Raw genomic sequence first — 64,131 nt, 5'->3', positions numbered from 1 at the left:
CATAGTCGACCGATGTACGACCGATGTACGAACGATGTTCACCAATGTATGAGCGATGTAATATACATCGGCCGATTACCGCTCGAACATCGGTGCCACGCTGGTCAAAAAAAGTTTCCCCCTGGAGTCACTCGCCGAACGATCATCGGCGGCGGGGGTATGCCTGTTGCTGTGACAAATGTGTTAAGGATTACTTGACCGATGAGGACCGATGTTTGGGCATCGCTTACACCACCGATTAACACCGATTACCACCGGTCTACGGCCACCGGTCGGGAAATCTGACTGAGGCATATAAAGAAGAAAATTCTTGATAAATTTCATCGGCAGTACAACACCATCACCTTAGAGGCATTACAGAAAATGACGTCATTTTTACAAGGACTTTTCTGAGTCATCGTAAGCCCCGCCCCTTATAATGATTCATAGGTGTCAGTCACGGTGATCCATAATTTACGCTTACCGTTATTCGTTTTGACAAATCGTGAAACACTGACTTTATAACAGTATATAAATATCATATGGCAGCATGTGTGACATTAATATTGTCAACCCGAGAGCAGAATGACATCCGAGGCGTAAGCAAAATTCCACCGTTAATTATGCCAAAATTCCTTAAAAAAACTGACAGTTCCTGTCTTGTGATGTTTTTGTGTACACATTGAATAGTGACGTCACTACAGTATGTGGATGAGGGAGGCAATCACGTCAAGATTTAGCTAAAATATTGAAGCAGTTATTTGCCCTTATATGACATTCAAAATGTCCCGGCGGTCACATGACCCGACAGTGAATTTTCGCTTGGTCACGTGTCAAAATTGTTGCAAATGTTTCTGACAGTCAAAATATCTCTTTTTCGGGTAATGGGAATTTACCATTGTAGACAACAGTGAGGTATAATAATACCGAATATTAGATTCTGTATTAAACAAGTTGTAATCTAGTATCACATGCCTATTTATATAGAGATCCCTTTCTGATTTATTTGATTTGATAATATTTTATTGCATAAAGTTATATTAACAAGACATATGATACATCAAACAACATATTCAGTGCAATTTAACATCGTTTAAGTTCATACCAATAAGGGCATGCAAAGGAATTGGGCCAGGAACTTTTTCAACAGTAAAATAGTGAATATGATTTCGTATTTTAGCCAAAACACATTCAAGTTCGTTGTATTGTGTTTAATGTCACTTTGGTCTTGATCGTTGTGCCCTTTAACAGGATATTGGTCAAGTTAAAGGTTTCCGGCCATACGGGCTCGACCCTGTAGTTCCTTTTTGTGTTATTCTTATATTAAAAATAAATTCACAATTATTGTAATTTTGTTATAATTTTGTTGACGTGGTACTCAATCCGCTTGAAATTTACGGTGTCCTCTTTTAAAGACTGATTAAAGTGCTCACGTGTCGAACCATCAACTCAAAATTAACACCACAACAAATGCCATTTAAGTACAAAATGGCATAAACAACACGTAATAAATTTGTTAAATTGACTATTTTAAGAGGAGAAAACATCTGAAAATAACGTGGATTGAATTATATAAAAAAAAATATTGCGGGATTGATGTCATCATAAGTATCAGGGTAAGGACGCAGTTGGGCTGGTTAAAGTGTGTGCAGTCCGAAGGACTCGTTAAAAAGCAAAAATAAATAAAAGCATCAGAATGACTTAAATGCATAATTAATTCGTCAGCCTGGCACTATTTCGTATGACACTTTATATTATAACACACCGTACTCCGCTCGCTACACATCTAGAACCATTAAATGTCTTCGCCCCCATAGAGTCATGCCCCAACACTGTCGACACACAAGTTACCAAGTCGCAGAATGTAATCAAAGATCCGCCACTAGTCACGTCGATAACACATTTGATAAAATACTAATAATAGTCTAGCCCTTAGAAGAATGTAAGTGTTTTTTTAGTCCAGAGCGTTTCTACGAATATTTATTTAAGTGGTTACCTGATGTTCAATTTAGCGAGGGTGGACAGTTGGTTTATTAGAGATAATTTACTGATGTTTTACCACTTTTTTCACATTTCATCCTTGTAATAACCTTGACTATGACCTTTGGTGACCAATATGGGTCGTATGTGAGAAAGATAGAAATATTTTTAAACGTGCTACACACATTAAATTCAATACATATTTGAATTAAATAGTTATATACACATAGTAAGATTACGAGCTCAGAAAACTGCGGCTATTTTGGCTGTTGCCATGGTTACCATGTTAACCTTAAGGATTCCAACTGTACACCCACACTAAAAATGAATTTCTGACATCACCCAACACAAATATGCCAAGAAACGCTATGGACAAAGAATGCACACAAATACCTGTAGAGACTGTACTATAGTGTCTGAAAAGCTAAACATATTGAAATACATGTATGCCTTATCTCAGTTTGACTGGGTATATTTGAAGCACAAGTAAAACATATCAAACGTTTGAATAACGCGACCTTAATCGTATATGATTTTAGTTTGTCCAATTCTCATTGGCGAAGCTACATGCGAGCAAATATAATTTGGGGCATGTCAATCCGGGCCTACACAAGCTCGGAGAAACGACCAGGTTGAAATGAATACGAATGTAAAATAGAGTGTGTTTTATATTTGTTTTGAATATATGTGAAAAAGCTAAATTAGCGCACATTTAACCATATAAAATCAGGCAAGGGGAGCATGCCAGCCAGATTGATATGCTTATCTATTTTGGCAAAGTCTGGCTAAGTTAAAAATAGCATTAGTAAAAATATCCCAATACCTAAAACTGTAAGAAAACAAATCAATATTGGAAGATACTTTTCGATATTTTTACGAAATGGTTTTCCGGATTCCAGTCCAAGATTAAGAGGTATTCCGGATTCCACGGGGAAAGGAGTTGACACCACAAATCGATTTTTGTTCATGTCCGAAATGCCTTGTCCGGAGAAAATCGTGTTTTTCCGTTGTTTTTGTCTGCCTATTGTGTGTACGTACTCGTTTACAAACAGCAAAACATACTGGAAAGAGAAACGTGTTTTTCTTCATATCTTTATGCACTTCGAATTCATCTTTATGATAAATATATATACATGTTTAATTTCGCATCCACTGGAAGTTGCATGTGCAAAACACACGAACTGCATCTGGAAGCATAATATCACCAGCAACAAAACACACGAACCTACCTCTGGAAACATGATATCACAAGCAACAAAACACAAAAACCTACCTCTGGAAGCATGATATCACAAGCAACAAAACACACGAAACTACCTCTGGAAGCATGATATCACCAGCAACAAAACACACGAACCTACCTCTGGAAACATGATATCACCAGCAACAAAACACACGAACCTACCTCTGGAAACATGATATCACCAGCAACACAACACACGAACCTACCTCTGGAAACATGATATCACCAGCAACAAAACACACGAACCTACCTCTGGAAGCATGATATCACCAGCAACAAAACACACGAACCTACCTCTGGAAAAATGATATCACCAGCAACAAAACACACGAACCTACCTCTGGAAACATGATATCACCAGCAACAAAACACACGAACCTACCTCTGGAAACATAATATCAAGCATGATATCACCAGCAACAAAACCCACGAACCTACCTCGGAAATGATATCACCAGCAACAAAACACACGAACCTACCTCGGAAATGATGTCACCAGCAACAAAACCCACGAACCTACCTCTGGAAGCATGATATCAAGCATGATATCACCAGCAACAAAACCCACGAACCTACCTCGGAAATGATATCACCAGCAACAAAACACACGAAACTACCTCTGGAAGCATGATATCAAGCATGATATCACCAGCAACAAAACCCACGAACCTACCTCGGAAATGATATCACCAGCAACAAAACACACGAACCTACCTCTAGAAGCATGATATCACCAGCAACAAAACACACGAACCTACCTCTGGAAGCATGATATCACCAGCAACAAAACACACGAACCTACCTCTAGAAGCATGATATCAAGCATGATATCACCAGCAACAAAACACACGAACCTACCTCTGGAAGCATGATATCACCAGCAACAAAACACACGAACCTACCTCTAGAAGCATGATATCAAGCATGATATCACCAGCAACAAAACACACGAAACTACCTCTAGAAGCATGATATCACCAGCAACAAAACACACGAACCTACCTCTAGAAGCATGATACCAAGCATGATATCACCAGCAACAAAACACACGAACCTACCTCTGGAAGCATGATATCACCAGCAACAAAACACACGAAACTACCTCTGGAAGCATGATATCACCAGCAACAAAACACACGAACCTACCTCTGGAAGCATGATATCAAGCATGATATCACCAGCAACAAAACACACGAACCTACCTCTGGAAGCATGATATCAAGCATGATATCACCAGCAACAAAACACACGAACCTACCTCGGAAATGATATCACCAGCAACAAAACACACGAAACTACCTCTGGAAACATGATATCACCAGCAACAAAACACACGAACCTACCTCTGGAAGCATGATATCAAGCATGCTATCACCAGGAACAAGACACACGAACCTACCTCTGGAAGCATGATATCAAGCATGCTATCACCAGGAACAAAACACACGAACCTACCTCTAGAAGCATGATATCAAGCATGATATCACCAGCAACAAAACACACGAACCTACCTCTGGAAGCATGATATCAAACATGATATCACCAGCAACAAAACACACGAACCTACCTCGGAAATGATATCACCAGCAACAAAACACACGAAACTACCTCTGGAAACATGATATCACCAGCAACAAAACACACGAACCTACCTCTGGAAGCATGATATCAAGCATGCTATCACCAGGAACAAAACACACGAACCTACCTCTGGAAGCATGATATCAAGCATGATATCACCAGCAACAAAACACACGAACCTACCTCGGAAATGATGTCACCAGCAAAAAAACACACGAACCTACCTCTGGAAGCAAGATATCAAGCATGATATCACCAGCAACAAAACCCACGAACCTACCTCTGGAAGCATGATATCAAGCATGATATCACCAGCAACAAAACACACGAACCTACCTCTGAAAGCATGATATCAAGCATGATATCACCAGCAACAAAACACACGAACCTACCTCTGGAAGCATGATATCACCAGCAACAAAACACACGAACCTACCTCTGGAAGCATGATATCACCAGCAACAAAACACACGAACCTACCTCTGGAAGCATGATATCAAGCATGATATCACCAGCAACAAAACACACGAACCTACCTCTGGGAGCATGATATCACCAGCAACAAAACACACCAACCTACCTCTGGAAGCATGATATCACCAGCAACAAACCACACGAACCTACCTCTGGAAACATGATATCACCAGCAGCAAAACACACGAACCTACCTCTGAAAGCATGATATCAAGCATGATATCACCAGCAACAAAACCCACGAACCTACCTCGGAAATGACGTCACCAGCAACAAAACACACGAACCTACCTCTGGAAGCATGATATCACCAGCAACAAAACACACGAACCTACCTCTGGAAGCATGATATCACCAGCAACAAAACCCACGAACCTACCTCGGAAATGATGTCACCAGCGGCAGTTCACATGAACTGAACCATTAAAGCATGATGTCAAAATCATCAATAAACGCGAACTTATCTCTGCAATCATGATGTATCCAGCGCTATTACACGTGAATTTACCTCTGATATCATGATGCTACTAGCGGCAGTACACATGAACTTAACTATTGAGCATGATGCCACCAGCATCAATACACGCGAACTTATCTCTGCAATCATGATGTCACCAGCGACAGTACACCTGTACTTGCCTATTGAATCACTTACCTATTAAAGCATGGTGCAACCAGTCGCAGTACACATGAACTTACGTATTGAAGCATGGTGCAACCAGTGGCAGTACACATGAACTTACCTATTGAAGCATGGTGCAACCAGTGGCAGTACACATGAACTTTCCTAATGAAGCATGGTGCAACCAGTGGCAGTACACATGAACTTACCTATTGAAGCATGGTGCAACCAGTGGCAGTACACATGAACATACCTATTGAAGCATGGTGCAACCAATGGCAGTACACATGCACTTACCTATTGAAGCATGGTGCAACCAGTGGCAGTACACATGAACTTACCTATTGAAGCATGGTGCAACCAGTGGCAGTACACATGAACTTACCTATTGAAGCATGGTGCAACCAGTGACAGTACACATGAACTTACCTAATAAAGCATGGTGCAACCAGTGGCAGTACACATGAACTTACCTATTGAAGCATGGTGCAACCAGTCGCAGTACACATGAACTTACCTATTGAAGCATGGTGCAACCAGTGGCAGTACACATGAACTTACCTATTGAAGCATGGTGCAACCAGTGGCAGTACACATGAACTTACCAATTGAAGCATGGTGCAACCAGTGGCAGTACACATGAACTTACCTATTAAAGCATGGTGCAACCAGTGGCAGTACACATGAACTTACCTATTGAAGCATGGTGCAACCAGTGGCAGTACACATGAACATACCTATTGAAGCATGGTGCAACCAGTGGCAGTACACATGAACTTACCTATTGAAGCATGGTGCAACCAGTGGCAGTACACATGAACTTTCCTAATGAAGCATGGTGCAACCAGTGGCAGTACACATGAACTTACCTATTGAAGCATGGTGCAACCAGTGGCAGTACACATGAACATACCTATTGAAGCATGGTGCAACCAGTGGCAGTACACATGCACTTACCTATTGAAGCATGGTGCAACCAGTGGCAGTACACATGAACTTACCTATTGAAGCATGGTGCAACCAGTGGCAGTACACATGAACTTACCTATTGAAGCATGGTGCAACCAGTGGCAGTACACATGAACTTACCTATTGAAGCATGATGCAACTAGTGACAGTACACATAAACTTACCAATCGAAGCATGATGCCACCACCGGCAGTAAACATGCACTTACCTACGGTATTAAAGCATGATGCAACCAGGGGCAATACACATGATCTTACCTATTGAAGCATGGTGCAACCAGTGGCAGTACGCATTAACTTACCTATTGAAGCATGGTGCAACCAGTGGCATTTAACATGAACTTACATATTGAAACATGATGCAACCAGTGGCAGTACACATGAACTTACCTATTGAAGCATTATGCCACCGGCGACAGTATACATGCATTCGTCTATTGAAGCATGACGCCACCAGCAACAGTAAACATGCACTTAGGAGAAGAACTATATAAGCTATGCTATCGTTCCAATTCATTTCAATAATATAAACAACTTGTGTGTGTGCATATTCTGTGTAGTTTGTTTGTATATGTTGAATAAAATATGTTTAAATCAAACACGCACTTACCTATTGAATCATGATGCCACCGGTGACAGTACACATGCACTTGCCTATTGAATCATGATGCCACCGGCGACAGTACACATGTACTTGCCTATTGAATCATGATGCCACCGGCGACAATACCCATACACTTGCCTATTTGAACATAATGACACCAGCGACAATACGCGTATACTTGCATTTTGAAGCATAATGCCGTCAGAGTCCATACGCATATACAACTGGAAGCATGGTGACCATCATCCTCTTGTAAATGTCTAACATCTACATGTTAACGCGTAACTTACATTTTATTATAATGACTGTGAGCTTTGGACGACCGATGGTATACACGGGGATATAACTGGCGACATGTGACATGATGACACCTGCCACATCAGTCATGCCAGCACAGGCATTCCACCATTATAATAAGCGCATTAAAGGAACTCACACGTTTAACACCATTTTCGTCGTGAACACAAACATTGCTTGCCTTGAGTTAAGAGTTATTAAAGAACATACCGCTATGAGCATGATGCCGCTCGCGACGGTACACATGATGACGGAGTACCCGACCCAGCCAGGAAAACTGACCATTACATAGATGGACGCCCCCAACACCAGCATCGCTAAAGGTAACAAAAACAACCACATGGATATATATGTACAATGTTTATATTGTTCATCAAATGCTTAAAAACTAACTCATTGTAAAGTCTGATTTATATGAGAAAAAATGAAATATACTTGTTTGACATCTGGGGAAATAAAACCGACGCCATTCGTATGATTCAAGGGTTTAGAAGAGGCACATACATAAGGTAATTTAACATAAAACACTGTTGTTGGTTTTTAAATGAGAACTAGGTCCCTTAAATTGAAAAAGTTTATCGCTGAAATGTTCGAATTAGAAATGAAAATTCGCAAATTAACTTGTCAATACAGGGAATTTTGTATAATCTTCTAGATTTTTTAAAAGAAATTTGTGTTCAAGAATACCCAGGAATGTTTTGTAAAAGGCCTGTTTATCATACGAGTGAAAATCAATTGACTTACCAGCAGCCGGATATAGAATGCTAACGGTGATAGAGAGGAAGGACATGTAGACCTCGTTCATGTATAGCGGAACAAAGACGGCGACCAAAATGAAACCGGAAATGACGTAGAGTGTGACAATTCCGGAAGTTGTCAGAATAAAGGCAAGGTCAAGGACAGGACCTGCAATTCATGTAGATTACTAGAAGACCATGGAACAATATTGATATAATCGTACTGTAGCTCATTTTCATAGATTAATTATAAATCTGCTATAATGTGTTTGAAGTTTTTTATATATAGTGTATATTAGTACTCATTATATGTCCCCCCGAGATACGCCTCTATATTAAACTGCTACATGCCAAGTTTCATCAGTATATGTCACTCCAAACTCAAGTTATCGAGCAGAACAGGTTTTCTGTTTTAGTAACAGTGACCTTGACCCGACATAACCAAAATACAATCCAAAGCTACGTATTCATGTTAAGTTACTACAAACCAGTTTTATCACTATAGGTCACTCATAACTAACTTGGGTGGAAATCTTTTTTTCTATTGTATTTGCAGTGACTTTGACCTTGAATCCACATACCCGAAATGTTATCCGAAGGTACGTCTCAACGAACGCATGCTACATATAAAGTTGTATTACAATACAGTAGTCCTAACTAAGTTAGTGAGAGGAAACCGATTTTTTTTATTTTTAGTAACATTGACCTTGACTCTACAGGGTAAAACCTAACTCCAATTACAAGATAGGGCTATACCAAATTTCATCTTTAAATGTCATCCTAGTTAAAGTTTGACAGGAAATCACCAATTTGGCACCCTCAGGACGCCAGCCCGCTCAACAACGACATCCCCATTATATTAACCAGGTTGTCGGTGAAAACCTGGTGAAAATTTAATGAACGAAAGATTAACGCATGAAAAGTCATCGTTGAGTTCGAACTCACTAACTAGAAATACTAAAACATATCAACACCATTATTTTGATCAACTGATCTATTGAGTCAGCGGACAAAATCATCCCGTTCACAACTTCTATCATCGTAATTGCTGACTCGAATAGATCCGAAGACAAATTTAAAAAATACGCTATAGAAGACGGAAGGATCAGGTCAAATTTGATCGAGCAATACTACTTACCATAGTCGTTGACGTGGCCAAAATAATTCCAAACACCCCAATCGCAAATATGGGTTATTGGTCCCATACTGTAACATCTTCTTCCATACCAATAGAAACGGTTCAAATATGTATGGTCAATAATAATCCATACCGGGGTGAAGTAGCCAAAGGTCAGTAAAAATAGTCCAACTAGATGTAGGGTAAGCAATAGTCCGGCTCTTAGAGAAATAGTTCGGGAGTAAAGCATGTTTTTATTCCCCATTGTATCTTAAATGTTCTTTAATTTCACGAATTTTAGGTGTGTGTTTTTTCAAAAATAAAAATAGATTTCCATTTTAAAAGATAACATTCTGTATGGCACTGTGACTGTTATCTTGTCATTCTAATATCGAATACTCATTGATCATATCTTATCAGCAGCTTGTGTTCGGGTATTGTTAAAAATGAAGATTTTCTCTCTTATCTTTGCAGGTTTTAGTTTTGCAGCCATCACGGTCAATATGATATTTATATATTTAAATATTGATGGGACTGGTAGGGAATTTTCCAGAAACACGACAAACAAATTTTAATAATAGCTATTTCTTATTTGCTATGCAAAAACTATGAACTTTCACCCTTTCAATTTTCAGGAGATTTAAGACTCGAAAAAAGTGTCCGGGGTCTTCTCTGCGCGTCGTATATATAACTAAGTTCAATAAAACAGTTTTTCCCAATTACTCTTTTGTTTGTAGAAGGTAAAAATTCTGACTACTTTGCAGATCTACTGCTATTGAAATAAGTTCATTGAACTGAAAAATCTCCATAAATTCTCATTGTCCGACTTGACATTCTATATCCGAAATAACCTCCATCAAAGCAGTGAATGTTTTCATCGGTTTACAGGAAAATGAGACAAAGAATCTTTCTGACAGGAATTATGATATTCTCAACTCACAGTGTTTCATCATTTAACAATATATCAACATTTGCCAACAACAGTATTTCTGTATAATATAATGGATTTGTTCCCACAATTGAAGTAGAATGACGTTTTGCTGTCATTGGTCAATCGAAATCCGGCATTCGGAGCTCCTCGGCCATTTTTATCGAAAATAACGTTGTTTTCGAAAATTGGCCGAGCAGCTCCGAATGGAAATCCGGTTGCCTCAACCTGTATACATCAGATTTTGTGTACCGAACCAAACCGAATCAGATATTCTTACTATTTGAATAAATTTTCTTCTTTTAGTGGTTCTTTCTTCAGCTGGTATAATCATCAATGTGCATAGTTGTATGTTTACACGAACTTCGGTGTGATTATCTGTTCAACCATTACGGATTTCATTGCCATGTTTAAAGTTTACATACCATTTAAACGATAACAACCAGGCGCGTAGCTAATGCCAATTCTGAATTGACGGAAAGCATATTAACCCCTTCAACCCCTTCCACCCTCAGGTTATTATTTCAAATTCGGGGGATTTGGTATGACAAAAAATTCAACCGGTCATAATTTCATAACGCAACTGCGTATTGGCATAAAGTCAGCTACGCGCCTGACAGCTAAATGGTTTAACTGTTTTTTTAGGGAAATCACAATGTTACTGGATTTTTCGAACGCATGTCCCTATAGGCAGTTAAATACACTGTCTGTCGTGATGGGACACACGGCGGGGTCAAGCAGTGCAGCCAAAGGCAGATGACATACTTATATAAACAACCAACCATTAACATCAACAAAAATGACACAAAGTATAAAAGGGATAAAACTGACGCCACAACATCAATGTCAATCAAGAGCGAATCATAAGTCACCGGGCATTCGAATTGTTTTGCACTCATTTTTTCAACTTTTGGAATAAAATCATTGTTGACAGCTATTGGTCCTTCGTATTTGGTTTATTTACCAAGGTTTGGTATCCAAAGTCTTCTGTTGGCGTATGCTTGTCAGGTTCTCCCGTATAATGCCAGATGTGGTTGTTTCTATCAGGTAAATGATTTTTATTCATGTCCGAAATGACTTTTCCTGAGATAGTCTTGTATTTCAACTGTTGTTCCCTGTCAGTGGTGTATAAATACTCATTGACGAACAGCAAAACATACTGGAAAGAAAATTGCATAACATGCCTTATGTTATTTTGTATTGTTTTTATTCAAGATAATTACGAAAGTGGGCGGCTAAATAAGAACCAATTGTACATGCAAAAAATGCTTCATTAAACTGAAAAAAAACGGGAACGCATGATAGAACATGCGAACACTGGAAGCATGTTACATTTAGAGATAATACACTTTAACTAACTTCATATAAACTGACCTAACCATGACTACAAAATAAATAAATATGCTACTAAAAATCTGTGAGTATATCTACTTGCTCACGCATAATGTCTCGAACGATATATACCGTTAAATAACTTCTAGAAGTATATTGCAACCCAGCGAAAATACGCATAAACCCTCTACTAGAGCCATGATGCCACCAGAAACTGTAGACATAAACTTACTACTGGAGGCATGGCATCACCAGTTACAGTATAAATGCAATCACTACTAGTGGCATGGCATCACCAGTTACAGTATACAACTATACATGCAATTACTACAAGAGGCATGGTATCACCAGTTACAGTATACATGCTATCACTACTAGTGGCATGGTATCACCAGTTACAGTATACATGCTATCACTACTAGAGGCATGGCATCACCAGTTACAGTATACATGCTATCACTACTAGTGGCATGGTATCACCAGTTACAGTATACATGCTATCACTACTAGTGGCATGGTATCACCAGTTACAGTATACATGCTATCACTACTAGAGGCATGGTATCACCAGTTACAGTATACATGCTATCACTACAAGAGGCATGGCATCACCAGTTACAGTATAAATGCAATCACTACTAGTGGCATGGCATCACCAGGTACAGTATACATGCTATCACTACAAGAGGCATGGTATCACCAGTTACAGTATACATGCTATCACTACAAGAGGCATGGTATCACCAGTTACAGTATACATGCAATCACTACAAGAGGCATGGTATCACCAGTTACAGTATACATGCTATCACTACAAGAGGCATGGTATCACCAGTTACAGTATACATGCTATCACTACTAGTGGCATGGTATCACCAGTTACAGTATACATGCTATTACTACTAGTGGCATGGTATCACCAGTTACAGTATAAATGCAATCACTACTAGAGGCATGGCATCACCAGTTACAGTATACATGCTATCACTACTAGAGGCATGGCATCACCAGTTACAGTATACATGCTATCACTACTAGTGGCATGGCATCACCAGTTACAGTATAAATGCAATCACTACTAGTGGCATGGTATCACCAGTTACAGTATACATGCTATCACTACTAGAGGCATGGTATCACCAGTTACAGTATAAATGCAATCACTACTAGTGGCATGGCATCACCAGGTACAGTATACATGCTATCACTACTAGTGGCATGGCATCACCAGTTACAGTATACATGCTATCACTACTAGTGGCATGGTATCACCAGTTACAGTATACATGCTATCACTACAAGAGGCATGGCATCACCAGTTACAGTATACATGCAATCACTACTAGAGGCATGGCATCACCAGTTACAGTATAAATGCAATCACTACTAGTGGCATGGTATCACCAGTTACAGTATACATGCTATCACTACTAGTGGCATGGCATCACCAGTTACAGTATACATGCTATCACTACTAGTGGCATGGCATCACCAGTTACAGTATACATGCTATCACTACAAGAGGCATGGCATCACCAGTTACAGTATAAATGCAATCACTACTAGTGGCATGGTATCACCAGTTACAGTATACATGCTATCACTACTAGTGGCATGGCATCACCAGTTACAGTATACATGCTATCACTACTAGTGCCATGGTATCACCAGTTACAGTATACATGCTATCACTACAAGAGGCATGGCATCACCAGTTACAGTATACATGCTATCACTACTAGAGGCATGGTATCACCAGTTACAGTATAAATGCTATCACTACTAGTGGCATGGTATCACCAGTTACAGTATACATGCTATCACTACTAGTGGCATGGTATCACCAGTTACAGTATACATGCTATCACTACTAGTGGCATGTTATCACCAGTTACAGTATACATGCTATCACTACTAGTGGCATGGTATCACCAGTTACAGTATACATGCTATCACTACTAGTGGCATGGTATCACCAGTTACAGTATACATGCTATCACTACTAGAGGCATGGCATCACCAGTTACAGTATACATGCTATCACTACTAGAGGCATGGTATCACCAGTTACAGTATAAATGCAATCACTACTAGTGGCATGGTATCACCAGTTACAGTATACATGCTATCACTACTAGTGGCATGGTATCACCAGTTACAGTATACATGCTATCACTACTAGTGGCATGGTATCACCAGTTACAGTATACATGCTATCACTACTAGTGGCATGGTATCACCAGTTACAGTATAAATGCTATCACTACTAGTGGCATGGTATCACCAGTTACAGTATACATGCTATCACTACTAGTGGCATGGTATCACCAGTTATAGTATAAATGCAATCACTACTAGTGGCATGGTATCACCAGTTACAGTATACATGCTATCACTACTAGTGGCATGGTATCACCAGTTACAGTATACATGCTATCACTACTAGTGGCATGGTATCACCAGTTACAGTATACATGCTATCACTACTAGTGGCATGGTATCACCAGTTACAGTATACATGCTATCACTACTAGTGGCATGGCATCACCAGTTACAGTATACATGTTATCACTACAAGAGGCATGGCATCACCTGTTACAGTATACATGCTATCACTACTAGTGGCATGGCATCACCAGTTACAGTATACATGCTATCACTACTAGAGGCATGGCATCACCAGTTACAGTATACATGCTATCACTACTAGTGGCATGGTATCACCAGTTACAGTATACATGCTATCACTACTAGTGGCATGGTATCACCAGTTACAGTATACATGCTATCACTACTAGTGGCATGGCATCACCAGTTACAGTATAAATGCTATCACTACTAGTGGCATGGTATCACCAGTTACAGTATACATGCTATCACTACTAGTGGCATGGCATCACCAGTTACAGTATACATGCTATCACTACTAGTGGCATGGTATCACCAGTTACAGTATAAATGCAATCACTACAAGAGGCATGGCATCACCAGTTACAGTATAAATGCAATCACTACAAGAGGCATGGCATCACCAGTTACAGTATACATGCAATCACTACAAGAGGCATGGTATCACCAGTTACAGTATACATGCTATCACTACTAGTGGCATGGTATCACCAGTTACAGTATACATGCAATCACTACTAGTGGCATGGCATCACCAGTTACAGTATACATGCTATCACTACTAGTGGCATGGCATCACCAGTTACAGTATACATGCTATCACTACTAGTGGCATGGTATCACCAGTTACAGTATACATGCTATCACTACTAGTGGCATGGCATCACCAGTTACAGTATACATGCTATCACTACTAGTGGCATGGCATCACCAGGTACAGTATACATGCTATCACTACTAGTAGCATGGCATCACCAGTTACAGTATACATGCTATCACTACTAGTGGCATGGCATCACCAGGTACAGTATACATGCAATCACTACTAGTGGCATGGTATCACCAGTTACAGTATACATGCAATCACTACTAGTGGCCTGGTATCACCAGTTACAGTATACATGCAATCACTACTAGTGGCATGGCATCACCAGTTACAGTATACATGCTATCACTACAAGAGGCATGGCATCACCAGTTACAGTATACATGCTATCACTACAAGAGGCATGGCATCACCAGTTACAGTATACATGCTATCACTACTAGTGGCATGGTATCACCAGTTACAGTATACATGCTATCACTACTAGTGGCATGGCATCACCAGTTACAGTATACATGCTATCACTACAAGAGGCATGGCATCACCAGTTACAGTATACATGCTATCACTACTAGTGGCATGGCATCACCAGGTACAGTATACATGCAATCACTACTAGTGGCATGGTATCACCAGTTACAGTATACATGCAATCACTACTAGTGGCATGGTATCACCAGTTACAGTATACATGCAATCACTACTAGTGGCATGGCATCACCAGTTACAGTATACATGCTATCACTACAAGAGGCATGGCATCACCAGTTACAGTATACATGCTATCACTACAAGAGGCATGGCATCACCAGTTACAGTATACATGCTATCACTACTAGTGGCATGGTATCACCAGTTACAGTATACATGCTATCACTACTAGTGGCATGGTATCACCAGGTACAGTATACATGCTATCACTACAAGAGGCATGGCATCACCAGTTACAGTATACATGCTATCACTACTAGTGGCATGGCATCACCAGTTACAGTATACATGCTATCACTACTAGTGGCATGGTATCACCAGTTACAGTATACATGCTATCACTACTAGTGGCATGGTATCACCAGTTACAGTATACATGCTATCACTACAAGAGGCATGGTATCACCAGTTACAGTATAAATGCAATCACTACTAGTGGCATGGCATCACCAGGTACAGTATACATGCTATCACTACTAGTGGCATGGTATCACCAGTTACAGTATACATGCTATCACTACTAGTGGCATGGCATCACCAGTTACAGTATAAATGCAATCACTACTAGTGGCATGGCATCACCAGTTACAGTATAAATGCAATCACTACAAGAGGCATGGTATCACCAGTTACAGTATACATGCTATCACTACTAGTGGCATGGCATCACCAGTTACAGTATAAATGCAATCACTACTAGAGGCATGGCATCACCAGTTACAGTATACATGCTATCACTACAAGAGGCATGGTATCACCAGTTACAGTATACATGCTATCACTACTAGAGGCATGGTATCACCAGTTACAGTATACATGCTATCACTACAAGAGGCATGGCATCACCAGTTACAGTATAAATGCAATCACTACTAGAGGCATGGCATCACCAGTTACAGTATACATGCTATCACTACAAGAGGCATGGTATCACCAGTTACAGTATACATGCTATCACTACAAGAGGCATGGTATCACCAGTTACAGTATACATGCTATCACTACTAGTGGCATGGTATCACCAGTTACAGTATACATGCAATCACTACTAGTGGCATGGTATCACCAGTTACAGTATACATGCTATCACTACTAGTGGCATGGCATCACCAGTTACAGTATACATGCTATCACTACAAGAGGCATGGCATCACCAGTTACAGTATACATGCTATCACTACAAGAGGCATGGCATCACCAGTTACAGTATACATGCTATCACTACAAGAGGCATGGTATCACCAGTTACAGTATAAATGCTATCACTACTAGAGGCATGGCATCACCAGTTACAGTATACATGCTATCACTACTAGTGGCATGGCATCACCAGTTACAGTATAAATGCAATCACTACAAGAGGCATGGTATCACCAGTTACAGTATACATGCTATCACTACTAGTGGCATGGCATCACCAGTTACAGTATAAATGCAATCACTACAAGAGGCATGGTATCACCAGTTACAGTATACATGCTATCACTACTAGTGGCATGGCATCACCAGTTACAGTATAAATGCAATCACTACTAGAGGCATGGCATCACCAGTTACAGTATACATGCTATCACTACAAGAGGCATGGTATCACCAGTTACAGTATACATGCTATCACTACTAGTGGCATGGCATCACCAGTTACAGTATACATGCTATCACTACAAAAGGCATGGCATCATCAGTTACAGTATACATGCTATCACCACTAGAGGCATGGCATCACCAGTTACAGTATACAACTATACATGCAATTACTACAAGAGGCATGGTATCACCAGTTACAGTATACATGCTATCACTACTAGTGGCATGGCATCACCAGTTACAGTATACATGCTATCACTACTAGAGGCATGGCATCACCAGTTACAGTATACATGCTATCACTACTAGTTACATGGCATCACCAGTTACGGTATACATGCTATCACTACTAGAGGCATGGCATCACCAGTTACAGTATACATGCTATCACTACTAGTTACATGGCATCACCAGTTACGGTATACATGCTTTCACTACTAGAGGCATGGCATCACCAGTTACAGTATAAATGCAATCACTACTAGTGGCATGGCATCACCAGTTACAGTATACAACTATACATGCAATTACTACAAGAGGCATGGTATCACCAGTTACAGTATACATGCTATCACTACTAGTGGCATGGTATCACCAGTTACAGTATACATGCTATCACTACAAGAGGCATGGCATCACCAGTTACAGTATAAATGCAATCACTACTAGTGGCATGGCATCACCAGTTACAGTATACAACTATACATGCAATTACTACAAGAGGCATGGTATCACCAGTTACAGTATACATGCTATCACTACTAGTGGCATGGTATCACCAGTTACAGTATACATGCTATCACTACAAGAGGCATGGCATCACCAGTTACAGTATACATGCTATCACTACTAGTGGCATGGCATCACCAGTTACAGTATAAATGCAATCACTACTAGTGGCATGGCATCACCAGTTACAGTATACAACTATACATGCAATTACTACAAGAGGCATGGCATCACCAGTTACAGTATACATGCTATCACTACTAGTGGCATGGTATCACCAGTTACAGTATACATGCTATCACTACAAGAGGCATGGTATCACCAGTTACAGTATACATGCTATCACTACTAGTGGCATGGTATCACCAGTTACAGTATACATGCTATCACTACTAGAGGCATGGTATCACCAGTTACAGTATACATGCTATCACTACTAGTGGCATGGTATCACCAGTTACAGTATACATGTTATCACTACAAGAGGCATGGTATCACCAGGTACAGTATACATGCAATCACTACTAGTGGCATGGTATCACCAGTTACAGTATACAACTATGCATGCTATCACTACAAGAGGCATGGCATCACCAGTTACAGTATAAATGCAATTACTACAAGAGGCATGGTATCACCAGTTACAGTATACATGCTATCACTACTAGTGGCATGGCATCACCAGTTACAGTATACATGCTATTACTACTAGTGGCATGGCATCACCAGTTACAGTATACATGCTATCACTACTAGTGGCATGGCATCACCAGTTACAGTATACATGCTATCACTACTAGAGGCATGGCATCACCAGGTACAGTATACATGCTATCACTACTAGTGGCATGGTATCACCAGTTACAGTATACATGCTATTACTACTAGTGGCATGGCATCACCAGTTACATTATACATGCTATCACTACTAGAGGCATGGCATCACCAGTTACAGTATACATGCTATCACTACTAGTGGCATGGTATCACCAGTTACAGTATACATGCTATCACTACAAGAGGCATGGCATCACCAGTTACAGTATAAATGCAATCACTACTAGTGGCATGGCATCACCAGTTACAGTATACAACTATACATGCAATTACTACAAGAGGCATGGTATCACCAGTTACAGTATACATGCTATCACTACTAGTGGCATGGTATCACCAGTTACAGTATACATGCTATCACTACAAGAGGCATGGCATCACCAGTTACAGTATACATGCTATCACTACTAGTGGCATGGCATCACCAGTTACAGTATAAATGCAATCACTACTAGTGGCATGGCATCACCAGTTACAGTATACAACTATACATGCAATTACTACAAGAGGCATGGCATCACCAGTTACAGTATACATGCTATCACTACTAGTGGCATGGTATCACCAGTTACAGTATACATGCTATCACTACAAGAGGCATGGTATCACCAGTTACAGTATACATGCTATCACTACTAGTGGCATGGTATCACCAGTTACAGTATACATGCTATCACTACTAGAGGCATGGTATCACCAGTTACAGTATACATGCTATCACTACTAGTGGCATGGTATCACCAGTTACAGTATACATGCTATCACTACAAGAGGCATGGTATCACCAGGTACAGTATACATGCAATCACTACTAGTGGCATGGTATCACCAGTTACAGTATACAACTATGCATGCTATCACTACAAGAGGCATGGCATCACCAGTTACAGTATAAATGCAATTACTACAAGAGGCATGGTATCACCAGTTACAGTATACATGCTATCACTACTAGTGGCATGGCATCACCAGTTACAGTATACATGCTATTACTACTAGTGGCATGGCATCACCAGTTACAGTATACATGCTATCACTACTAGTGGCATGGCATCACCAGTTACAGTATACATGCTATCACTACTAGAGGCATGGCATCACCAGGTACAGTATACATGCTATCACTACTAGTGGCATGGTATCACCAGTTACAGTATACATGCTATTACTACTAGTGGCATGGCATCACCAGTTACATTATACATGCTATCACTACTAGAGGCATGGCATCACCAGTTACAGTATACATGCTATCACTACAAGAGGCATGGTATCACCAGTTACAGTATACAACTATACATGCTATCACTACAAGAGGCATGGTATCACCAGTTACAGTATACATGCTATCACTACTAGAGGCATGGCATCACCAGTTACAGTATACATGCTATCACTACTAGTGGCATGGCATCACCAGTTACAGTATACATGCTATCACTACTAGAGGCATGGCATCACCAGTTACAGTATACATGCTATCACTACTAGTGGCATGGCATCACCAGTTACAGTATACATGCTATCACTACTAGAGGCATGGCATCACCAGTTACCGTATACATGCTATCACTACTAGTGGCATGGTATCACCAGTTACAGTATACATGCTATCACTACTAGTGGCATGGCATCACCAGTTACAGTATACATGCTATCACTACTAGTGGCAAGGTATCACCAGTTACAGTATACATGCTATCACTACTAGTGGCATGGCATCACCAGTTACAGTATACATGCTATCACTACTAGTGGCATGGCATCACCAGTTACAGTATACATGCTATCACTACTAGTGGCATGGCATCACCAGTTACAGTATACATGCTATCACTACTAGAGGCATGGCATCACCAGTTACAGTATAAATGCTATCACTACTAGTGGCATGGTATCACCAGGTACAGTATACATGCTATCACTACTAGTGGCATGGTATCACCAGTTACAGTATACATGCTATCACTACTAGTGGCATGGCATCACCAGTTACAGTATACATGCTATCACTACTAGAGGCATGGCATCACCATTTACAGTATACATGCTATCACTACAAGAGGCATGGTATCACCAGTTACAGTATACATGCTATCACTACATGAGGCATGGTATCACCAGTTACAGTATACATGCTATCACTACTAGTGGCATGGCATCACCAGTTACAGTATAAATGCAATCACTACTAGAGGCATGGCATCACCAGTTACAGTATACATGCTATCACTACTAGAGGCATGGTATCACCAGTTACAGTATACATGCTATCACTACTAGTGGCATGGCATCACCAGTTACAGTATAAATGCAATCACTACAAGAGGCATGGCATCACCAGTTACAGTATACATGCTATCACTACAAGGGGCATGGCATCATCAGTCACAGTATAAATGCAATCACTACTAGTGGCATGGCATCACCAGTTACAGTATACATGCTATCACTACTAGAGGCATGGCATCACCAGTTACAGTATACATGCTATCACTACAAGAGGCATGGTATCACCAGTTACAGTATACATGCTATCACTACAAGAGGCATGGTATCACCAGTTACAGTATACATGCAATCACTACTAGTGGCATGGTATCACCAGTTACAGTATACATGCTATCACTACTAGTGGCATGGTATCACCAGTTACAGTATACATGCTATCACTACTAGAGGCATGGTATCACCAGTTACAGTATACATGCTATCACTACTAGTGGCATGGTATCACCAGTTACAGTATACATGCTATCACTACTAGTGGCATGGCATCACCAGTTACAGTATACATGCTATCACTACTAGAGGCATGGTATCACCAGTTACAGTATACATGCTATCACTACTAGTGGCATGGCATCACCAGTTAAAGTATACATGCTATCACTACTAGTGGCATGGCATCACCAGTTACAGTATACATGCAATCACTACTAGTGGCATGGCATCACCAGTTACAGTATACATGCTATCACTACAAGAGGCATGGTATCACCAGTTACAGTATACATGCTATCACTACTAGAGGCATGGCATCACCAGTTATAGTATACATGCTATCACTACTAGTGGCATGGCATCACCAGTTACAGTATACATGCTATCACTACTAGTGGCATGGCATCACCAGTTACAGTATACATGCTATCACTACTAGTGGCATGGCATCACCAGTTACAGTATACATGCTATCACTACAAGAGGCATGGCATCACCAGTTACAGTATACATGCTATCACTACTAGTGGCATGGCATCACCAGTTACAGTATAAATGCAATCACTACTAGTGGCATGGCATCACCAGTTACAGTATACATGCTATCACTACTAGTGGCATGGCATCACCAGTTACAGTATACATGCTATCACTACAAGAGGCATGGCATCACCAGTTACAGTATACATGCTATCACTACTAGTGGCATGGCATCACCAGTTACAGTATAAATGCAATCACTGCTAGTGGCATGTTATCACCAGTTACAGTATACATGCTATCACTACTAGTGGCATGGCATCACCAGTTACAGTATACATGCTATCACTACTAGTGGCATGGCATCACCAGTTACAGTATACATGCTATCACTACTAGTGGCATGGCATCACCAGTTACAGTATAGATGCTATCACTACTAGTGGCATGGCATCACCAGTTACAGTATACATGCTATCACTACTAGAGGCATGGCATCACCAGTTACAGTATAAATGCTATCACTACTAGTGGCATGGTATCACCAGGTACAGTATACATGCTATCACTACTAGTGGCATGGCATCACCAGTTACAGTATACATGCTATCACTACTAGTGGCATGGTATCACCAGTTACAGTATACATGCTATCACTACTAGTGGCATGGCATCACCAGTTACAGTATACATGCTATCACTACTAGTGGCATGGCATCACCAGTTACAGTATACATGCTATCACTACTAGTGGCATGGCATCACCAGTTACAGTATACATGCTATCACTACTAGTGGCATGGCATCACCAGTTACAGTATACATGCTATCACTACTAGAGGCATGGCATCACCAGTTACAGTATACATGCTATCACTACAAGAGGCATGGTATCACCAGTTACAGTATACATGCTATCACTACATGAGGCATGGTATCACCAGTTACAGTATACATGCTATCACTACTAGTGGCATGGCATCACCAGTTACAGTATAAATGCAATCACTACTAGAGGCATGGCATCACCAGTTACAGTATACATGCTATCACTACTAGAGGCATGGTATCACCAGTTACAGTATACATGCTATCACTACTAGTGGCATGGCATCACCAGTTACAGTATAAATGCAATCACTACAAGAGGCATGGCATCACCAGTTACAGTATACATGCTATCACTACAAGAGGCATGGCATCATCAGTTACAGTATAAATGCAATCACTACTAGTGGCATGGCATCACCAGTTACAGTATACATGCTATCACTACAAGAGGCATGGCATCACCAGTTACAGTATACATGCTATCACTACAAGAGGCATGGCATCACCAGTTACAGTATACATGCTATCACTACTAGTTACATGGCATCACCAGTTACGGTATACATGCTATCACTACTAGATGCATGGCATCACCAGTTACAGTATACATGCTATCACTACTAGAGGCATGGCATCACCAGTTACAGTATAAATGCTATCACTACTAGTGGCATGGCATCACCAGTTACAGTATACAACTATACATGCAATTACTACAAGAGGCATGGTATCACCAGTTACAGTATACATGCTATCACTACTAGTGGCATGGCATCACCAGTTACAGTATACATGCTATCACTACTAGAGGCATGGCATCAGCAGTTACAGTATACATGCAATCACTACTAGAGGCATGGCATCACCAGTTACAGTATAAATGCAATCACTACAAGAGGCATGGTATCACCAGTTACAGTATACATGCTATCACTACAAGAGGCATGGTATCACCAGTTACAGTATAAATGCTATCACTACTAGAGGCATGGCATCACCAGTTACAGTATACATGCTATCACTACAAGAGGCATGGCATCACCAGTTACAGTATACATGCTATCACTACAAGAGGCATGGTATCACCAGTTACAGTATACATGCTATCACTACTAGTGGCATGGTATCACCAGTTACTGTATACATGCTATCACTACTAGTGGCATGGCATCACCAGGTACAGTATACATGCTATCACTACTAGTGGCATGGCATCACCAGTTACAGTATTCATGCTATCACTACGAGAGGCATGGCATCACCAGTTACAGTATAAATGCAATCACTACTAGTGGCATGGCATCACCAGTTACAGTATAAATGCTATCACTACTAGTGGCATGGTATCACCAGTTACAGTATACATGCAATCACTACTAGAGGCATGGCATCACCAGTTACAGTATAAATGCAATCACTACTAGTGGCATGGCATCACCAGTTACAGTATAAATGCTATCACTACTAGTGGCATGGCATCACCAGTTACAGTATACATGCAATCACTACTAGAGGCATGGCATCACCAGTTACAGTATACATGCAATCACTACTAGAGGCATGGCATCACCAGTTACAGTATAAATGCAATCACTACTAGTGGCATGGCATCACCAGTTACGGTATACATGCAATCACTACAAGAGGCATGGCATCAGCAGTTACAGTATACATGCTATCACTACTAGTGGCATGGCATCACCAATTACAGTATAAATGCAATCACTACAAGAGGCATGGCATCAGCAGTTACAGTATACATGCAATCACTACTAGAGGCATGGCATCACCAGTTACAGTATAAATGCAATCACTACTAGTGGCATGGCATCACCAGTTACAGTATAAATGCTATCACTACTAGTGGCATGGTATCACCAGTTACAGTATACATGCTATCACTACTAGTGGCATGGCATCACCAGTTACAGTATACATGCTATCACTACTAGTGGCATGGCATCACCAGGTACAGTATACATGCTATCACTACTAGTTACATGGCATCACCAGCTACGGTATACATGCAATATATACTAGTGGCATGATATCACCAGTTACAGTATTCATGCTATCACTACTAGTTACATGGCATCACCAGTTACGGTATACATGCAATCTATACTAGTGGCATGATATCACCAGTTACATTATACATACAATCACTACTAGTGGCATGGCATCACCAGTTACAGTATACATGCAATCACTACAAGAGGCATGGCATCACCAGTTACAGTATACAACTATACATGCTATCACTACTAGTGGCATGGCATCACCAGTTACAGTATAAATGCAATCACTACTAGTGGCATGGCATCACCAGTTACAGTATACATGCTATCACTACTAGTGGCATGGCATCACCAGTTACAGTATACAACTATACATGCAATCACTACTAGTGGCATGGCATCACCAGTTACAGTATAAATGCAATCACTACTAGTGGCATGGCATCACCAGTTACAGTATAAATGCAATCACTACTAGTGGCATGGTATCACCAGTTACAGTTTACATGCTATCACTACTAGAGGCATGGCATCACCAGTTACAGTATACATGCTATCACTACTAGAGGCATGGCATCACCAGTTACATTATACATGCTATCACTACAAGAGGCATGGCATCACCAGTTACAGTATACATGCTATCACCACTAGAGGCATGGCATCACCAGTTACAGTATACATGCTTTCACTACAAGAGGCATGGTATCACCAGTTACAGTATAAATGTTATCACTACTAGAGGCATGGCATCACCAGTTACAGTATACATGCAATCACTACAAGAGGCATGGTATCACCAGTTACAGTATACATGCAATCACTACAAGAGGCATGGTATCACCAGTTACAGTATACATGCTATCACTACTAGTGGCATGGTATCACCAGTTACAGTATACATGCTATCACTACTAGTGGCATGGCATCACCAGTTACAGTATACATGCTATCACCACTAGAGGCATGGCATCACCAGTTACAGTATAAATGCAATCACTACAAGAGGCATGGTATCACCAGTTACAGTATACATGCTATCACTACAAGAGGCATGGTATCACCAGTTATAGTATACATGCAATCACTACTAGTGGCATGGTATCACCAGGTACAGTATACATGCTATCACTACTAGTGGCATGGTATCACCAGTTACAGTATACATGCTATCACTACTAGAGGCATGGCATCACCAGTTACAGTATACATGCTATCACTACTAGTGGCATGGCATCACCAGTTACAGTATACATGCTATTACTACTAGTGGCATGGCATCACCAGTTACAGTATACATGCTATCACCACTAGAGGCATGGCATCACCAGTTACAGTATACAACTATACATGCAATTACTACAAGAGGCATGGTATCACCAGTTACAGTATACATGCTATCACTACTAGTGGCATGGCATCACCAGTTACAGTATACATGCTATCACTACTAGAGGCATGGCATCACCAGTTACAGTATACATGCTATCACTACTAGTTACATGGCATCACCAGTTACGGTATACATGCTATCACTACTAGAGGCATGGCATCACCAGTTACAGTATACATGCTATCACTACTAGAGGCATGGCATCACCAGTTACAGTATACAACTATACATGCAATTACTACAAGAGGCATGGTATCACCAGTTACAGTATACATGCTATCACTACTAGTGGCATGTCATCACCAGTTACAGTATACATGCTATCACTACTAGAGGCATGGCATCAGCAGTTACAGTATACATGCAATCACTACTAGAGGCATGGCATCACCAGTTACAGTATAAATGCAATCACTACAAGAGGCATGGTATCACCAGTTACAGTATACATGCTATCACTACAAGAGGCATGGTATCACCAGTTACAGTATAAATGCTATCACTACTAGAGGCATGGCATCACCAGTTACAGTATACATGCTATCACTACAAGAGGCATGGCATCACCAGTTACAGTATACATGCTATCACTACAAGAGGCATGGTATCACCAGTTACAGTATACATGCTATCACTACTAGTGGCATGGTATCACCAGTTACAGTATACATGCTATCACTACTAGTGGCATGGCATCACCAGGTACAGTATACATGCTATCACTACTAGTGGCATGGCATCACCAGTTACAGTATTCATGCTATCACTACTAGAGGCATGGCATCACCAGTTACAGTATAAATGCAATCACTACTAGTGGCATGGCATCACCAGTTACAGTATAAATGCTATCACTACTAGTGGCATGGTATCACCAGTTACAGTATACATGCAATCACTACTAGAGGCATGGCATCACCAGTTACAGTATAAATGCAATCACTACTAGTGGCATGGCATCACCAGTTACAGTATAAATGCTATCACTACTAGTGGCATGGCATCACCAGTTACAGTATACATGCAATCACTACTAGAGGCATGGCATCAGCAGTTACAGTATACATGCAATCACTACTAGAGGCATGGCATCACCAGTTACAGTATAAATGCAATCACTACTAGTGGCATGGCATCACCAGTTACGGTATACATGCAATCACTACAAGAGGCATGGCATCAGCAGTTACAGTATAAATGCTATCACTACTAGTGGCATGGCATCACCAGTTACAGTATAAATGCAATCACTACAAGAGGCATGGCATCAGCAGTTACAGTATACATGCAATCACTACTAGTGGCATGGTATCACCAGTTACAGTATACATGCTATCACTACTAGTGGCATGGCATCACCAGTTACAGTATTCATGCTATCACTACTAGTTACATGGCATCACCAGTTACGGTATACATGTAATCTATACTAGTGGCATGATATCACCAGTTACATTATACATACAATCACTACTAGTGGCATGGCATCACCAGTTACAGTATACATGCAATCACTACTAGAGGCATGGCATCACCAGTTACAGTATAAATGCAATCACTACTAGTGGCATGGCATCACCAGTTACAGTATACATGCTATCACTACTATTGGCATGGCATCACCAGTTACAGTATACAACTATACATGCAATCACTACTAGTGGCATGGCATCACCAGTTACAGTATAAATGCAATCACTACTAGTGGCATGGTATCACCAGTTACAGTATACATGATATCACTACTAGTGGCATGGTATCACCAGTTACAGTATACATGCTATCACTACTAGTGGCATGGCATCATCAGTTACAGTATACATGCTATCACTATAAGAGGCATGGCATCATCAGTTACAGTATAAATGCAATCACTACTAGTGACATGGCATCACCAGGTACAGTATACATGCTATCACTACTAGTGGCATGGTATCACCAGTTACAGTATACATGCTATCACTACTAGTGGCATGGTATCACCAGTTACAGTATACATGCTATCACTACAAGAGGCATGGCATCATCAGTTACAGTATAAATGCAATCACTACTAGTGGCATGGCATCACCAGTTACAGTATACATGCAATCACTACTAGTGGCATGGTATCACCAGTTACAGTATACAACTATACATGCTATCACTACTAGTGGCATGGTATCACCAGTTACAGTATACATGCTATTACTACTAGTGGCATGGCATTATCAGTTACAGTATACATGCTATCACTACAAGAGGCATGGCATCATCAGTTACAGTATAAATGCAATCACTACTAGTGGCATGGCATCACCAGTTACAGTATACATGCAATCACTACTAGTGGCATGGTATCACCAGTTACAGTATACAACTATACATGCAATCACTACTAGTGGCATGGTATCACCAGTTACAGTATACATGCTATTACTACTAGTGGCATGGCATCATCTGTTACAGTATACATGCTATCACCACTAGAGGCATGGCATCACCAGTTACAGTATACAACTATACATGCAATTACTACAAGAGGCATGGTATCACCAGTTACAGTATACATGCTATCACTACTAGTGGCATGGCATCACCAGTTACAGTATACATGCTATCACTACTAGAGGCATGGCATCACCAGTTACAGTATACATGCTATCACTACTAGTTACATGGCATCACCAGTTACGGTATACATGCTATCACTACTAGATGCATGGCATCACCAGTTACAGTATACATGCTATCACTACTAGAGGCATGGCATCACCAGTTACAGTATAAATGCTATCACTACTAGTGGCATGGCATCACCAGTTACAGTATACAACTATACATGCAATTACTACAAGAGGCATGGTATCACCAGTTACAGTATACATGCTATCACTACTAGTGGCATGGCATCACCAGTTACAGTATACATGCTATCACTACTAGAGGCATGGCATCAGCAGTTACAGTATACATGCAATCACTACTAGAGGCATGGCATCACCAGTTACAGTATAAATGCAATCACTACAAGAGGCATGGTATCACCAGTTACAGTATACATGCTATCACTACAAGAGGCATGGTATCACCAGTTACAGTATAAATGCTATCACTACTAGAGGCATGGCATCACCAGTTACAGTATACATGCTATCACTACAAGAGGCATGGCATCACCAGTTACAGTATACATGCTATCACTACAAGAGGCATGGTATCACCAGTTACAGTATACATGCTATCACTACTAGTGGCATGGTATCACCAGTTACTGTATACATGCTATCACTACTAGTGGCATGGCATCACCAGGTACAGTATACATGCTATCACTACTAGTGGCATGGCATCACCAGTTACAGTATTCATGCTATCACTACGAGAGGCATGGCATCACCAGTTACAGTATAAATGCAATCACTACTAGTGGCATGGCATCACCAGTTACAGTATAAATGCTATCACTACTAGTGGCATGGTATCACCAGTTACAGTATACATGCAATCACTACTAGAGGCATGGCATCACCAGTTACAGTATAAATGCAATCACTACTAGTGGCATGGCATCACCAGTTACAGTATAAATGCTATCACTACTAGTGGCATGGCATCACCAGTTACAGTATACATGCAATCACTACTAGAGGCATGGCATCAGCAGTTACAGTATACATGCAATCACTACTAGAGGCATGGCATCACCAGTTACAGTATAAATGCAATCACTACTAGTGGCATGGCATCACCAGTTACGGTATACATGCAATCACTACAAGAGGCATGGCATCAGCAGTTACAGTATACATGCTATCACTACTAGTGGCATGGCATCACCAATTACAGTATAAATGCAATCACTACAAGAGGCATGGCATCAGCAGTTACAGTATACATGCAATCACTACTAGAGGCATGGCATCACCAGTTACAGTATAAATGCAATCACTACTAGTGGCATGGCATCACCAGTTACAGTATAAATGCTATCACTACTAGTGGCATGGTATCACCAGTTACAGTATACATGCTATCACTACTAGTGGCATGGCATCACCAGTTACAGTATACATGCTATCACTACTAGTGGCATGGCATCACCAGGTACAGTATACATGCTATCACTACTAGTTACATGGCATCACCAGCTACGGTATACATGCAATATATACTAGTGGCATGATATCACCAGTTACAGTATTCATGCTATCACTACTAGTTACATGGCATCACCAGTTACGGTATACATGCAATCTATACTAGTGGCATGATATCACCAGTTACATTATACATACAATCACTACTAGTGGCATGGCATCACCAGTTACAGTATACAACTATACATGCAATCACTACTAGTGGCATGGTATCACCAGTTACAGTATACATGCTATTACTACTAGTGGCATGGTATCACCAGTTACAGTATACATGCTATCACTACTAGAGGCATGGTATCACCAGTTACAGTATACATGCTATCACTACAAGAGGCATGGTATCACCAGTTACAGTATACATGCTATCACTACAAGAGGCATGGTATCACCAGTTACAGTATACATGCAATCACTACTAGAGGCATGGTATCACCAGTTACAGTATACATGCAATCACTACTAGTGGCATGGTATCACCAGTTACAGTATACAACTATACATGCTATCACTACAAGAGGCATGGTATCACCAGTTACAGTATACATGCTATCACTACTAGAGGCATGGTATCACCAGTTACAGTATACATGCTATCACTACTAGAGGCATGGTATCACCAGTTACAGTATAAATGCAATCACTACTAGTGGCATGGCATCACCAGTTATAGTATACATGCTATCACTACTAGAGGCATGGTATCACCAGTTACAGTATAAATGCTATCACTACTAGAGGCATGGTATCACCAGTTACAGTATAAATGCAATCACTACTAGAGGCATGGTATCACCAGTTACAGTATAAATGCTATCACTACTAGAGGCATGGTATCACCAGTTACAGTATAAATGCTATCACTACTAGAGGCATGGTATCACCAGTTACAGTATACATGCTATCACTACAAGAGGCATGGCATCACCAGTTACAGTATACATGCTATCACTACAAGAGGCATGGCATCACCAGTTACAGTATACATGCTATCACTACAAGAGGCATGGTATCACCAGTTACAGTATACATGCTATCACTACTAGTGGCATGGCATCACCAGTTACAGTATACATGCTATCACTACTAGTGGCATGGTATCACCAGTTACAGTATACATGCTATCACTACAAGAGGCATGGTATCACCAGTTACAGTATACATGCTATCACTACTAGAGGCATGGTATCACCAGGTACAGTATACATGCTATCACTACAAGTGGCATGGTATCACCAGTTACAGTATACATGCTATCACTACTAGAGGCATGGTATCACCAGGTACAGTATACATGCTATCACTACTAGTGGCATGGTATCACCAGTTACAGTATACATGCTATCACTACTAGAGGCATGGCATCACCAGTTACAGTATACAACTATACATGCTATCACTACAAGAGGCATGGTATCACCAGTTACAGTATACATGCTATCACTACTAGTGGCATGGTATCACCAGTTACAGTATAAATGCAATCACTACAAGAGGCATGGTATCAACAGTTACAGTATACATGCTATCACTACTAGTGGCATGGCATCACCAGTTACAGTATAAATGCAATCACTACTAGTGGCATGGCATCACCAGTTACAGTATAAATGCAATCACTACTAGTGGCATGGCATCACCAGTTACAGTATACATGAAATCACTACTAGTGGCATGGCATCACCAGTTACACTATACATGCTATCACTACAAGAGGCATGGTATCACCAGTTACAGTATACATGCTATCACTACTAGAGGCATGGCATCACCAGTTACAGTATACATGCTATCACTACTAGTGGCATGGTATCACCAGTTACAGTATACATGCTATCACTACAACAGGCATGATATCACCAGTTACAGTATACATGCTATCACTACTAGAGGCATGGTATCACCAGTTACAGTATACATGTTATCACTACTAGAGGCATGGCATCACCAGTTACAGTATACAACTATACATGCTATCACTACAAGAGGCATGGTATCACCAGTTAGAGTATACATGCTATCACTACTAGAGGCATGGTATCACCAGTTACAGTATACATGCTATCACCACTAGAGGCATGGTATCACCAGTTACAGTATACATGCTATCACTACTAGAGGCATGGCATCACCAGTTACAGTATACATGCTATCACTACTAGAGGCATGGTATCACCAGTTACAGTATACATGCTATCACCACTAGAGGCATGGTATCACCAGTTACAGTATACATGCTATCACCACTAGAGGCATGGTATCACCAGTTACAGTATACATGCTATCACTACTAGAGGCATGGTATCACCAGTTACAGTATACATGCTATCACCACTAGAGGCATGGTATCACCAGGTACAGTATACATGCTATCACTACTAGAGTCATGGCATCACCAGTTACAGTATACATGCTATCACTACTAGAGGCATGGTATCACCAGTTACAGTATACATGCTATCACCACTAGAGGCATGGTATCACCAGTTACAGTATACATGCTATCACTACTAGAGGCATGGTATCACCAGTTACAGTATACATGCAATTACTACTAGTGGCATGGTATCACCAGTTACAGTATACATGCTATCACTACTAGAGGCATGGCATCACCAGTTACAGTATACATGCTATCACTACAAGTGGCATGGCATCACCAGTTACAGTATACATGCTATCACTACTAGTGGCATGGCATCACAAGTTACAGTATACATGCTATCACTACAAGAGGCATGGTATCACCAGTTACAGTATACATGCTATCACCACTAGAGGCATGGCATCACCAGTTACAGTATACATGCTATCACTACTAGAGGCATGTTATCACCAGTTACAGTATACATGTTATCACTACTAGAGGCATGGCATCACCAGTTACAGTATACAACTATACATGCTATCACTACAAGAGGCATGGTATCACCAGTTAGAGTATACATGCTATCACTACTAGAGGCATGGCATCACCAGTTACAGTATACATGCTATCACTACTAGTGGCATGGCATCACCAGTTACAGTATACATGCTATCACTACTAGAGGCATGGTATCACCAGTTACAGTATACATGCTATCACCACTAGAGGCATGGCATCACCAGTTACAGTATACATGCTATCACTACAAGAGGCATGGCATCACCAGTTATAGTATACATGCAATCACTACTAGAGGCATGGCATCACCAGTTACAGTATACAACTATACATGCTATCACTACAAGAGGCATGGCATCACCAGTTACAGTATACATGCTATCACTACTAGTGGCATGGTATCACCAGTTACAGTATAAATGCAATCACTACTAGTGGCATGGTATCACCAGTTACAGTATACATGCTATCACTACTAGAGGCATGGCATCACCAGTTACAGTATACATGCTATCACTACTAGAGGCATGGCATCACCAGTTATAGTATACATGCAATCACTACTAGAGGCATGGCATCACCAGTTACAGTATACCACTATACATGCTATCACTACAAGAGGCATGGTATCACCAGTTACAGTATACATGCTATCACTACTAGAGGCATGGCATCACCAGTTACAGTATACATGCTATCACTACTAGTGGCATGGCATCACCAGTTACAGTATACATGCTATCACTACTAGAGGCATGGCATCACCAGTTACAGTATACATGCTATCACTACTAGAGGCATGGTATCACCAGTTACAGTATACATGCTATCACTACTAGAGGCATGGCATCACCAGTTACAGTATACATGCTATCACTACAAGTGGCATGGCATCACCAGTTACAGTATACATGCTATCACTACTAGAGGCATGGTATCACCAGTTACAGTATACATGCTATCACTACTAGAGGCATGGCATCACCAGTTACAGTATACATGCTATCACTACTAGAGGCATGGCATCACCAGTTACAGTATACATGCTATCACTACTAGTGGCATGGCATCAACAGTTACAGTATAAATGCAATCACTACAAGAGGCATGGCATCACCAGTTACAACTATACATGCTATCACTACTAGAGGCATGGCATCACCAGTTACAGTATACATGCTATCACTACTAGAGGCATGGCATCACCAGTTACAGTATACATGCTATCACTACAAGAGGCATGGTATCACCAGTTACAGTATACAACTATACATGCTATCACTACAAGAGGCATTGTATCACCAGTTACAGTATACATGCTATCACTACTAGTGGCATGGCATCACCAGTTACAACTATACATGCTATCACTACTAGAGGCATGGCATCACCAGTTACAGTATACATGCTATCACTACTAGAGGCATGGTATCACCAGTTACAGTATACATGCTATCACTACTAGAGGCATGGTATCACCAGTTATAGTATACATGCTATCACTACTAGAGGCATGGCATCACCAGTTACAGTATACATGCTATCACTACTAGAGGCATGGTATCACCAGTTACAGTATACATGCTATCACTACTAGAGGCATGGCATCACCAGTTACAGTATACATGCTATCACTACTAGAGGCATGGCATCACCAGTTACAGTATACATGCTATCACTATAAGAGGCATGGTATCACCAGTTACAGTATACATGCTATCACTACTAGAGGCATGGCATCACCAGTTACAGTATACATGCTATCACTACAAGAGGCATGGTATCACCAGTTACAGTATACATGCTATCACTACTAGAGGCATGGTATCACCAGTTACAGTATACATGCTATCACTACAAGAGGTATGGTATCACCAGTTACAGTATACATGCTATCACTACTAGAGGCATGGCATCACCAGTTACAGTATACATGCTATCACTACTAGAGGCATGGCATCACCAGTTACAGTATACATGCTATCACTACTAGAGGCTTGGTATCACCAGTTATAGTATACATGCTATCACTACAAGAGGCATGGTATCACCAGTTACAGTATACAACTATACATGCTATCACTACAAGAGGCATGGTATCACCAGTTACAGTATACATGCTATCACTACTAGAGGCATGGTATCACCAGTTACAGTATACATGCTATCACTACTAGTGGCATGGCATCACCAGTTACAGTATACATGCTATCACTACTAGAGGCATGGCATCACCAGTTACAGTATAAATGCAATCACTACAAGAGGCATGGCATCACCAGTTACAGTATACATGCTATCACTACTAGTGGCATGGCATCACCAGTTACAGTATACATGCTATCACTACTAGTGGCATGGCATCACCAGTTACAGTATACATGCTATCACTACTAGAGTCATGGTATCACCAGGTACAGTATACATGCTATCACTACTAGAGGCATGGTATCACCAGTTACAGTATACATGCTATCACTACTAGAGGCATGGTATCACCAGTTACAGTATACATGCTATCACTACTAGTGGCATGGTATCACCAGTTACAGTATACATGCTATCACTTCTAGTGGCATGGTATCACCAGTTACAGTATACATGCTATTACTACTAGTGGCATGGTATCACCAGTTACAGTATACATGCTATCACTACTAGTGGCATGGCATCACCAGTTACAGTATACATGCTATCACTACTAGTGGCATGGCATCACCAGTTACAGTATACATGCTATCACTACTAGAGTCATGGTATCACCAGGTACAGTATACATGCTATCACTACTAGAGGCATGGTATCACCAGTTACAGTATACATGCTATCACTACTAGTGGCATGGTATCACCAGTTACAGTATACATGCTATCACTACTAGTGGCATGGCATCACCAGTTACAGTATACATGCTATCACTACTAGTGGCATGGCATCACCAGTTACAGTATAAATGCTATCACTACTAGAGGGATGGTATCACCAGGTACAGTATACATGCTATCACTACAAGAGGCATGGTATCACCAGTTACAGTATACATGCTATCACTACAAGAGGCATGGTATCACCAGTTACAGTATACATGCTATCACTACAAGAGGCATGGCATCATCAGTTACAGTATACATGCTATCACTACAAGAGGCATGGCATCACCAGTTACAGTATGCATGCTATCACTACTAGAGGCATGGCATCACCAGTTACAGTATACATGCTATCACTACAAGAGGCATGGTATCACCAGTTACAGTATACATGCTATCACTACTAGAGGCATGGCATCACCAGTTACAGTATACATGCTATCACTACAAGAGGCATGGCATCACCAGTTACAGTATACATGCTATCACTACTAGAGGCATGGTATCACCAGTTACAGTATACATGCTATCACCACTAGAGGCATGGCATCACCAGTTACAGTATACAACTATACATGCAATTACTACAAGAGGCATGGTATCACCAGTTACAGTATACATGCAATCACTACTAGTGGCATGGTATCACCAGTTACAGTATACATGCAATCACTACTAGTGGCATGGCATCACCAGTTACAGTATACATGCAATCACCACTAGAGGCATGGCATCACCAGTTACAGTATACAACTATACATGCAATTACTACTAGTGGCATGGCATCACCAGTTACAGTATACATGCAATCACTACTAGTGGCATGGTATCACCAGTTACAGTATACATGCTATCACTACTAGTGGCATGGCATCACCAGTTACAGTATACATGCTATCACTACTAGTGGCATGGTATCACCAGTTACAGTATACATGCAATCACTACTAGAGGCATGGTATCACCAGTTACAGTATACATGCTATCACTACTAGTGGCATGGTATCACCAGTTACAGTATACATGCTATCACTACTAGTGGCATGGTATCACCAGTTACAGTATACATGCTATCACTACTAGTGGCATGGCATCACCAGTTACAGTATACATGCTATCACTACTAGTGGCATGGCATCACCAGTTACAGTATACATGCTATCACTACTAGTGGCATGGTATCACCAGTTACAGTATACATGCTATCACTACAAGAGGCATGGCATCACCAGTTACAGTATACATGCTATCACTACTAGTGGCATGGCATCACCAGTTACAGTATACATGCTATCACTACTAGAGGCATGGTATCACCAGTTATAGTATACATGCTATCACTACTAGAGGCATGGTATCACCAGTTACAGTATACATGCTATCACTACTAGTGGCATGGCATCACCAGTTACAGTATACATGCTATCACTACTAGTGGCATGGCATCACCAGTTACAGTATACATGCTATCACTACAAGAGGCATGGCATCACCAGTTACAGTATACATGCTATCACTACTAGAGGCATGGTATCACCAGTTATAGTATACATGCAATCACTACTAGAGGCATGGCATCACCAGGTACGGTATACTACTATACATGCTATCATGCAAACAGCGACATCACACATTACCTCACTACTAGAGTCATGATGCAAACAGCGACATCACACATTACCTCACTACTAGAGTCATGATGCAAACAGCGACATCACACATTACCTCACTACTAGAGTCATGATGCAAACATCGACATCACACATTACCTCACTACTAGAGTCATGATACAAACAGCGACATCACACATTACCTCACTACTAGAGTCATGATACAAACAGCGACATCACACATTACCTCACTACTAGAGTCATGATACAAACAGCGACATCACATATTACCTCACTGCTAGAGTCATGATGCAAACAGCGACATCACACATTACCTCACTTCTAGAGTCATGATGCAAACAGCGACATCACACATTACCTCACTGCTAGAGTCATTATGCAAACAGCGACATCACACATTACCTCACTACTCGAGTCATAATACAAACAGCGACATCACACATTACCTCACTACTCGAGTCATGATGCAAACAGCGACATCACACATTACCTCACTACTCGAGTCATGATGCAAACAGCGACATCACACATTACCTCACTACTAGAGTCATGATGCAAACAACGACATCACACATTACCACACTACTAGAGGCATGATGCAAACAGCGACATCACACATTACCTCACTACTAGAGTCATGATGCAAACAGCGACATCACACATTATCTCACTACTAGAGTCATGATGCAAACAGCGACATCACACATTACCTCACTACTAGAGTCATGATGCAAACAGCGACATCACCCATTACCTCACTACTAGAGTCATGATGCAAACAGCGACATCACACATTACCTAACTACTAGAGTCATGATGCAAACAACGACATCACACATTACCTCACTACTAGAGTCATGATGCAAACAGCGACATCACACATTACCTCACTACTAGAGTCATGATGCAAACAGCGACATCACACATTACCTCACAACTAAAGTCATGATGCAAACAGCGTCAAACTCATAAACTCACTACCAAAGGCATCATGTCACCAGTGGCAGAACTCATAAACTCACTACCAGGTGCATCGTGTCACCAGCGGCAGAACTCATAAACTCACTACCAGAGGCATCATGTCACCAGCGGCAGAACTCATAAACTCACTACCAGAGGCATCATGTCACCAGCGGCAGAACTCATAAACTCACTACCAGAGGCATCATGTCACCAGCGGCAGAACTCATAAACTCACTACCAAAGGCATCATGTCACCAGCGGCAGAACTCATAAACTCACTACCAAAGGCATCATGTCACCAGCGGCAGAACTCATAAACTCACTACCAAAGGCATCATGTCACCAGCGGCAGAACTCATAAACTCACTACCAGAGGAATCATGTCACCAGCGGCAGAACTCATAAACTCACTACAAGAGGCATCATGTCACCAGCGGCAGAACTCATAAACTCACTACCAGAGGCATCAAATCACCAGCGGCAGAACTCATAAACTCACTACCAAAGGCATCATGTCACCAGCGGCAGAACTCATAAACTCATTACCAAAGGCATCATGTCACCAGCGGCAGAACTCATAAACTCACTACCAGAGGCATCATGTCACCAGCGTCAAACTCATAAACTCACTACCAAAGGCATCATGTCACCAGCGGCAGAACTCATAAACTCACTACCAGAGGCATAATGTCACCAGCGGCAGAACTCATAAACTCACTACCAGAGGAATCATGTCACCAGCGGCAGAACTCATAAACTCACTACCAGAGGCATCATGTCACCAGCGGCAGAACTCATAAACTCACTACCAGAGGCATCATGTCACCAGCGGCAGAACTCATAAACTCACTACCAAAGGCATCATGTCACCAGCGGCAGAACTCATAAACTCACTTCCAGAGGCATCATGTCACCAGCGGCAGAACTCATAAACTCACTACCAGAGGTATCATGTCACCAGCGGCAGAACTCATAAACTCACTTCTAGAGGCATCATGTCACCAGCGGCAGAACTCATAAACTCACTACCAGAGGAATCATGTCACCAGCGGCAGAACTCATAAACTCACTACCAGAGGCATCATGTCACCAGCGGCAGAACTCATAAACTCACTTCCAGAGGCATCATGTCACCAGCGGCAGAACTCATAAACTCACTACCAGAGGCATCATGTCACCAGCGGCAGAACTCATAAACTCACTACCAGAGGCATCATGTCACCAGCGACAGAACTCATAAACTCACTTCCAGAGGCATCATGTCACCAGCGGCAGAACTCATAAACTCACTGCCAGAGGTATCATGTCACCAGCGGCAGAACTCATAAACTCACTACCAGAGGCATCATGTCACCAGCGGCAGAACTCATAAACTCACTACCAAAGGCATCATGTCACCAGCGGCAGAACTCATAAACTCACTACCAGAGGCATCATGTCACCAGCGGCAGAACTCATAAACTCACTACCAAAGGCATCATGTCACCAGCGGCAGAACTCATAAACTCACTACCAAAGGCATCATGCCACCAGCAGTCATGATGCCACTAGCGACAGCACACACAAACTCAATACAAGAGCCATTATGTCACTAGCCACAGATCTCATAACCTCACTACCAGAGGAATGATGCCACTAGCGACAGCACACATAAACTCACTACTAGAGAAATAATGCCACTAGCAACATCACACATAGCAACATCACACATACACTCACTACTAGAGGAATGATGCCACTAGCAACATCACACATACACTCACTACTAGAGGAATGATGCCACTAGCAACATCACACATACACTCACTACTAGAGGAATGATGCCACTAGCAACATCACACATACACTCACTACTAGAGGAATGATGCCACTAGCAACATCACACATACACTCACCACTAGAGGAATGATGCCACTAGCAACATCACACATACACTCACCACTAGAGGAATAATGCCACTAGCAACATCACACATACACTCACTACTAGAGGAATGATGCCACTAGCAACATCACACATACACTCACTTCTAGAGGAATGATGCCACTAGCAACATCACACATACACTTACTACTAGAGGAATGATGCCACTAGCGACATCACACATACACTCACTACTAGAGGAATGATGCCACTAGCAACATCACACATACACTCACTTCTAGAGGATTTATGCCACTAGCAACATCACACATACACTCACTTCTAGAGGAATGATGCCAATAGCAACATCACACATACACTCACTACTAGAGGAATGATGCCACTAGCGACATCACACATAAACTCAATACTAGAGGAATGATGCCACTAGCAACATCACACATACACTCACTTCTAGAGGAATGATGCCAATAGCGACATCACACATACACTCACTTCTAGAGGAATGATGCCACTAGCGACATCACACATACACTCACTTCTAGAGGAATGATGCCACTAGCAACATCACACATACACTCACTTCTAGAGGAATGATGCCACTAGCGACATCACACATACACTCACTTCTAGAGGAATGATGCCACTAGCGACATCACACATACACTCACTTCTAGAGGAATGATGCCACTAGCAACATCACACATACACTCACTTCTAGAGGAATGATGCCACTAGCAACATCACACATACACTCACTACTAGAGGAATGATGCCACTAGCAACATCACACATACACTCACTACTAGAGGAAGGATGCCACTAGCAACCTCACACATACACTCACTACTGAGGAATGATGCCACTAGCGACATCACACATACACTCACTTCTAGAGGAATGATGCCACTAGCGACATCACACATACACTCACTTCTAGAGGAATGATGCCACTAGCAACATCACACATACACTCACTTCTAGAGGAATGATGCCACTAGCAACATCACACATACACTCACTACTAGAGGAATGATGCCACTAGCAACATCACACATACACTCACTACTAGAGGAATGATGCCACTAGCATCATCACACATACACTCACTACTAGAGGAATAATGCCACTAGCAACATCACACATACACTCACTACTAGAGGAATGATGCCACTAGCAACATCACACATACAACCACTACTAGAGGAAAGATGCCACTAGCAACATCACACATACACTCACTACTAGAGGAATGATGCCACTAGCAACATCACACATACACTCACTACTAGAGACTACTAGAGGAATGATGCCACTAGCGACATCACACATACACTCACTACTAGAGGAATGATGCCACTAGCGACATCACACATACACTCACTACTAGAGGAATGATGCCACTAGCAACATCACACATACACTCACTTCTAGAGGAATGATGCCACTAGCAACATCACACATACACTCACTACTAGAGGAATGATGCCACTAGCGACATCACACATACACTCACTACTAGAGGAATGATGCCACTAGCGACATCACACATACACTCACTTCTAGAGGAATGATGCCACTAGCGACATCACACATACACTCACTTCTAGAGGAATGATGCAACTAGCGACATCACACATACACTCACTTCTAGAGGAATGATGCCACTAGCGACATCACACATACACTCACTACTAGAGGAATGATGCCACTAGCGACATCACACATACACTCACTTCTAGAGGAATGATGCCACTAGCGACATCACACATACACTCACTTCTAGAGGAATGATGCCACTAGCGACATCACACATACACTCACTTCTAGAGGAATTATGCCACTAGCAACATCACACATACACTCACTACTAGAGGAATGATGCCACTAGCAACATCACACATACTCTCACTTCTAGAGGAATGATGCCACTAGCAACATCACACATACACTCACTTCTAGAGGAATGATGCCACTAGCAACATCACACATACACTCACTTCTAGAGGAATGATGCCAATAGCGACAGCACACATACACTCACTTCTAGAGGAATGATGCCAATAGCGACAGCACACATACACTCACTTCTAGAGGAATGATGCCACTAGCAACATCACACATACACTCACTTCTAGAGGAATGATGCCAGTAGCTACAGCACACATAAACTCACTACTAAAGCCACGATGCCACTAGTGACAGTGCACATTAAATTTAAAAACCTTATCATGCCGCAGCGGTAGTACTCTAGACATACCCTTGAAGTATGATTCCACCATCGACAGTACTTATAGGCATACTGTTTAAAAGCATGATGTCAACAACGACAGTATTGATAGGCATATCATTAGAAGCAGGATGCCACCAGCGACAGTAGATATAGACATACCATCAGAAGAGCGATGCCGTCATCGACAGTTCATATAGACACGCCATTAGAAAAATGGGGCCGTCTACGACAGGATACATTAACTCATTACCAGAGACATGATGCCACCTGCGACAGAATATACAGACAAACCATAAGAAGCTTGATACCGATTACGCATGATGTCACAAGCGACAGTGCATATAGACATACCATTTGAAGCTTGGTGCTACTAGCGGCAGTTCAAATAGACATTTATTAGAAACATGATGCAACAGCGAATGTACATATAGACATATCATTATAAGCATGATGCCACAAGCGAAAGTACATATTATAGGCGTACTATTAGACGCATGGTGCCACCAGCGACAGTACATATAGACATATCATTATAAGCATGATGCCACAAGCGAAAGTACATATTATAGGCGTACTATAAGACGCATGGTGCCACCAGCGACAGTACATATAGACATATCATTAGAAGCATGATGCCACAAGCGGAAGTACATATTATAGGCGTACCATCAGACGCATGGTGCCAGTACATATAGACATATCTTTAGAAGCATGATGCCACAAGCGAAAGTACATAATATAGGCGTACCATCAGACGCATGTTGCCACCAGCGACAGTACATATAGACATATCATTAGAAGCATGATGCCACAAGCGAAAGTACATATTATAGGCGTACCATCAGACGCATGGTGCCAGTACATATAGACATATCTTTAGAAGCATGATGCCACAAGCGAAAGTACATATTATAGGCGTACTATTAGACGTATGTTGCCACCAGCGACAGTACATATAGACATATCATTAGAAGCATGATGCCACAAGCGAAAGTACATATTATAGGCGTACCATCAGACGCATGGTGCCAGTACATATAGACATATCTTTAGAAGTATGATGCCACAAGCGAAAGTACATATTATAGGCGTACCATCAGACGCATGGTGCCAGTACATATAGACATATCTTTAGAAGCATGATGCCACAAGCGAAAGTACATATTATAGGCGTACCATCAGACGCATGTTGCCACCATCGACAGTACATATAGACATATCATTAGAAGCTTTATGCCACCAGCGGAAGTACATATTATAGGCGTACCATCAGACGCGTGGTGCCACCAGCGACAGTACATATAGACATATCATTAGAAGCATGATGCCACAAGCGAAAGTACATATTATAGGCGTACCATCAGACGCATGGTGCCAGTACATATAGACATATCTTTAGAAGCATGATGCCACAAGCGAAAGTACATAATATAGGCGTACCATCAGACGCATGTTGCCACCAGCGACAGTACATATAGACATATCTTTAGAAGCATGATGCCACAAGCGAAAGTACATAATATAGGCGTACCATCAGACGCATGTTGCCTCCAGCGACAGTACATATAGACATATCATTAGAAGCATGATGCCACAAGCGGAAGTACATATTATAGGCGTACCATCAGACGCATGGTGCCACCAGCGAATGTACATATAGAAATATCATTAGAAGCATGATGCCACAAGCGAAAGTACATATTATAGGCGTACCATCAGACGCATGGTGCCACCAGCGACAGTTCATATAGACATATCATTAGAAGCATGATGCCACAAGCGAAAGTACATATTATAGGCGTACCATCAGACGCATGTTGCCACCATCGACAGTACATATAGACATATCATTAGAAGCATGATGCCACAAGCGAAAGTACATATTATAGGCGTACCATCAGACGCATGGTGCCACCAGCGACAGTACATATAGACATATCATTAGAAGCATGATGCCACAAGCGAAAGTACATATTATAGGCGTACCATCAGACGCGTGGTGCCACCAGCGACAGTTCATATAGACATATCATTAGAAGCATGATGCCACAAGCGAAAGTACATATTATAGGCGTACCATCAGACGCGTGGTGCCACCAGCGACAGTACATAGAGACATATCATTAGAAGCATGATGCCACAAGCGAAAGTACATATTATAGGCGTACCATCAGACGCGTGGTGCCACCAGCGACAGTACATATAGACATATCATTAGAAGCATGATGCCACAAGCGAAAGTACATATTATAGGCGTACCATCAGACGCGTGGTGCCACCAGCGACAGTACATAGAGACATATCATTAGAAGCATGATGCCACCAGCGGAAGTACATATTATAGGCGTACCATCAGACGCGTGGTGCCACCAGCGACAGTACATATAGACATATCATTAGAAGCATGATGCCACAAGCGAAAGTACATATTATAGGCGTACCATCAGACGCGTGGTGCCACCAGCGACAGTACATAGAGACATATCATTAGAAGCATGATGCCACAAGCGAAAGTACATATTGTAGGCGTACCATCAGACGCATGGTGCCACCAGCGACAGTACATATAGACATATCATTAGAAGCTTTATGCCACCAGCGGAAGTACATATTGTAGGCGTACCATCAGACGCATGGTGCCACCAGCGACAGTACATATAGACATATCATTAGAAGCTTTATGCCACCAGCGGAAGTACATATTATAGGCGTACCATCAGACGCGTGTTGCCTCCAGCGACAGTACATATTGACATATCATTAGAAGCTTTATGCCACCAGCGGAAGTACATATTATAGGCGTACCATCAGACGCATGGTGCCACCAGCGACAGTACATATAGACATATCATTAGAAGCTTTATTCCACAAGCGGAAGTACATATTATAGACGTACCATAAGAAGTATCATGCCACCAGCGACAGTACATATAGACATTTCAATAGAAGCACGATGCCACCAGTGACGGTGCACATACGTTTATATCTTAAAGCGTGTTATCATTAGTGAGAATGCATAGTTATGTATTGTGACTGGGGTCATAAGACTCATAACCTTGCATCCGTATGTATGCACCATCACATATATCAAATATAACATAGTGTCCATATATCATCAAATACTATCGACTACTCAGAAGATAAGTGTGCGTTTGCAGTTAACTACCAAACAGCCGAACAGCCGCAATTTCAACAAGAACACAGTTATAACCTTCATAAATTGAGGGAACAAATTTAGTTAAAAGACATACCGCTAGGAGCAGGATGCCACTGGCGACTGTACACATAATGACGGAGTATCCGGTCCAGCCTGGAAAGCTTGCCTCCACATAGATGGACGCCGCCAGCACCAGCCCCGCTAGAGGTGATAACACAAATCCATGATTTATAAAATGCTATATAAAATTTGAAAAGAAAGATGTGAATTATTTATGTTGAGGGTTCTTATATTCAAATATTGCACGAAAACAACCCATAAACAATGTTATAACCATGGAAACCAGAATAAATCGCTAAAGCTCTTGCATGAGACATGTGTATGAATTTGGTCAGACATTGAAAATTCTGACCATTTGTTTGGCATTAACATACCAGCGGCGGGATAAAGAATGCTAACGGCGATTGAGAGGAAAGACATGAAGACCTCGCTCCGGTGAAGCGGAACCAATATGGCCGCCAAAATAAGACCTGATAGGACGTAGAGCGTAACTATTCCGGAAGTTGTCAGAATGAAGGCAAGGTTAAGGACAGGACCTGTAAATATAGGGAAAGGCTCGTGTACAATATGTACGTTTAATGTACACAACACATTGTGCATTAGTCATAGCTTTATCATAGACAATGGTATGTTACCCGGTTTGTAGCCCGGATGTAAGCAACGTGCGCTCTTAGATCCGCGGATCTGTAGGATGTTTTGTTAGATGTTTCAACTTTGATACTCCCTAGGGTTGACATGCCTTTGATATGTGTTAATTCATACCGTAAGACGTTGTCAAACAACGTATATATGTTTTATGAAAATAAATTGAAAACAACTCATTTAATATACATATTATCACAAGATTAGAGAGATGGCTGAAACCTTATCATTTAAACCCTCTCCTTTGCTACTGTTGCGGATCATGCTACCAAGGTATCTATATTCATTCTTATGATTTAAGACATTACACTTCTTATTACAGATGTCGCGATGATCGAATATAATCGATTAATCGGCGAAGGGCAATGGTCATGCGCGATAATCGATAACGGTCAACAATCGATTGTATAAACATTTAATCATATGTTTTATAGTTTTCTTTAAATAAAATATAACAGTTTACTCATATTTTATCATGAGTTTAGTGATGAATTTTCTAAACACATTTTCTTAATTAAATGAAGTAATTTATCAAAATCACATAGAAAATGTTGAAATACAAATGTTAACCATTGTCAAAATATCACTTTAATTTTTAGTAACTTAGTACGAGCATATTATAAATTTTGTGATTCTATCATCGGTTTGATTTGCTTAATGTCCGATAACCTTACCATAATGGTAGTTGTAGCGAAGAGAATTCCAAGCATCCCAGTCGCAAATATATGTAATTGGCCCCATACTGTAACAATTTCCCAACCAGTATGGCTGGTCTACGATAATCCATACCGGAGTGATGTACCCAACGGTCAATAAAACTAGACCCACTAGATGTAAGGTAAGCAATAGTCCGGCTCTCAGAGAAATAGTTCGGGAATAAAACGTCCTTGTATTACCCATAATGTCTTAATTGTTATCTTTAATCTCTTTAATCACTTGTTAAGCTGTATGTCCAAAAAGAAAATGTTGAGATTCCCTTTCATAAAATGGTTATCTTTCATGCAACCGCTGAAAAACAAACATAATATTTGTTAAATTTGATGTGTATAAATATTCATTGATCGACTGTTATCAGCTTGTTTTGGTATTCGATTTTGGTTAAAAACTATGAAAGCTGATTTCTACCATTTCGTGTTATCACCTTTTTGTGGCGAAAATGCGGAAACGCGCCACATAGCGGTACGTAATGCGGAAACGCGTCACATAGCGTTACGTAATGCGAAAACGAGCCACAGACCGGGGAGAAAATGGCCAAACTGCAACATGGCGGCGCGAAAATACGAAAGCACTCGAAGCGGTGCGAAAATACGAAAGCACTAATAGCGGCGCGAAAATACGTCGAGAAGTGAAGTGGCGAAATGCATAGTGTGCGTGTGGGGCTTTTTGTCGAGGGTGGAGGATAGGGTTGTGTGTGTGGAGGGGGTATGTAGAGTCGATTTGTCAGATCTTCGCCTTCAGTTTTCGCCGGTTGTCACATATTCGTGTTTTTGCATTTCCGGTGATTAACACGAAATGGCAGAAATAAACCACCATATTAAACTGAATGATAATGTGGTTGTTTGAATGATATATACACTTTTTTGATTGCAGCACATACCGGGTCCAAAGGTTAGATCCTTATTCTATTTGAGAGCTTTTATCAGTTGTTTGTCAGGTTTAACTCGAGTGTACATTACTGGCTCGACCCTCGTTTCGCGAAAATCCCATACACTTAAAGTCTTTTAACTATAAAAAGGAAACATATGGAAATAACATAAATTTATTTCATGAAAAATTGCCAATTTCCAGTTAAAAATAATAGTAAACGTACATTACAGCTAGTTTCTGCATACATCACATAACGCAAAACGGTAGAAAACAGGAAATTATATTTTTATATAATTTATCAAATAATTTCTGTTTAGGCCATTTTGCTTTCCCATACAAATAAAAATGAAAATAAAACAACTATACACTTTATTATGCTAGTGTAAACTGATCATTTGTTGAACATTTCAAAACACATAGATGGTTGTCTGGTTGTCAGGATTGAATTAAAGCGTTTAAAGTACGGTTAAAGTAAAAAAAGAAAAATATCGATTTTCTCGATGCGACGTTGCGTATCACTATACATTTCAAGACGTTTTAATACTCCTTCAGTATGTTCGTTTACAGACAACGCTCCAATAACGTCTTGTTTGGGACTCAACATCCAACTATGTTACCCAACACATTTACCTTCAAAATGCTATCCAGATGGGCATGTAGAACACGTTCCAGTAAAACAAGTTGAAGTACTAACCAAAATTGAAATCCCGCTTCACGATGGCTACAATTTCTCCATGACATAGATGGTAGATTATCCCAACGCTGTAGCACCAATGGTCTCGAATCCATGTATACTCGTATGAGATATTCACATAGTGTCTCTCGATGTAAGGCAAGTCCAGGATTACCCACACTGGGGTAAAGTAACCGACAGTTAGGAGTACAAGACTTAAAACATGTAAAGAAGCAAGAATTCCAGCCCTGTATGGGCGAATTTTTAAGAAAAATGATTCACTGGACATTATTTAAACGTTTTTAGCGTCTTTTTTTTTAAACTTGAACTCACTAAAATGGGTCTTGGAATTCCACTCATATGATTTTCACAGAATGTGCTTCAAAGCCAACAATTAAACGTTTTACGAAAGCTGATCTGTGAATTTCTATTAATGATATGTACATTTCTCAGAATGTCATTATATTCCAATATTCTATGTTTCCAGATGGAGTACAAGAGCACTGATTTGGCTTATTTAGCGCATCCTTTAGAAGTGTATGTAACACAACATTTCTGATATCCGCAATCGCAGTTGCTAATGTATATGATCTTTCTTAAAATGCTTAAAAAAGTCGTGTTTTGTCTTTCCATACAGTACGGGTAAATACTGGACGTATAAAAACCCAACTAACATGTGCAAACAAAGTTTATCTTGGACTACGTATTAAATTATTGTTATTTGGGAATATTAATTGAGATCTTGTGTTCGTCCTCATGTTTGCGTTGGGGATGTTTTATCAGGTTGGAACAGGCGAGCATATGAATGAGCTTATCTATTTTCTGTTTAAACACCAACTTAAAAAGATTACTTTTATCTTATCTTGACACATACTCCTATATTTTAAACATTTTTCTTTCAACTTTGAGGTATTTTATCACTATGTCCTAGCACCATAAATAATACTAAATTATTAACAATAACTTACATAGTGACATAGTAAAGAAAAACAATGTCATCGATTTCCATTTACCTTAATTGACGATGATGATGGCGACGACAATGACGAAAACGATGACAACGAGAGGAATGAGGTTTAATTGAAGAGAGGTTATCACTGTAACACTTCTCAACCAGAAGGAACTCTGTTTGTGTCCCTTGTGTCGTTTCAGGCTGTATTACCACTTAAACTTGTGTCTCAAGAAACTAAATTAAAATACGGTGAAGAAGTTTACCTCTGTAATTTGATCGCTGTCTCAATTGTTCGTTCTTTATCTAGATACAAGTCAAAAAACTTTGGAGAAAAAAACACTTCGTGTCAAAGGCTTATGTTGATATTATTCCGTTCAGAAATCTATAAATCTAATACTTATTCAATTGCTAATTAAACCTGAATGTTTTGTGTGTGTATGTGTGTGCGTGCGTGCGTGCGTGCGTGCGTGCGTGCGTGCGTGTGTGTGTTTATTATGTGTTTATTATAAAACATTTAAAGAAGTAGAACTGAACATAGCCAATACTTAAGCATGCATTCAGTTACATAAAGTAATATTACTATGTAAAGCATAATGCAACATTTATGCAACACATGCGATTTTAGTTAAAGACACTTTTCATTAGGCATTTCTTTTCACGGGTTAACAAAAAACATTGCCGAAAATATCAGATAAACACTTTTAAGGTTTTGTTAATGGACTGCTAGTGTTCAAACAATCTTCATTAAGCGGTGTATTGTTTCAAACGAGTATCAAATTGCGTTTCGATCCTTAAGAAAATCAACTTTCTTTCTCAAAGTATTTCTTAATCGTAAACTGTGTCTAAACCCGTTTTAAAATTCGCATTGCTACGGACTGGACATTTCCGCGCTCATGTAAGTTCATATTAGGTTAAATTATCGTTAACATTTATAACGCTTTGACATCATTCGAACTTTACCTTTTAAAATATACAGTGAAATTGGTAATGGAAGATTATTATAATAGCAAATTTAAAACATGGTAAAAGAGATATTGTTTTCCATTTGACAGAATGACCGCAAAGCTTTGCTCTATTGCTAAGCTTAGCACGTGCAAAGAACACCCAACCGAGGCTCTTCGTTTCTACTGCACTTTCCATAATGACGTCATATGCAGTCTTTGCGCAATCAAACGCCATAAGCTTTGTCAGGACACGCTTACATTTCATGAAGCAATTGAGAGATTTGAACGTGAGCATCAAAACCTGTTTAAAGCACTGGACAACCAAGCACAAGCTATCGAAAAGGCCATTGAAGAGAAGCAAGAAGCGTTTGATTTGTTGAACCAAAATACTGATATGGCGATCGACCAGATTAAACGATTATGTGATAAGCTACATGCTATCATTGATGAAAAGAAATCTACCGTTGTCGCAGCGACTAATGAAGAGACATATTCATTAAGAAAAGAACTGTCAAATGATCTGGTTTTTCTGAATAAGATGTTGGCAACGATGAACAAGGTGAAGGACAGGGCCCAGAATGCATTCCAAAACAAACCACATGTGAAGACCATCAAAACTATGATAAAGGTACAAAACACTTACTGTGACATAGAGAAATCTTCCAAAATCGTCCTTGACCATCCTACAGAGTACATTTATTTTGAGCAATCAAATGAACTGGAGGAGTTTCTTGTAAGCCTCCAGTCCATTGGAAAAGTATCGAGGACAGGGGTGCGTACAAATTTAAATGGTGACATTAATACAAACTCCCAGAACGAACGAGAAGAAGTGCTAGGAGCCGTTGGAGGTACAGACATAACTATTGACGAACAAACGTTTCAAAGTATTTACATTGAAAACCTTGCGTCTATTCTAGAGAGTTCTTCGTCGACAGACATCGAGTCAGAAGATTCCGACGATGTGTTCAATCTAAGCGGGAAGCACACGGAATCATTTAAGAATACTCTGCCAAGAAGTGAAGATATAACTGATAATCAGCAGCTCGATCTCATTGACTTTGCAGATGAAAACGATCGTGATGTCCATACCAATGGTGTTGATGACAATGATGAGGATTCTTATGATAGTTTAGAGGAGTCTAAAGAGGACATGACTTTTAAAAGTGAGCTTGTTGTAAATATTACCACCGAAAATGGGGAGATAATCATCAACAATTTAGACAATATTGTAACAAATCTAACAGTTACAAAGCTTGAAGGGAACGAGGTGGACGATAACGAAGAAATCTGGAATTTCAATGATGAAAATGTACAGCAAGAAAATGAAAATAAATCCAGAAGAGATAACCAGCAATGGAATGGTATGGCTACAGTAGGTTTGCATGTTAACGAAGATCACAACCCGAACGAATTTGACCAACATAATGACACAGAAAGAGATACTTTCACAAAAATAGGGGACCAAGCAACTGATCATGTCGCGGATAATCAAGCAACTGATAAAAGCAAACAAACACTACCCGCCAATGACGGAGGACGTGAACAAGAAAAAGAGGCAAACATAGCCAGCTTGACAAATGTTGCATTTCCTGACAACGATATCAATGTCAAAAAAGTAACTGATGGCATTCACGTTTTAGCCGGAGCATCAACACAGAGCGACAATTATCCTAAAAAGACATCTGATAAAGTCAACGATGGAACTCCACTAGAGGACACTGAAAAACAGCCTCTTGATGATGATACACGTGCAAAAGATTCAAACTGTGAACAACATACATATAACAAATCTGATAAACAAAAGATGATCGGTGAATCCAGTGTACATGAATCAAATGCTGAAACAATGCATGATATGAAGGATGTTGCTGGTAGATGCGATTACTTACTTTTTCAGACACTGGATCATGCACGTCCCTGCTGGATCTATGGAATTGAGTTCTTACGCGAGGACCGTATTGTTATATCGGATGTGGCACATGATTCTGTTCAGCTGTTCGATACTGAGGGGAATTTTAAATGCGAAGAAACGGTCTCGTTTACACCATGGGACGTTACACGTATTGACGACAACACAGTTGGTATTTGTAGTGGCGTGAAGGGTCAAGTTACTATCTACAATGTGACTGATAGCGGTTTCATTGTTTTGTCTACTATTGATGTCGGTAGCGACTGCAACAGCCTTGCGTATGATGGTGGTAGATTTGTGATCGGCTCTCGACAAGGCTGTATTCTTGTAAAGCCAGATGGAAGTGATGTTATTAAGTTTGACACACACTCCGTGGCGGACACAAAACTAAGAAGGTCTGATTTTATTACAGTGGACAATAAGACTGGAAATATTTTCATGGTGAACTCTTGGTCATGCAGGATTACTGCTTTGACAAATGAAGGGCATTTGCTGTGGGAAAAATCTACTGAAGGCGTGTTTCCGCGAGGTATTGTGATCAAAGACAGCAAGCTGTTCGTAAGTTGTAAAAGTCTAAACGTTATCAATGTCTTCGATCCGACTGATGGCAGTCATATTGATGACGTCATATCCGATCAGCTAGACTTCCCGTATGGCATTACACATCATATGACGAAAAATATGTTGGCGATTACAAAGTGGGAAGAGAAAATGACAGCAGATGAAACAAGAACTATACTAGTGTTGCCATACTGTTAACTAAAACCATCTTAATCATCATGATACATAAGTCATGCCAATTTAGTGGATATCCTTGTTTTCTTGTATAAATGCATATGTTTGTTTACTGCTACACACTGAACAAAGCTATATTACTTTTAAAGGGACTCGCTCATGTTTTGGCACAAACAATGAGTTCCGCCCAAAGGACTAGTCTATAAGATGACGGATATCTAGCCTTTACTGAATACATTTGTAGCATTAAATATTACTATGTTCGTGCTGATTTCGAATAATGTTATGTATGTTTCCTTGCATAAATGAATTATGTCTTAACTAAAACGTACAAGGTTGTTGTATATAAAGTGTGATTGGTTCTTGTTCCTTTTATTTTTATGCTACACAAAGCAAGCTGACTTTTTATTAGGCTTGCCAACAAAAGTTTGAACTAATAAGCGTGAAAGCGGATTCCTAATTTCCTATACGGACTTGCGAATAAATGAAATATCCTTCCCCACCTCTCGAGACTGAAAATAGACCTGACCCTACATTTGTTGAAACAATTAAGCCGTGTTTTCCCGCTAATCGATGTATAAAGAAAACTAATGAATTAAGTGAAATAGGAAAGACGCATCATGGCAATATTGAAATGCTTTCTGGGACATTATTGGCCGGTTATGAAGGAAATAAGCTCTTTCCGTTCAACTTTATTAGATTCTGTGACAGAGTTTGTGGCTGGGCAAGGGGCTTAATGAAATTGAAGGCGGATTAAGTGGAAAGTTTAATAAAATGTCGATTAAGGCCTTCATGGGATTTTGGTCACACTGACAATGACTGTGATCATAACTTGAATATGAATATTGCTTTCATTGGACCGATTGTTCAGAACGTTCTTAAAGTTTACAACGTGATAAACCACATCGTTGTTAACTTGTCAATGTAAAATAGTTGATGATATGCTCACATATTTAAATATAAAAAGGTACAGCTGAGACAGTTGTCACAAATCTTGTTAGAAATACGGCATATTACATGTGTGTCCAATAACCTTCCAGAGCAGTAACGATTTGAAAGTTATCAACGAGGAAGTTTACAATGCTGTTAACTTTAACAAACTTCTGAACGTTCGGACATTCGGACATTCGGATTGTGTCTTGAATTATGGCCACTGGTTTTAGGCTGCTGATTTTCCCTAGGTTTGTGTTCAATGGCAAAAGGTTCCTAAAAAGAACACACTAATCATTATATGCGATAACAAAATTTACCAGAAAATGAATGAATCAATCAGTGAATGAAAACGAGTAGAAGGGAAAATACGAGGATCCAGTGTTTCTTGCCAATTGTTTTATTTATGGGGGCATACTACTGTTCTCTTCCTTATGTTTAAAATATTTCTTATCGCTATGAAGGTGAGAACATGCAAAAGCCGTTTGTCGAAGGACCTTTTAAGTTAAACGTCCTCTAAAACGGCGACATCGAAACGATTAGCCCGCTGCAATGGAAAAGCGAATACAACACGTTTTATTTATTTTCATTTTGTTAAAAGGGTGCAATTTATAAATATCATATAAACGAATTAATATCAGTTTCGTTAACAGCAAACAATATATCCGCGCGACATTCAGGATCATCTCGCTGAAATCGCGAATTACCGCGATATGCAACACGTGACCGGTGTTTTAATGATAGTTTCACAAGGAGAAAAATCCCCTTTATTCCAATTGCACATCTCTTTTTGGATGATACTGATCATTATTGGCTTGACAACTGTAATTGACGATTAAGACTGATAAATTGAGAATTATCGTAAAATAAAAGTTTTATTTAGAAGAATTCCTTACACGCTATTCATATGTTGCACTTTTAAATGTAGCTACGATTCGTCATTGGTTCAAAGTATAGACAGAAATATAAAAACACACACACACGCGTCTTATAAAGGTTTATTGTCTTGAACTTGCGAATTGCAGCTGTTTTGTAAACATGCAGGCACCAACCAAACCTTCTCGCCATCACAATGCCCACATCATTTAATTCCTCCCCAACCACCACCACCACCACCACCACCACCACCTATTTACAGACACCAACTTACAAAGGTCATAGTGACATCGCACCCGATCTATTAAACTTCATTGGGCCGTGTAACACTCTAATTACAATTGTTTATGCACAAGTCAATTGTAACCACGCCCCCCCCCCCAGGTCCGGGGGTATACCGGGGATGGCCGGGGAAATGGGCCGTGTTTTTACCTTTCAGGTGGCCCCGCAGTGCCGGGTGAATACGGTGGTTTTGTCTTAGCGCAAAATATAGCGGGGAATGGGCCTTACCTAGAGCCCCTGGGTGCGGGGTCATTTGGCGGGGATTTTACCATCAGTTCGTCCCTTTCATCACACAAGTTGTTAAGCTTATTTTTTCTCTCTTTGACTTCTTTTATTTGTCCCGTTATAGGGGCCGTGGGGTCGGGGCCATCCACATGGGCCCTTACAACATTCATGTTATAGTTAGACGAAATTAAGCAATTTTTTAATGATGAAGAAGGAGCGGAGCGAGTGTTTCAAACAAGGCCTTCTTAATCATTAACATACTTCTTCATGTCATCTAACTGACTTAGAATACAACCTCATTGGCTGACACATTGTCAATGACGCTGGGAATGTATATTGAATGAGTGGCAGTAGTAATATAATGCACATGCAATTATCAAGTTATCATAAGCGTTTACAAAACAACAATTTTAACAGCAGTGGACAGCACTATTTAGATTTTTTACATTAAGCTGTATATGTTGAATAGTTCTAAAATAAATATTTGCAGAATAACCGACACTATCGCAAATGCGTATTATATCTGAAAAATAATATACCTCGAAACTAATGAGGTTACTCATAGCAACAAATAAAATGTAATTATTATTGAATTTTAATTATTGAGTGAAAACAATGTTTAACATATTGTATTCGTATATGTCGAATTTGCCTCTTAAACTTCTGATTTTTATTGTCAAAAATATTGAATTGAAATGATTTAGTCTTGTGCATAGGAAAATAATTTGGACAAATTCCGTAAAACTGTCATACTGTAACTAATTTGGCATTCACCAAAACTACAAAAAAGAAATAATTCAATTAGCGTTTTTTGTCTGTTTTTACTTCTTTGAACGTGAGACAATTTAAATTTTCCCACGGCAACATTATGACGGAAGCACCTAGGATATTTCACGGTCCTGATTACAAATATACGGGCCACGCGTTCAGCTGATACGCCCCGTGCATGCTTTGATATCAGAAATATCCTATTAACCGGACTCTGTTTCTCGTGCTGAACCCCGATGCGTGTACCGCGCACACTGCTTGTGATAATAATGCCTGACTTGCGCCGCAAAATGTAAACCTAACTTACACACGTGTCATTAAAAAGCTTCCAGTGCGCACGTGAAAATGGAGACAATTCATAGAGGAACTTGGCGAATGTTCACTTAACCAGGAATCGATGGCTTATATCGATACCTTTGTCCGTGTATTGATGTACCCGGGTTGGGAATTTTTACTTTCATATTTTCCCAGGGTCTTCGTTTGAATATCGTAAAGAAGGGGTTTAACGCCGGTTCTCAATCAGAACAATCACCACACACGACAAGTGTTTGCAGATTATTGAGCCTAGTTTTGATTCCGTTCAAAATAGTCAATTCATTTGAAAGTATCCAATAGCCGAGTTGAATATCTCAGAAAAGAAAAAAAATGAAATTCGATATAAGGCATTTAAAATCATATACATGTTCTACGATCATCATTTCCAGAATATTTGTAATGTTTGTTGATGTTTATATTTTTGTTAGGATTATAATAAACGTCCCGTTTCATCCAATTTCAATACACTTATTTCAGATGAACTATTAACGACTAACACAATTGTAAAAACAAGATACAAAATCTTGTAAACGAGATACTGGTTGATACAAGTAAAGGTAAAATGAACTACTGAGTCTTAGTGAAAGAAATACTTATACAAGTCATATCAATAAGATTCTGAGTCTTGGTGAACGAAATTCTTGTGCAAGTCATATCAATAAGATTCTGAGTCTTGGTGAACGAAATTCTTGTGCAAGTCATATCAATAAGATGCTGAGTCTTAGTGAACGAAATTCTTGTACAAGTCATATCAATAAGATTCTGAGTCTTGGTGAACGAAATTCTTGTGCAAGTCATATCAATAAGATTCTGAGTCTTGCTGAACGAAATTCTTGTGCAAGTCATATCAATAAGATTCTGAGTCTTAGTGAACGAAATTCTTATACAAGTCATATCAATAAGATGCTGAGTCTTAGTGAACGAAATTCTTGTACAAGTCATATCAATAAGATTCTGAGTCTTGGTGAACGAAATTCTTGTGCAAGTCATATCAATAAGATTCTGAGTCTTAGTGAACGAAATTCTTATACAAGTCATATCAATAAGATGCTGAGTCTTAGTGAACGAAATTCTTGTGCAAGTCATATCAATAAGATTCTGAGTCTTAGTGAACGAAATTCTTGTGCAAGTCATATCAATAAGATTCTGAGTCTTGGTGAACGAAATTCTTATACAAGTCATATCAATAAGATGCTGAGTCTTAGTGAACGAAATTCTTATACAAGTCATATCAATAAGATGCTGAGTCTTGGTGAACGAAATTCTTGTGCAAGTCATATCAATAAGATTCTGAGTCTTGCTGAACGAAATTCTTATACAAGTCATATCAATAAGATGCTGAGTCTTAGTGAACGAACTTCTTATACAAGTCATATCAATAAGATTCTGAGTCTTAGTGAACGAACTTCTTATACAAGTCATATCAATAAGATTCTGAGTCTTGGTGAACGAACTTCTTATACAAGTCATATCAATAAGATTCTGAGTCTTGGTGAACGAAATTCTTGTGCAAGTCATATCAATAAGATGCTGAGTCTTGGTGAACGAGTCATACCAATGAGATACTGAGTCTTGGTGAACGAGTCATACCAATGAGATACTGAGTCTTAGTGAACGAAATTCTTATACAAGTCATATCAATAAGATTCTGAGTCTTGGTGAACGAAATTCTTGTGCAAGTCATATCAATAAGATGCTGAGTATTGGTGAACGAAATTCTTGTGCAAGTCATATCAATAAGATGATGAGTCTTAGTGAACGAAATTCTTATACAAGTCATATCAATAAGATGCTTAGTCTTGGTGAACGAAATTCTTGTACAAGTCATATCAATAAGATTCTGAGTCTTGGTGAACGAAATTCTTGTGCAAGTCATATCAATAAGATTCTGAGTCTTGGTGAACGAAATTCTTGTGCAAGTCATATCAATAAGATTCTGAGTCTTAGTGAACGAAATTCTTATACAAGTCATATCAATAAGATGCTTAGTCTTGGTGAACGAAATTCTTGTACAAGTCATATCAATAAGATTCTGAGTCTTGGTGAACGAAATTCTTATACAAGTCATATCAATAAGATGCTGAGTCTTGGTGAACGAAATTCTTGTACAAGTCATATCAATAAGATGCTTAGTTTTGGTGAACGAAATTCTTGTACAAGTCATATCAATAAGATTCTGAGTCTTAGTGAACGAAATTCTTATACAAGTCATATCAATAAGATGCTGAGTCTTGGTGAACGAAATTCTTGTACAAGTCATATCAATAAGATGCTTAGTCTTGGTGAACGAAATTCTTGTACAAGTCATATCAATAAGATACTGAGTATTGGTGAACGAGTCATACCAATGAGATACTGAGTCTTGGTGAACGAGTCATACCAATGAGACACTGAGTCTTGGTGAACGAGTCATACCAATGAGATACTGAGTCTTGGTGAACGAGTCATACCAAAGAGATACTGAGTCTTGGTGAACGAGTCATACCAATGAGATACTGAGTCTTGGTGAACGAGTCATATCAATGAGATACTGAGTCTTGGTGAACGAGTCATACCAATGAGATACTGAGTCTTGGTGAACGAGTCTTATCAATGAGATACTGAGTCTTGGTGAACGAGTCATACCAATGAGATACTGAGTTTTGGTGAACGAGTCATACCAATGAGATACTGAGTCTTGGTGAACGAGTCATACCAATGAGATACTGAGTCTTGGTGAACGAGTCATACCAATGAGATACTGAGTCTTGGTGAACGAGTCATACCAATGAGATACTGAGTCTTGGTGAACGAGTCATACCAATGAGATACTGAGTCTTGGTGAACGAGTCATACCAATGAGATACTGAGTCTTGGTGAACGAGTCATACCAATGAGATACTGAGTCTTGGTGAACGAGTCATACCAATGAGATACTGAGTCTTGGTGAACGAGTCATACCAATGAGATACTGAGTCTTGCGAGTCATATCAATGAGATACTGAGTCTTGGTGAACGAGTCTTATCAATGAGATACTGAGTCTTGGTGAACGAGTCTTATCAATGAGATACTGAGTCTTGGTGAACGAGTCATATCAATGAGATACCGAGTCTTGGTGAACGAAATACCACTACTTGTCATACAAATGAGATACTGAGTCTTGGTAAACGAGATACAACTACTAGTCATACCAACGAGATACTGAGTCTTGGTAAACGAGATACAACTACAAGTCATACCAATGAGATACTGAGTCTTGGTAAACGAGATACAACTACAAGTCATACCAACGAGATACTGAGTCTTGGTAAACGAGATACAACTACAAGTCATACCAATGAGATACTGAGTCTTGGTGCACCAGATACAACTACTAGTCATACCAATGAGATACTGAGTCTTGGTGCACGAAATACAACTACTAGTCATACCAACGAGATACTGAGTCTTGGTAAACGAGATACAACTACTAGTCATACCAATGAGATACGGAGTCTTGGTAAACGAGATACAACTACTAGTCATACCAACGAGATACGGAGTCTTGGTGCACGAGATACAACTACTAGTCATACCAATGAGATACGGAGTCTTGGTGCACGAGATACAACTACTAGTCATACCAACGAGATACTGAATCTTGGTAAACGAGATACAACTACTAGTCATACCAATGAGATACGGAGTTTTGGTAAACGAAATACAACTACTAGTCATACCAATGATATACTGAGTCTTGGTGAACGAGATACAACTACAAGTCATACCAACGAGATACTGAGTCTTGGTAACGAGATACAACTACTAGTCATACCAATGAGATACTGAGGCTTGGTAAACGAGATACAACAACTAGTCATACCAATGAGATACGGAGTCTTGGTAAACGAGATACAACTACTAGTCATACCAATGAGATACGGAGTCTTGGTGCACGAGATACAACTACTAGTCATACCAATGAGATACTGAGTCTTGGTAAACGAGATACAACTACTAGTCATACCAATGAGATACTGAGTCTTGGTAAACGAGATACAACTACTAGTCATACCAATGAGATACTGAGTCTTGGTGCACCAGATACAACTACAAGTCATACCAATGAGATACTGAGTCTTGGTGCACGAAATACAACTACTAGTCATACCAACGAGATACGGAGTCTTGGTAAACCAGATACAACTACTAGTCATACCAATGAGATACTGAGTCTTGGTAAACGAGATACAACTACTAGTCATACCAACGAGATACGGAGTCTTGGTAAACGAGATACAACTACTAGTCATACCAATGATATACTGAGTCTTGGTGAACGAGATACAACTACTAGTCATACCAATGAGATACTGAGTTTTGGTAAACGAGATACAACTACTAGTCATACCAATGATATACCGAGTCTTGGTAAACGAGATACAACTACAAGTCATACCAATGAGATACTGAATCTTGGTGCACTAAATAAAACTACTAGTCATACCAATGAGATACTGAGTCTTGGTAAACCAGATACAACTACTAGTCATACCAATGGGATACTGAGCTTGGTAAACGAGATACAACTACTAGTCATACCAATGAGATACTGAGTCTTGGTAAACGAGATACAACCCTTAGTCATACCAATGAGATACGGAGTCTTGGTGCACCAGATACAACTACTAGTCATGCCAACGAGATACTGAGTCTTGGTGCACCAGATACAACTACTAGTCATACCAACGAGATACTGAGTCTTGGTAAACGAGATACAACTACTAGTCATACCAACGAGATACGGAGTCTTGGTGCACGAGATACAACTACTAGTCATACCAATGAGATACGGAGTCTTGGTGCACGAGATACAACTACTAGTCATACCAACGAGATACTGAATCTTGGTAAACGAGATACAACTACTAGTCATACCAATGAGATACGGAGTTTTGGTAAACGAGATACAACTACTAGTCATACCAACGAGATACGGAGTCTTGGTAAACGAGATACAACTACTAGTCATACCAACGAGATACGGAGTTTTGGTAAACGAGATACAACTACTAGTCATACCAATGAGATACTGAGTCTTGGTAAACGAGATACAACTACTAGTCATACCAACGAGATACGGAGTCTTGGTAAACGAGATACAACTACTAGTCATACCAATGATATACTGAGTCTTGGTGAACGAGATACAACTACTAGTCATACCAATGAGATACGGAGTTTTGGTAAACGAGATACAACTACTAGTCATACCAACGAGATACGGAGTTTTGGTAAACGAGATACAACTACTAGTCATACCAATGAGATACTGAGTCTTGGTGCACGAGATACAACTACTAGTCATACCAACGAGATACTGAATCTTGGTAAACGAGATACAACTACTAGTCATACCAACGAGATACTTAGTCTTGGTGAACGAGATACCACTTCTAGTCATATAAATGAGTCTTTATGATGATTCTTTATACTAAGTCTTTGGTAACGAGATACTAATAAAGTCGTTGATATGGAATACTGATTCTTTTATACTGATTTTTGGGGGAACGTACTTATTATACAAGACATTGAAATGAGTTATGCACCAGTCAATTACCAGGGATAGCCGGGGAAATGGGCCGTGTTTTTACCTTTCAGGTGGCCCCGCAGTGCCGGATGAATGCGGTGGTTTTGTCTTCGCACTAAAAATAGCGGGGAATGTGCCTTACCTAGGGTCCCTAGGGTGCGGGGGCATTTGGCGGGGATTTTATCATTAGTTAGTCCCCGCAGGGCGGAGATTTTACCCGGGGTTGGCTGGACCGAAAGTCAAAGTCCCCGCTATTCCCCGGACCTGGGGGCGTGGTTACAAATGACTGGTGCATTACTGTGATCCTTGACCGATTACACAATATATTTCGATGCTGGAACTACTGTTAAGTTGTTGGAACGTGATAAAACGCCCTGTGAAGAAATTACTGATACGTAATCATGTTTACGACTCACTCCAACAATGCAACAAAATATTTAGTTCAAGTACCGGGAAAAATATATTAGGCCGTGACCACGAATTTCTTTAGTCATATATTGTTCCAACATGTCACCCCAATGCTTTCTCATAATTAACATTGTCCTTGTTTGTTTTTTATCCAAAGCCCATTTCTTTACTTAAGGTAATCAGACAACATGCTAAAACAAATATCGAACGGACAAATATAGCAGAATAAAAACAATCTACCTAAAAGAAAGAAGACCTAAGGTTCTATATTCTGCAGACTGTTTACTACAAACATCGGCGCTAATTGCCCTTATACGTGCCAGGATGCCATTAGTACTTCACCGAGGTTGACAAGTTACAAAATATCTGTAATTAACTCGCCGGGCTTGTAGCCGAACCACTTTTCGAGCAAATGGCCACTGATTTACGGAAACTACCGAGCGGTCACGTGCTAACGGCGCACGCGCAAAAATAACGGAAACGCATTTCGGCCATATCTGAAATCTGATTATGGGGATTTAAGGCATTAACAAAGCAATAAATGAAGCGAAATGATTTGACTCGCGTGACAAAATGCTTGTTGACAGGGAGCATGCATTGTTGAACTCTCAAGTAGGGAGGCAATAGTTAACGTCTTAAAAGAAAAATAATGCAGTCAGATCAGTATAATTGGAAAGATCGTAAAAATTCAAACACCGGTAATAGACTGTTCTTTTGTGTGTTCCTACTGCCTAATGTCATGGAATCGTTTCAAATGTATAAGGAAGCTCAAGTCATAGTCGAGTAAATTGCAAATCAAAAGAAAAACATATAATAACAATGCACAGTTCTGTGAACGTTAGATAAGTTTAGACCTATTTTACAAAGACTGTGAAAAGAAATCATTTGAAAACTACATTAATCACTCTCGTTGGGCTTGTACGCGAGCGCAGCATCTTGTCTTGAAGAGGAAATAAAACTGCAGTTCCCGTAGAAAACCAATTTGTCCGGCTTGGGGACCACAAACCAAACTCACATGCGACCGAGAATCGAACCCGGATGCATTGGTGAGAAGCAAATACCCTAACAACCTACACCCTCCTTACAATGCCCCTTTACAAACCCA

At 40.3% G+C, this 64,131-nt stretch overlaps 2 protein-coding genes across 2 annotated transcripts; one reads left to right on the top strand and one right to left on the bottom strand.

Moving 5' to 3' along the window:
- Positions 1-10,844: 10,844 nt before the first annotated feature.
- Positions 10,845-47,764, bottom strand: LOC128243672 (uncharacterized). The gene is made up of 4 exons (XM_052961561.1): positions 47,548-47,764; positions 46,606-46,767; positions 46,266-46,372; positions 10,845-11,689 (listed from the first exon to the last, which is right to left on the bottom strand). The coding sequence occupies exons 1-4, from the start codon at positions 47,612-47,614 to the stop codon at positions 11,465-11,467; spliced, it is 561 nt and encodes a 186-aa protein (XP_052817521.1). The 5' UTR covers positions 47,615-47,764; the 3' UTR covers positions 10,845-11,464.
- A 3,145-nt stretch (positions 47,765-50,909) lies between these two features.
- On the top strand, positions 50,910-53,775 carry LOC128243669 (uncharacterized). The gene is made up of 2 exons (XM_052961559.1): positions 50,910-50,980; positions 51,138-53,775. Exon 2 carries the CDS (start codon positions 51,139-51,141, stop codon positions 53,695-53,697), a length of 2,559 nt encoding a protein of 852 aa, XP_052817519.1. The 5' UTR covers positions 50,910-50,980; position 51,138; the 3' UTR covers positions 53,698-53,775.
- Positions 53,776-64,131: the final 10,356 nt, after the last annotated feature.

This window comes from Mya arenaria, chromosome 8, assembly GCF_026914265.1.
Source record: "Mya arenaria isolate MELC-2E11 chromosome 8, ASM2691426v1".
NCBI classification, from domain to species: Eukaryota; Metazoa; Mollusca; class Bivalvia; order Myida; family Myidae; genus Mya; species Mya arenaria.
The sequence above is the reverse complement of the archived record's forward strand: the minus strand, read 5'-3'. Positions and strand labels throughout refer to the sequence as shown.

What these genes read in the sequence shown, in the direction of transcription:
- LOC128243669 (XM_052961559.1), top strand. Translation starts at nt 51,139, where the DNA reads ATGACCGCAAAGCTTTGCTCTATTGCTAAGCTTAGCACGTGCAAAGAA.
- LOC128243672 (XM_052961561.1), bottom strand. Translation starts at nt 47,614, where the DNA reads ATGGGGCCAATTACATATATTTGCGACTGGGATGCTTGGAATTCTCTT. An exon ending in TCGCTACAACTACCATTATG is followed by an intron (nt 46,768 to 47,547) that starts GTAAGGTTATCG and finishes CTATATTTACAG; the next exon opens with GTCCTGTCCTTAACCTTGCC. An exon ending in CATTCTTTATCCCGCCGCTG is followed by an intron (nt 46,373 to 46,605) that starts GTATGTTAATGC and finishes TATCACCTCTAG; the next exon opens with CGGGGCTGGTGCTGGCGGCG.